The following is a 72089-nucleotide window of genomic DNA, read 5'->3' on the forward strand; positions in this document are numbered from 1 at the left end:
ACATTCCGGCGCGTGTTCGGGGAGGATGGTACGGGAATTGAACCGTGCTGCTGGCCTGCCTTACTCTGCTTCAAAAGCCAGCTCTTTAGCCCTGTGCTAAACCAGACCCAGGCTAAACCAGCCCTAGGCTAAACCAATCCCAGAGCATTTAAGTGCTCTTCCAGATGCTTCTTAAGCACTGCGAGAGTATCTGCCTCCACCAGCCTCTCAGGCAGCTCATTCTGTATGTCCACCACCCTCTGGGTGAAAAGGTTTTCCCTCAGGTCCCCTCTAAACCACTTACACTTCACCTTAAACCTATGCCTCTGGTCTGAGACACCTCTGCCATGGGGAAAGGATTCTTACAATCTGCCCTATCCATGCCTCTCAGAATTGTGTATACCTCTATCAGATCTCCCCTCAGCCTCTTCTGCTCCAGGGAAAACAAACCCAGCCTATCCGGTCTCTTCTCATAGCTGAAACTTTCCATCCCAGGGAACATCCTGGTGAATCTCCTCTGCACACCCCTCCAGCGCAATCCTGTTCTTCTGATGGTGTGGAAACCAGAACTGCACACAATATTCCATCTGTGACCTAACTAATGTTTTATAAAGTTGTACCAAGACCTCCCTGCGCCTATATTCTATGTCCCGGCTAATGAAGTCAAGCTTTCCCTATGCCTTCTTCGCCATTCTATCTACCTATGCTGCCACTTCAGGGATCCATGGACTTGTGCACATAGGTCCCTTTGTTGCTTAATACTCCCTTGGGAGACTTCCGGTTGCAGTGATGCCGAGCTAGCCGCACGTTTCGGAGGCTGCAGCTCCGACGGACCTTCGGGCTCTTTTGAGAGCCCCAACGGGGAATTTTTCGACTACGCGACCCGGTGTGGGGTGTGTGGGAAGGGAGTCCCCCCCGAACGAAGAAGGAAAAAATCGGCGGCGGCGGCTGCAGCCGGAGGAATCATCGACCAAAAGGTCAGAGGGAGAGAAAAACAAAATGGCGGCTGAGAAAGCGCAGGCGACATGGGGGCCTGAGCAGGACGAAATCGTGAGACGGTGCGTGGATCTGCTGAAGAGGGAGGTGCTGACCCCGATGCTACAGGCAATTGAGGGGCTCAAGGAGACATTAAAGACCCAGGAGACTGAGCTCCGCGTGGTGGAGCAGAAGGTGACAGATGTCGAGGACGAGATCCTGGGCCTGGCGGTTAAGACTCAGACGCACGAGGCACTTCATAAAAAGTGTGCGGAAAGGATCGAGGCCCTAGAAAATGGAGCACGAAGGAAGAACCTTCGGATACTGGGTCTCCCTGAGGGTGTGGAAGGAGTGGACTGTGGAGCGTACGCGAGTAAGATGCTGAGCTCACTGATGGGTGCTGAGGCCCCTGCGGGCCCCATGGAGGTGGAGTGGGCAAATCGGATTCCGGCGAGAAGACCAAAAGCGGGAGAACCACCGAGGGCGATAATCGTGCGATTTTACTGCCTTAAGGACAGAGAAGAGATCCTGAGATGGGCTAAAAAGGTGCCGAGTAGCAGATGGGAGAATGCTGTGGTACGGATATACCAGGATTGGAGTGCGGAGGTGGCGAGAAGGAGGGCGAGCTTCAAACAAAGAGGTGTTGCATAAAAGGAAGGTGAAGTTTGGGATGCTGCAGCCGGCAAGACTATGGGTCACGTATCAGGAGAGACACTATTATTTTGAGACGGTGGAGGAAGCATGGTCCTTCATCAAAGAAGAGAAATTGGACCGGAACTGAGGGACTGATGCTGCAGGAAATGTTATTGTTATTGTTTTTGTTAATGTTATGGTGGAAGTTAATTGAAACAGGGAAGGGGGGAGACATTGGGGAAATGTGGGCGCCGGTGAGGGGGGAAAGACGGGACATAGTCGGAGAATGGGGAATGGGAGGGGGAGGGGAAAGGGAGCTGCGCCATAAGAGGCGGGTCAGGTAAAGGGATGTTCCCGCGCCAGAAAGAATAAGGCGGGAAGACAGGCGCAAGGCGGATGGGAGTTCCCCCACACGGGGGGGGTCGAGGAGTGAGCAGGAGTAGCCGGGGTCAGTTGACGTCAGCTGACTTACGGAAGTGAAATGGGGGGAGAAATCAAGCTAGATAGGGATCTAGCGGGGGGGGGAACAACTGGGTTGCTGCTGCGGAAATCCAAAAGGAAATGGCTAAAGAGTGGGTGAGCGGGGATGGTGTGCGACGCTGGGGGAGCGAGCGGGAGCGCGGAGGCGGGATATGGGACTGGCCTAGAGAAGGTAATGGCTAGTCGACACGGGGGGGGGGGGGGGGGGGGGGGGGGGCAGGTAGCCCCCTAGTGAGGCTGATCACGTGGAACGTGAGAGGCCTGAACGGATCGATAAAAAGGGCCCGAGTGCTCGCGCATTTGAAAGGACTAAGGGCAGACGTGGCTATGCTCCAAGGAACGCACCTAAAGGTGGCGGACCAAGTTAGGCTAAGGAAAGGATGGGTGGGACAGGTGTTCCACTCAGGACTGGACGCAAAGAACAGAGGGGTGGCCATTTTGGTGGGGAAACGGGTAGCATTTGAAGCAAAGAACATCGTAGCAGATAGCGGAGGTAGATATGTAATGGTGAGTGGTAGGCTGGAGGGAATGGAGGTCGTGTTGGTTAATGTGTATGCCCCAAATTGGGACGATGCGGGATTCATGAGACGGATGCTGGGGCGTATACCGGACCTGGAGGCAGGAAACTTGATTTTAGGAGGGGACTTTAATACGGTGCTGGACCCGGGGCTAGATAGAGCCAGCTCAAGGACCGGAAGAAGGCCGGCAGCGGCCAAGGTACTTAAGGGGTTTATGGACCAAATGGGGGAGTGGATCCATGGCGATTTCTTAGACCTAGGGCTAGGGAGTTTTCCTTCTTCTCCCATGTCCATAAAGTGTACTCCCGGATAGATTTTTTTGTTTTGGGAAGGTCGCTGATCTCTAGGGTGGAAGAAGCTGAGTACTCAGCCATAGCGGTTTCGGATCATGCCCCACATTGGGTGGACCTGGAATTAGGAGAGGAAAGGGAACAGAGAACACTCTGGCGATTAGATGTGGGACTGATGGCGGATGAGGGAATGTGTGCAAGAGTGCAGGGGTGTATTGAGAGATACCTGGAGGTCAATGACGACGGCGAGGTCCCTGTGGGAGTGGTCTGGGAAGCATTAAAAGCGGTGGTCAGAGGAGAGCTGATCTCAATTGGGGCCCACAAAAGGAAAACAGAGGTCAAGGAAAGGGAAAGATTACTGGGGGAGATTTTAAGGGTGGATAGGGAATTTGCAGAGACCCCGGAGGAGGAGTTGTACAGGGAGAGGAGACGACTCCAGACGGAGTTTGACCTTCTGACCACCAGAAAGGCGGAGGTACTGTAGAGGAAGGCACAGGGGAGGAGGTATGAATATGGGGAAAAGGCTAGTCGCCTGTTGGCTCATCAATTGCGAAAGAGGGCAGCAGCGAGGGAGATAGGAGGAATTAGAGACGAAAGGGGAGACACGGTGCGAAGGGCAGGAAAGATAAATGAGGTGATGAGGTGTTCAAGACCTTCTATGAGGAACTGTATAGGTCTCAACCCCCAGAGGGAGAGGAGGGGATGAGGCAGTTCCTGGACCAATTGAGGTTCCCGGAAGTGGAGGAGCAGGAGGTGGCAGGCCTGGGGGCACCGATTGAGGTAGACGAGGTTATTAAGGGACCGGGAAGCATGCAAGCAGGGAAGGCCCCGGGGCCAGACGGGTTCCCGGTGGAATATTACAGAAAATATGTGGACTTGTTGGCCCCGTTAATGGCGAGGACGTTCAATGAGGCCAGGGAAGGGGGGACTCTACCCCCGACGATGTCGGAGGCGACAATATCGCTAATTTTGAAGAGGGACAAAGATCCGTTGCAGTGCGGGTCCTATAGACCTATTTCACTATTGAACGTGGACGCCAAATTGTTGGCAAAGGTACTGGCATCGAGGATAGAGGACTGTGTCCCGGGGGTGGTGCACGAAGACCAGACAGGGTTCGTAAAAGGGAGACAACTGAATGTTAACGTGCGACGACTATTAGGGGTGATAATGATGCCCCCAGTGGAGGGGGAGGCAGAGATAGTGGCGGCAATGGACGCAGAGAAGGCATTTGATAGGGTGGAGTGGGAGTATTTATGGGAAGTGTTAAGGAGGTTTGGGTTTGGGAACGGGTTTATTAGCTGGGTTAGACTTCTTTATGGGGCACCAACGGCAAGCGTAGTTACAGGTCGACATAGATCGGAGTATTTCCGATTATATAGGGGAACAAGGCAGGGATGCCCGCTGTCTCCATTGTTGTTTGCGTTGGCAATTGAACCTCTGGCCATGCCGTTGAGAGACTCCAGGAAATGGAGAGGGGTGATTAGAGGGGGAGAAGAACACCGAGTCTCGTTATACGCAGATGACCTATTGTTATACGTGTCGGACCCAGCGGGGGGGATGATAGAGGTTATGAGAATTTTGAGGAGGTTCGGGGAATTCTCGGGGTATAGGCTAAACATGGGGAAGAGTGAATTATTTGTGATACATCCAGGGGACCAGAGTAGAGAGATAGAAGGCTTACCGCTAAGGAAAGTGGAAAGGAACTTCCGATACCTGGGGATTCAGATCGCTAGGAGCTGGGGAACCTTGCACAGACTTAATCTGACACGGCTGGTAGAACAAATGGAGGAGGACTTCAAGAGGTGGGACATGCAGCCTCTGTCGCTGGCGGGCAGGGTGCAGGCAATTAAGATGATGGTCCTCCCGAGGTTCTTATTTGTATTTCAATGTCTCCCTATATTAATCACCAGGACCTTTTTTAATAAAATAGATAGGAGCATCACGAGCTTCGGGTGGGCAGGGAAAGTTCCGAGAGTAAGGAGGGGGTTCCTTCAGCGTAGTAGGGACAGAGGAGGACTGGCACTACCGAACTTGGGTGATTACTATTGGGCCGCCAGTGTGGCAATGATACGTAGATGGATGATGGAGGGTGAGGGAGCGGCGTGGAAAAGACTGGAGAGAAAGTCCTGTAAAGGGACGAGTTTAGAGGCGCTGGTGACGGCGCCGCTACCGTTCTCACCTAAAAAGTATACCACGAACCCGGTGGTGGCGGCAACACTGAACATATGGGGACAGTGGAGGCGACAGAGAGGGGTGCGGGGAGCCCTGGTGAGGTCCCCTATCAGGAACAACCATAGGTTCGCCCCAGGAAGAATGGATGGAGGATTTCAGAGCTGGTACCAGTCGGGAATTAGGAAGGTGGGAGATTTATTTATAGATGGGACTTTTGCGAGTTTGGGAGCATTGGAGGAAAAGTGTAAGTTGCCCCGGGGAAATTTTTTGAGATATATGCAGGTGAGGGCGTTTACTAGACAACAGGTGAGGGAATTTCCGTTGCTCCCGACACAGGGGATACAGGACAGGGTGCTTTCAGGGGTGTGGGTCGGAGAGGGCAAGGTGTCAGAAATTTACAAAGAGATGAGGGAAGAGGGGGAGGAGTCGGTGGGTGAACTAAAGGGAAAGTGGGAAGAAGAATTAGGGGAGGAGATAGAGGAGGGTATGTGGGCGGATGCCCTAAGCAGGGTAAATTCCTCTTCCTCATGCGCCAGGCTTAGCCTGATTCAATTTAAGGTGCTACATAGAGCACACATAACGGGGGCAAGATTGAGCAGGTTCTTTGGAGTGGAGGACAAATGCGGGAGGTGTGGCGGGAGCCCGGCAAACCACGCACATATGTTTTGGGCGTGCCCGGCACTTGAAGGGTATTGGAAGGGAGTGACGGGAGTGATTTTGCAAGTGGTGAAGGCCCGGGTCAAACCAGGCTGGGGGTTAGCTCTATTTGGAGTTGCGGAAGAGCCGGGAGTGCAGGAGGCGAAAGAGGCCGATGTCGTGGCCTTTGCGTCCCTAGTAGCCCGGCGCAGGATCCTACTCATGTGGAAGGAGGTGAAACCCCCCGGACTGGAGGCCTGGGTAAATGATATGGCGGGGTTTATTAAACTGGAGCAGATAAAGTTTGCCCTGAGAGGATCGGCTCAAGGGTTCACCAGGCGGTGGCAGCCATTTCTACCTAGAGGAACGTTAGAGGGGAGATAGATGACCAGCAGCAGCTGCCCAGGGGGAAGGGGGAGGTGGGGGGGGGGGGTGCGGTTTAGTTTAGAGGTCAATGGATAATGGGGTTTTGTTACCTGTGTATTGTTAAAAAATTCTGCTTTGTTATTGTTTTGTTTGCTTTGTAAGAGGGAAAAATGTTGTTTCGAAAAAATTTTCAATAAAATATATTTTAAAAAAAAAAAATACTCCCTTGGGACCTATCGGTCATTGTGTATACCCTGTCCTTATTAGATTTTCCAAAATGCATCACCTCACACTCAGCAGGATTATATTTCATAAGGAATTTATCCCATAACCTCCGGCTAGCAGCACAGAGGTGTGCTGCCTTGCAGCAGTTAAAGTGCACAGCTTTCTGTCCTCACTCCCCTTTTCAGCACCATCTTTTCTGGCCTCACGAGGGACCCCTGTGCTTTCAGCTGTCCCTTCTCTCCTAGGGGTGCTCAGTTACTTATAACTCGCCCACCTTTTGTCATTCTCAGTTGGGATCAGGGTTTGTGGAGAAGCTCATGATCATCAGCGAGAGTTGCTGCCTGCTTGGCGCCTGATGCTCTCCATTTCTCTAACTGAGTTCTTATTGGGAAGGGTATGGATTTTTGAAGTAATCGAGAAGAATTATTTCACAAAGGTTTTTGTAGGTGGCCTCAATTAAATGTGCCCGTACCCACTCGTCAAAAGCAAGCTGCTTAAGCCATTCAAATTCCAGGTATGTCTGGTCAGACCATTTCCTGAGGGTACGGAACTTCTGATGGTCCAGCACTAACTGGCCCTATTTGCTCCCTCATAACTTGATGCACTTTCCTCAGGCAAGAGGGAGTAAACCTCATAAACCTTTCCTGTCAGATTACTTTGCAGCAGCGGGGACCAGTGTTGGGCTGGTCACTTTAACTACTGTGCTACCCCTTTGAAAGAGATAAAGAACGCGTCGCTTTGTCTTCATCAAACTTGGGGATTAAATGGGCAATCTTGAATATCTCAACCCTTAAGTCTGAACTAGGGATTTACACAATTGTTATGGGCGAGGCATTTTCAGAACCCCAAAATGTATCATGGAGTTCAACCAACCTCTCCCTTTAATGTATTTGCTGCTTTTCCTAGCACACGGCTTGTTCCCTAGGTGTGGAATTACAATTATGGACACGTGGGTTTTTAAACACAAAACACTGTTTATTCCATTAACTCAACTTAACATCTTAAATAAACATTGGATCTCTTAACACCCCTTACTTCAAAGATAACTCAGAAAATATTGCAACAGTAAATAATGCCTCAAAATGTTCCTTCAAACTTCCAAGAGACTTAACACCTTTAAACAGAATCACATCAGGTTACAGGCTTTACTATTATGAGTTTAAATCACCCAAATGATCCAGAGATAGTCTTTCATGGCAGAGATCCACCTTACTGCAAACACAGACACACACCAAGCTCTTTTCAAACTGCAAAACTAAACTGCAAAATGGCTGACCTGACCTCAGCTCCACCCACTCTCTGACATCACTGTTTTCTTAAAGGTACATTGCTTAAACATCCATGTCTTAAAGGTACTCTCACATGACAACAATGGACAGAGTGGGATCGACCCTTCTCAGCTCGAGCTGTTTGAATTTAAACTCCCTTTCCTTTTACCTTTCCTGGATTTCTCTCTTCTCCTTCCACTTCTGCTTCTCTCTCTCTCTTTTTTCCTTTTCCTCAAATTCCAGTTCCAATTTCTGCTGCTCCAATCTTAATTTCTCTGCTGCTTATTTATCTGTTTCAGTGTCCTCAATTTCCACATCCAGGTGTTTCACAACCCATTCTTAAAAACCTGTTTTTATACCTTTCATGCAGAATGCCACATTTAAGTGCTTGGGCACACTTTTAAATTATTTCAGGGACACAGTATCCAGAACTTCCCAGTAGTTATCTCTATGAAATAATAGTTCTATGAAAGCATTGACATTGAATCTGGACATTTTAATATTTTAGTATTGTAGACATTAGAAAACATTTTGCAGTTTTTAAATTGCTTTTGCAGGAATAATTCGTTTACCCCTCTTCAATTATTTGTCTGCCTGTGGGAACAATTCCCAGATGAGCCCCCCCCCCCCCCCAATTTTCTTCTGACCAGGTGAGAAGGAGGGAACTAGCTCCCCCCACCCTAATCAGCCTCCTCAGTTGGATCACAAGAAAGGTTTCTGTTTCTTTCTAACAAGGGGCTGGTTTAGCTCAGTGGGCTAGAAAGCTGGTTTGTGATGCAGAACAAGGCCAGCAGCGTGGATTCAATTCCAGTACCAGCTGAGAATGCGGAATTCTCCCTCTGTGTACCCGAACAGGCGCCGGAATGTGGCGATTAGGGGCTTTTCACAGTAACTTCATTGCAGAATTAATGTGAGCCGACTTGTGACAATAAAGATTATTCATTTATTTATCCCTTTTCTGAATCCAAATATATTTAACTATTTAATCTGTGAACCAATCACATTTGGCCCTTACGGAGTCATTGGACACATGCACATGTACACACACATGCATGCACACAAAGGAAGTTACAGTACGATAAAAATGTTAAAAGTATACATGTTTAAGTATCCTTTGATTGTCCTTAAGGCATAGACTTTTAAATGTTGCACCTAATTTGGATTAGCTGGTTTCATGGATGCCATCAGGTGTAGAAGATGTTGCTATTATTATGAGAGTTTGGTTCTCAATTTTAGTAAAGTTGGCTCCCAAATCAGGTATTACACTTATTCCAAGAGAGAGAGAGCTCAGCTTTCAGCCTGCTGAAAACTTTCTTGCAATCTCTTGCAATGGCTGCAGTCTGGCCCGTTACACTTCACCCACTGTGCATTTCTAAAGGGTTTTGGGTGATTCTGACCATGGCAGCCATTTTTTCAACATCTTGCACTTTGCATTTTAAGTATCTAAGTTTTGATGGGTCTCTGAATCATAGGAAATGTCTCTCTCTTTACACTTCCCAACCTGTTTGTTTTGAACCTCCACCTTGGAAGGTGACTTTATATGTTTGAGTAGTTTGCTTTGTCCCATTTCAAATAGCAAAATGTAGTCAGTTGAAAGTTGAAAAATCATATTTTCAAAAATAAAGCAGCATAGCCTCATGACGCACCTCATCACATTCTCTTTTTAAAAAAAATATATTTATTAAAGTTTTTTAACACAATTTTTCACCCTTACAAACAATAACCCCCCCCCCCCTCGTAACAAAATAACAAGAAATCGCACTGAGCAAGATATATACATGGTAAAACGATATGGTACATAGCTTTGTACACTGGCTCTCTCCCGCACGTGCCAGTGTCCCCAATCCTTCATGTTATCTCTTGCTCTTCCACCCTCCCAGGCAAGCCCCCATTTACCCCCCCCCCCCCCGCTCCCAGGACGTCCCCCCCCCCCCACCCCCCCCCTTAGGTTGCTGCTGCTGACCGACCTTCCTCTAACGCTCCGCGAGATAGTCTAGGAACCGGTTGCCACCGCCTGCAGAACCCCTGTGCAGACCCTCTCAAGGCAAACTTAATCCTCTCCAGCGTTATGAACCCAGCCATGTCGTTTATCCAGGTCTCCACGCTGGGGGACTTCACCTCCTTCCACATCAGCAAGATCCGTCGCCGGGCTACTAGGGACGCAAAGGCCAGAATGCCAGCCTCTTTCGCCTCCTGCACTCCCGGCACGTCCACTACTCCAATTATTGCTAGCTCCCAGCTTGGCTTGACCCGGACTTTCACCACCTGAGATATTGCTCCCGCCACTCCTCTCCAGAACCCCTCCAGTGCCGGGCATGACCAAAACATGTGGACATGGTTCGCCGGGTTCCCTCAGCACCTTCCACATCTGTCCTCTACCCCAAAGAACCTACTCAACCTCGCCCCCGTCAAGTGCGCTCTGTGGACCACCTTAAATTGTATCAGGCTGAGCCTGGCACACGAGGAGGAGGAATTAACCCTACCTAGGGCATCAGCCCACAGACCTTCCTCAATCTCCTCCCCCAGCTCCTCCTCCCATTTACCCTTCAGCTCCTCTACCAACGCTTCCCCCTCTTCTTTCATCTCCTGGTATCTTGCCGACACCTTGCCCTCCCCGACCCATACACCCGAGATCACCCTAACTTGAATTTCTTGTGCTGGGAGCAACGGGAATTCCCTCACTTGTCGCCTCACAAACACCCTCACCTGCATATATCTAAAAGCACTTCCCGGGGGTATCTCAAACTTCTCCTCCAGTGCCCCAAGGCTCACAAACGTCCCGTCAATGAACAGGTCCCCCATTCTTCTAGTCCACGCCCGATACCAGCTCTGAAACCCCCCGTCCATCCTCCCCGGGACAAACCGGTGGTTCCCCCTGATCGGGGACCACACCGAGGCTCCCATTGCACCCCTGTGCCGTCTCCACTGGCCCCAGATCCTTAGCGTTGCTGCCACCACCGGGCTCGTGGTGTACCTTGTCGGCGAGAGCAGCAGCGGTGCCGTTACCAACGCCCCCAGGCTCGTTCCTTTACAGGGCGCCATCTCCATCCTCTTCCATGCCACCCCCTCTCCCTCCATCACCCACTTGCGGATCATCGCCACATTTGCTGCCCAGTAGTAGCTCCCTAGGTTTGGCAGCACCAGCCCTCCTCGGTCCCTACTGCATTCCAGGAACCCTCTCCTTACCCTCGGGGTCCTATTCACCCACACAAACCCCATAATACTCCTACCTACTCTCTTGAAAAAGGCCTTGGTGATCACGATGGGAAGGCACTGAAACACAAACAGAAACCTCAGAAGGACCACCATTTTGACCGACTGCACTCTACCCGCTAGCGAGAGCGGTAACATGTCCCATCTTTTGAAGTCCTCCTCCATTTGCTCCACCAACCTCGTCAGATTCAAATTATGTAGGGCCCCCCAACTCCTGGCTATCTGGATCCCCAGGTACCGAATGCTCCCCTCCGCCCTCCTCAGCAGTAGATCCCCTATTCCCCTTTCTTGGTCCCCTGCCTATAGTACAAAAAGCTTACTCTTCCCTACATTGAGCTTATAGCCCGAAAACTCCCCAAACTCCCTTAGAGTCTGCATGGCCTCCACCATCCCCTCCATTGGATCCGCCACAGACAGCAACAGGTCATCCGCATAAAGCGACACCCGATGCTCTTCTCCCCCTCGGACCACCCCCCTCCATTTCCTAGACTCCCTCAATGACATGGCCAAGGGTTCGATCGCCAATGCAAACAACAGGGGGGACAAGGGGCACCCCTGCCTCGTCCCTCGGTACAGCCGAAAGTACTCCGACCTCCGCCGGTTTGTCGCTACACTCGCCACCGGGGCTCTGTAAAGGAGCTTAACCCAACTGATAAACCCTCCCCCGAACCCAAACCTATGCAGCACCTCCCAGAGGTACTCCCACTCTACTCGGTCAAAGGCCTTCTCCGCGTCCATAGCTGCCACTATCTCCGTCTCTCCCTCCTCCGATGGCATCATTATCACGTTTAAGAGTGATATTGGTGTTTAATTGCCTGCCCTTTACAAATCCCGTCTGGTCCTCGTGGATCACCCCCGGGACACAGTCCTCGATCCTTGTGGCCAGCACTTTTGCCAGCAACTTAGCATCCACATTGAGGAGCGAGATCGGCCTGTACGATCCACATTGCAGTGGGTCCTTGTCCCGCTTTAGGATCAAAGAAATCATCGCTTCCGACATTGTCGGGGGCAGGGTCCCCTCCTCTCTTGTCTCATTAAAGGTCCTCACTAGTAGCGGGGCCAACAGATCTACGTACTTCCTGTAGAACTCCACCAGGAACCCGTCCGGTCCCAGGGCCTTCCCGGCCTGCATGCTCCCCAAACCCTTGCTCAGCTCCTCCAACCCAATTGGTGCCCCCAAACCAGCCACCTCTTGCTCCTCCACCCTCGGGAATCTCAGTTGGTCTAGGAATCGTCTCATCCCCTCTTCCCCCGCTGGGGGCTGGGATCTGTACAGCTCTTCATAAAAGGCCTTTAATACCTTGTTTATTTTCATCGCACTCCGCACCGTGGCTCCCCTTCCATCCTTGACTCCCCCTATTTCCCTCGCTGCCATCCTCTTACGGAGCTGGTGTGCCAGCATCTGACTAGCCTTTTCCCCATACTCGTAGGTCGCCCCCTGTGCCTTCCTCCACTGTGCCTCTGCCTTCCCTGTGGTCAACAAATCAAACTCCGTCTGGAGCCGTCGTCTTTCCCCAAGCAATCTCTCCTCAGGGGCCTCTGCGTATCTCCTGTCCACTGTTAAAATCTCCCCCACTAACCTCTCCCTTTCCATGCCCTCTGTCTTCTCCCTATGTGCCCTGATCGAGATTAGCTCTCCCCTGATCACCGCCTTCAACGCCTCCCATACCACCCCCACCCGCACCTCCCCATTGTCATTGGCCTCCAAGTACCTTTCGATGCACCCCCTCACCTTCCCACACACCACCTCATCTGCCAGCAGTCCCACATCCAGCCACCACAGCGGGCGTTGGTCCCTCTCCTCTCCCAGCTCCAGTTCCACCCAGTGCGGGGCGTGATCCGAAACGGCTATGGCCGAGTACTCTGTCCCCTCCACCCTCGGGATGAGCGCCCTGCCCAGGACAAAGAAGTCTATCCGGGAGTAAGTTTTGTGCACGTGGGAGAAAAAAGAAAATTCCCTGGCCTGTGGCCTAGCAAACCTCCAATGGTCCACTCCCCCCATCTGATCCATAAACCCCCTAAGCACCTTGGCCACCGCCAGCCTCTTTCCAGTCCTTGATCTGGAGCGGTCCAGTGCTGGGTCCAACACTGTATTGAGGTCCCCACCCATTATCAGGCCTCCTACCTCCAGGTCCGGAATGTATCCCAACATGCGCTTCATGAATCCAGCATCATCCCAGTTCAGGGCGTATACATTTACCAATACCACCCACGTCCCCTGCAACCTACCGCTCGCCGTCATGTATCGCCCTCCATTATCCACTACGATAGTCTTGGCCTCAAATGACACCCGCTTCCCCACCAATATTGCCACCCCTCTATTCTTCGCGTCCAGTCCCGAATGGAATACCTGTCATACCCATCACTTTCTTTACCTGACCTGGTCCGCCACTTTCAGATGTGTCTCTTGGAGCATGACCACGTCTGCCTTCAGTCCCTTCAAGTGCGCGAACACTCGGGCCCTCTTCACCGACCCGTTCAGGCCCCTCACGTTCCACGTTATCAGCCGGATTGGAGGGGCTCGCCAGCACCCAGTGTGCCCCATCCAGCTCCAGCGGCCTCGAAGGGACCTCCGCGCCCATCATCGCACCGAGCATCGTGCTCGCGTATGCCCCGGCATCGGCTCCCTCCACTCCTTCAGGGAGACCCAGGATCCGCAGGTTCTTTTTCCTCGACCTGTTCTCCAAGTCTTCGAGTCTTCCCGCCCACCTCTTGTGCAGCGCCTCGTGCTCCTCCACCCTCACCGCCAGGCCCAAGATCTCGTCCTCATTCTCACTGACTCTTTTCTGTACCTCCTGGATCTTCACCTCGTGGGCCTTCTGGGTCATCCCTAGTCCTTCAATTGCCGACAACATAGGCACCAGCATCTCCTTGCGCAGCTCCTCGAAGCAGCGCTTGATGAACTCCTGCAGCTCCGGCCCGCACTCCGCTTTGTCCCCGGCCACCGCCATTTTGATTTTCTTCCCTCGCTTCTCCTGCTGCTCCAATGCCGTTTTTTTGGCCGTTTCACTTCTGGTCCGGTCCATAAAAGTTGGAGGGGGACCTCTCTCTTCCCTTCCCCACGGGTTGTCTTCGAAAAAAATTCCGTTGGGGCTCCTCTAACGAGCCCGAAAGTCCGTGATAGCGGGAGCTGCCGAATCGTGCGGCTTAGCTCTGCATAGCCGCAACCGGAAGTCCCCCTCATCGCATTCTCAAAATGCTGTCAACATTATCTGATTCACAATTATGGTGTTTGACAATTTTGTGCAGAGTTATGTGCAACTTGATAAGTTAGCCAGTGATGAATGTGCATCTCATCTCTGCAGTCCAGTGATAAAGAATACCTCTCAATGGATAGTTAATATTTCGGCTGCATTCACAGTCAGTAATATATATTCTGCCTTTGGGATTAAAATTTGACCAAATGCATTTCATTTACATCTGAATATGTGTTTACTTAGCAGAAATCTTGCATGTGACAAATATTTCAGCACAATTATCCTATATAACTGCAAACAATATCATCTCTTTATTTCAAATATAGTTATTATTGAGAAGGACTTATAGTGCCAATGTTTCCCTCATCGGTAACAATTATGGCAGATTTCATGTCTTAGTATGCACAGCTCAAAGCGTAAGGCTTTATTACACACCTGAAGTCACTGCTGTGTGGATCAATAGCTTTATGCAAACATCAATGTAAAGTTTTTCATCAGAATGGTATTTCAGCTATTTTACATACACCCACATGACCATAACCTTTGTTTTCAGCAATGTGATGGTAGTTGCACACAAGAAACGCTCTCATCTTGAACATATAGATAGCACTGACATATTCAGCATTCATGCTGTGGCGACTAGGGGCTTTTCACAGTAACTTCATTGGAGCCTACTTGTGACAATAAGCGATTATTATTATTGGGGACAGAGTCCTGTAGCATCCGCGATTAGTTGGGTGTTTCCTGGCATTCAGAGTGCCAAGAAACATCCCAGTATCTAACACCCATCCGGATAAATCGGGGTTCTCAACAATGTTCTCTGCACTGAGGGGCACTTCAGCCCCTTCCCCCACCCCTGCCTGATCCCCGCCACACCAAAAAATGCTAGCTTGACACCCTGGCAGTGCCCCTGCCAGTTGGCAATGCCACCTTGCTGATGGGCAGTACGGTAGCACAGTGGCTAGCACTGTTGCTCCACAGCTCCAGGGTCCCAAGTTTGATTCCCGGCTTGGGTACTGTCTGTGCTGAGTCTCCCCGTGTCTGTGTGGGTCTCCTCCGGGTGCTCCAGTTTCCTCCCACAAGTCCCGAAAGATGTGCTGTTAGGTGAATTGGACATTCTGAATTCTCCCTCCGTGTACCCAAACAGGTGCCGGAATGTGGCGACTAGGGGACTTTCACAGTAACTTCATTGCAGTGTTAATGTAAGCCTACTTATGACAATAAGGATGATTATTATTATCTTTTTTGCCCTGTTAATTACATATGTTTGTGTAAAACACAGCAATCTTTAGGAGGTTTTTTGCCAATTTTCTCTGCCAATTTCTTCTCCCCTTCCCTGAATTCTTTGCTGAGATTCAGCGGTAAGGGTGTCAGACAGGTGCTGAACCCATTGCGAAAAAGGCCACTTATATCACAGAATCAGAGAACAACAGTGTCGAAGAGGCCCTTCAGCCCATCAAGTCTGCATGAAAAACACCTGATCGGTCCACCTAATGCCATTCAGCAGCACTTGGCCCATAGCCTAGAATGTTATGACGTGCCAAGTGCTCATCCAGGTACTTTTTAAAGGATGTGAGGCAACCCACCTCTCCCACCCTCCCAGGCAGCGCATTCCATTCATCACCACCCTCTCGGTAAAAAAGATTTTCCTCAAATTCCTCTTAAATCTCCTCCCCCTCACCTTGAACTTGTGTCCCTCGTGACTGACCTTTCAACTAAGGGGAAAGCTGCTCCCTAACCACCCTGTCCAGGCCCCTCATAATCTTAAACACCTTAATCAGGTCGCCCCTCAGTCTTCCCTGCTCCAGTGAGAGAATAAAACAAGCCTTTCCAACCTCTCTTCATAACATAAATGTTCCATTCCAGGCAACATCCTGATGAATCGCCTCTGCACCCCCACCCCCCCCCCCCCCCCCCCCCCCCCCAGTGCAATCACATCCTTCCGATAATGTGGTGACCAGGATTGTACATAATACTCCAGCTGTGGCCTCACCAAAGTTCTATTCAACTCCAACATGACCTCCCTGCTTTTGTAATCTATGGCTCGATTGATAAAGGCAAGAGTCCATTTGCCTTTTTCACTACCCTATTAACCTGCCCTTCTGCCGTCAGAGATCTATGGACAAACACACAAGGTCCCTTTGTTCCTCAACTTGCCCTCTGTTGCTATTTGTTTTCTCTCTTTATGTGGCTCTGATTATGGCAGTCAATATGGTCACCTTCCTCAATTCTAATTACGTTTGCTCTAGAGTCGCCAGGTATCTTTCGATACCGCCACAAAGTTCAAACCGAATACTGATCAAATACTCAATTAATTGGTCCGTTTCTCGATCGTTCCTATCGATTTCCTCCAATAAAGGGGTCGGTGCCCTGATGGCTTGGTGTGTCCTAGGTGGCCGTTGGCCTGCTTTGTTCTGGTTTCCTCTGGCGCCGGGGTGTCTGCCTTAGTATCAGTTACTCAAATGTTACTCTTTCTGTTCCCAGAGATGGGCCATTAGTATGCTAATAGGTTTGCAGTTTTGGTCTTGTCTGGGAGCTGTGGCTCCAATATGCAGACAAACCCTGAACCTGCTTGTTTTCTCAGTATTGTCCATTTTCCCTGCAATCTTTGCAAAGTGTCCATTTTGTAATCGGGAAGTGGCCATCCCAGATGGCTACACTCCCTCCTTGTTGTCCTCAACGCAAAGCGTGAAGGAGCACATTACCGCGTTGTCTTCGTTCTCTGACCAAGCAGGGCACCCATAAGCACTTCACGGGCTCTACACTGCCCTATCCTATGAAACACAATTTTTACCTAAAACCATTTTACATACATACAGCATTATAAAACTCTACGGGGCGCTATGACATTCAGGCATGCATTACAAAATTAAAAAAACTGGAACCTCTAACTATCCCCAATAAACTATCCTCACTCAAACAATCAAAAATAATCTACAACACTTTAAACTGTACAAATAGCAGCAACACAAGTTTCTCTGGCTTGGCAGTCAAGCACAGAGGTTTACATTTCTTTATTGAACAAAACGCACACAAAGAAAAATGGATGCCCTTTAATTCACTTGAGGGGTTGGGGGGGTTTGGTGAAGTCCGAAAATAGGGGACCTAAATGTGTATACCGGGGTGCGAGAGCGGGAGGCTCTCCTTCGCCATTTCCTGAGTCTAAGTGTTGCACGACACTGCAGAGTATCGCCAGTACTAAGAGTGATTCTACTATGTAATATAGTGAATACCAGGATATAAACTTTTCACACCAGGTCGGGGTGTCGGTAACTGTCTCGGGGGTAACTATCTTGGGGTTAACTATCTCGGGGTACAGTGTATGGTAGGGGTGGGAATCATTCACGGCCTGTGTGGTAGGGGTCAGGGGGGTAGGGTCCACGTGCAACTGAAGGGATCCCGCTAAGATCCAGGTGAAAAGCATGAAGGTTGGTTTCATTTTCCCTTTTGTCGGTCTTCTTTTTCTTCCTCTGGGGTTCCTGAGGTTCCGGAGTTCTGTGGACACAAGCATAATATCTGTTATTATCTTGCTTAAGATCTCGTATGTCTGTCTGTCTGTCCTTTATTGCCAATTACCCATTATGATTGGTCACCATCTGTGACTCACTCATTTTTTTTTTATAACCGAATATTTGGACAAGACATCCGAGAAAATACTGACACAGTGCGAGCCGTCTCGCAGCCTGTGCAATCTACCATCCTAGTGTTTGAGGATGTAAATAGCATACGGAAGCAACCTAAGGGTCTCCAGAAACAAACAAAAGAATTTTGAACGTAACGAGCCAAAATGGGGTGCGTATGGGCCACGGCGGGTAAGAAATGGGTGGAATCCCCGGGTAGGACGGTGACCAGTGCCGTTTGTGCTCTACCCGAGTGTAGCTGACCAGAGGGGGGTCCTCAGGCAGGGCGGGGACCAGTGCCCTTTCTCCACTGCCTGAGCGACCGGTAAGAACGGGTAAGAATGTGGTCGTCGTGGGGGCTGCCTCTCGTGATCGAATCAGAAGAGTAGCTATGAGTGGTGTCTGTCAACAAACTAGTTCCTCTGAACGGTTGTCTGTCGACAAACTTGTTTCATTATCAGCCATTGGGCGTCAAAAGAGTGGTGGCATAGGGCCATGAAAAACTTTCAAATTCACAAACAACAAACATGTACATTAAACGAACAAGCATACAACAAACATGGTGCAGGTTCCATCAGAAAGGACACCGTATCTCTCCATCGTTTCCTTTTTTTTCATCATGTGGACACTTCATTGCTCAGTAGCGAACAGGGTCGCAAAGGGATTTGTTTGGTGGGAGTCAAACTCTATGTCATCATCTTCTCCCGGCTGCCATACTCTTGACTGGAGTAGTTTGGTAAAGCTGCTTGGGGCGAATTGGGTCCATCTCATCATTCCGGATGAGCTTGAACGAATTGTCTCAGTGCCAGAATCGTGTGTCAAGGTTCGAGCTACTAGGTTGTAATCCGTAATCGTCGGGCAGTGGGTCTGGGTCAGGGGCTTTGATGTATGTAATTTCAAAGGGGTCACTGGAATCATGCTCGGATTCACTGGGAGTGGGGCCTGGTGCAGGGGTATAATCATAACGTGGTGTGCTGTGGCTGTCAACATTGCTGTCGCTGTCACTGTTGCCGTCGCTGCTGGTTGAAGGAAGGGAGAGGCGGAGTGGTGCCTCTGGGGATGGAGTTGAAGTTGTGTCTGAGGACGGCTGGACTAGCTGGGGGAGGGTAGGAATATGTCATCTGTGGGCGGGGCGTGCTCGTCTGCTGCTGCGAGCAAGATGTGGTGTGCTTGGTTGGTCTGCGAGCCATAAGCCTTAAGCTGGCTTCTGTGAAACCACACAGACTTGCCATTGGGATATATGATCTTGTATACAGAGGGGCTGACTTTGTCTGAAATGGAGTACGGTCCGGAAAATTTGGAGGAAAGGAATGAACAGGGGTTGTATAGGGAAAGCATCACTTGCTGCCCTACTACAAACTCGGTGGCATGTACCATTTTATCGAAACAAGGATAAAACTTTGTTTCCTCCTGGTCCCAAGTCTCACAGCTGCTGCGAGCTGGACTGCCTTTATCTCCTCAATAAGCTGCTGTACAGCATTATCATGCGTGAGGGCGGTGACAGCGGGGCTGGCCAAATCCAGTCCGAATAAATACTCTGTCCCTTTCATGGGGCGACCGGTCATGAGGGTGTGGAGGGTGTATCCTGTGGACGTGGATACCGTGTGGATACCCAGGTGCTGTTGTTCTGTTGCACCATTTTCCTGAGAGTGGCTTTTAGAGGTCTGTTCATCCTCTCTACAATGCCGCTTGACTGGGGATGGTAGGCTATGTGAAACTTTTGCCGAATTCCAAAAATTGTGAGGACTTTTTTCATTACTCGTCCTGTAAAATGGGAGCCTTGATCGGACTCTATACTGCGTGGGAGGCCCCATCCTGTAAAGATGTGCTGTGTTAGTATTTTAGCTGTTGTTTTGGCCGTATTCGTTCTCGATGGAAAAGCCTCCACCCATTTTGTGAAGGTGTCGATGACCACCAACACATACTTATAACCATTTCTGCAGGGGGGGTAGGGGTCCTATGTAATCGATCTGCAAATTCGTCCAGGGGCTATTAACGGGGCGGGTGTGACTAAGCTGAGCCTTTCTTGCATATCTGTCCAGATTGTTCTGGGCACAGATCAAGCAATTTTCAATGTAGTGAGTAACATCGGCTTTTAAATCAGGCCACCAGCAGAGAGGTCTGAGGTGGGTTAGGGTGGGTTCAATGCCTTGGTGTCCATGATTGTCATGGAACTGACAAATAATCTGGTTCCTGTCCTGGCTGGGAACTACATAAATGCCTTCTTTCAAAATCACACCGTCATGTGTGGTTATTGTATCCTTAAACTTGTCATACAGGGCTGGGAAGGTTCCTTTTAAAACTTCCCTGAGTTTTTCATCTTCCTTTTGGGTCTTTGCTAGATCCTGAATGTTGGTCTGTGAGACCTGAACCGCGTGTACTGGGGTGCTGTAGGGGAAGGGGGTTCCAAAAACAACCATGTCTGGAACCTGCCTTCGCTAGGATGTCTGCTTTAACCTTACCGGGGGGGAAGAACGGTGATGACTGCGAACCTTAATTATGCCATATTTCCTGTCTTTAGCTGTCTCTAGGATATGCCGGAGTAATGGGGCTGAAGGTAGGGGCTTTACATCTGCGGAAACAAATCCTCTAGTTTCCCACAGGGGTAGGAATTCCGTTAAACTATTACAGGCATACAAACTGTCCGAATATATGTCTGCTGGGGTTGGAAACAAGTCAGGGTGGTCTACAATGTATGCTATGGCTGCCAGTTCTGCTGCCTGCGAGCCTAGATGTCCTGGCAACTTTAGTGAAATCTCATCCCTCGCGTCCTCTACATAAATGCCGCAACCGATGATTCTCTTTCCATTCAAAACTGTGGAGGAGCCATCCACATAAATTTTCAGGGGTGCGCATGTGTCTGTGGGCTGAGGTCTCTGGGGTGTACTACCTGCTTTCCTGGGAGCTGACTTAGGCATAAATGGGCCTGTGTTGTGCTTTGGGTGATGATCTCACACTCATGTGGGGTACCTGCATATTGCAAATTATCGGCTAGGAAAGTGTGGGTCTTGGTTCTTTTAACTGTAATGTCCCGTCCCTGTAAAAGAAGGGTCCAACGGGCTGCACGGATTTGGCTGACTGTGTCATCCTTAAGTCGACCATCTAATTTTTTTTTTTTTTTTTTTTTTTATAAATGTTTTATTGAAAATTTTTTCCCAAACAACAATTTTTCCCCTCTTACAAAGCAAACGCAACAATAACAATACAGAAATTTTAAACAATACACAAGTAACAAAACCCCTTTATCTTTGACATAAACTAAACCCCCCCCCTCACCCCCCCCCCCCCCTCCCCCTGGGTTGCTGCTGCTGGTCATCTGTCTTCCCTCTAACGTTCCCCTAGGTAGTCGAGAAATGGCTGCCACCGCCTGGTGAACCCTTGAGCCGATCCTCTCAGGGCAAACTTTATCTGCTCCAGTTTAATGAACCCCGCCATATCATTTACCCAGGCCTCCAGTCCGGGGGGTTTCGCTTCCTTCCACATGAGTAGGATCCTGCGCCGGGCTACTAGGGACGCAAAGGCCACAACGTCGGCCTCTTTCGCCTCCTGCACTCCCGGCTCTTCCGCAACTCCAAATAGAGCTAACCCCCAGCCTGGTTTGACCCGGGCCTTCACCACCCGCGAAATCACTCCCGTCACTCCCTTCCAATACCCTTCCAGTGCCGGGCATGCCCAAAACATATGTGCGTGGTTTGCCGGGCTCCCGCCACACCTCCCACATTTGTCCTCCACTCCAAAGAACCTGCTCAATCTTGCTCCCGTTATGTGTGCTCTATGTAGCACCTTAAATTGAATCAGGCTAAGCCTGGCGCATGAGGAAGAGGAATTTACCCTGCTTAGGGCATCAGCCCACATACCCTCCTCTATCTCCTCCCCTAGTTCTTCTTCCCACTTTCCTTTTAGTTCGCCCACCGACTCCTCCCCCTCTTCCCTCATCTCTCGGTAAATCTCTGACACCTTGCCCTCTCCGACCCACACCCCTGAAAGCACCCTGTCCTGTATCCCCTGTGTCGGGAGCAATGGAAATTCCCTCACCTGTTGTCTAGTAAATGCCCTCACCTGCATATATCTCAAGAAATTTCCCCGGGGCAACTTATACTTTTCCTCCAATGCTCCCAAGCTCGCAAAAGTCCCATCTATAAATAAATCTCCCACCCTCCTAATTCCCAACTGGAACCAGCTCTGAAATCCTCCATCCATTCTTCCTGGGGCGAACCTATGGTTGTTCCTGATTGGGGACCCCACCAGGGCTCCCCGCACCCCTCTCTGTCGCCTCCACTGTCCCCAGATATTCAATGTTGCCGCCACCACCGGGTTCGTGGTAAACTTTTTAGGTGAGATCGGTAGCGGCGCCGTCACCAGCGCCTCTAAACTCGTCCCTTTACAGGACTTTCTCTCCAGTCTTTCCCACGCCGCTCCCTCACCCTCCATCATCCATTTACGTATCATTGCCACATTGGCGGCCCAATAGTAATCGCCCAAGTTCGGTAGTGCCAATCCTCCTCTGTCCCTACTACGCTGAAGGAACCCCCTCCTTACTCTCGGAACTTTCCCTGCCCACACGAAGCTCGTGATGCTCCTGTCTATTTTATTAAAAAAGGTCTTAGTGATTAGTATAGGGAGACATTGAAATACAAATAAGAACCTCGGGAGGACCATCATCTTAATTGCTTGCACCCTGCCCGCCAGCGATAGAGGCTGCATGTCCCACCTCTTGAAGTCCTCCTCCATTTGTTCTACCAACCGTGTCAGATTAAGTCTGTGCAAGGTTCCCCAGCTCCTAGCGATCTGAATCCCCAGGTATCGGAAGTTTCTTTCCACTTTCCTTAGAGGCAAGCCTTCTATCTCTCTACTCTGGTCCCCTGGATGTATCACAAATAATTCACTCTTCCCCATGTTTAGCCTATACCCCGAGAAATCCCCGAACCCCCTCAAAATTCGCATAACCTCTATCATTCCCCCCGCTGGGTCCGACACGTATAACAATAGGTCATCCGCATATAACGAGACTCGGTGTTCTTCTCCCCCTCTAATCACCCCTCTCCATTTCCTGGAGTCGCTCAACGCCATGGCCAGAGGTTCAATTGCCAACGCGAACAACAATGGAGACAGCGGGCATCCCTGTCTTGTTCCCCTATATAGTCGGAAATACTCCGATCTATGTCGACCTGTAACTACGCTTGCCGTTGGAGCCCCATAAAGAAGTCTAACCCAGCTAATAAACCCGTTCCCAAACCCAAACCTCCTTAACACTTCCCATAAATACTCCCACTCCACCCTATCAAATGCCTTCTCTGCGTCCATTGCCGCCACTATCTCTGCCTCCCCCTCCACTGGGGGCATCATTATCACCCCTAATAGTCGTCGCACGTTAACATTCAGTTGTCTCCCTTTTACGAACCCTGTCTGGTCTTCGTGCACCACCCCCGGGACACAGTCCTCTATCCTCGATGCCAGTACCTTTGCCAACAATTTGGCGTCCACGTTCAACAATGAAATGGGTCTATAGGACCCGCACTGCAACGGATCTTTATCCCTCTTCAAAATTAACGATATCGTCGCCTCCGACATCGTCGGGGGTAGAGTCCCCCCTTTCCTGGCCTCATTGAACGTCCTCACCATCAACGGGGCCAACAAGTCCACATATTTTCTGTAATACTCCACCGGGAACCCGTCTGGTCCTGGGGCCTTCCCTGCTTGCATGCTTCCCAGTCCCTTAATAACCTCGTCCACCCCAATCGGTGCCCCCAGGCCTACCACCCCCCGCTCCTCCACTTTCGGGAACCTCAATTGGTCCAGGAACTGCCGCATCCCCTCCTCTCCCTCTGGGGGTTGAGACCTATACAGTTCTTCATAGAAGGTCTTGAACACCTCATTTATCTTTCCTGCCCTTCGCACCGTGTCTCCCCTTTCGTCTCTAATTCCTCCTATTTCCCTCGCTGCTGCCCTCTTTCGCAATTGATGAGCCAACAGGCGACTCGCCTTTTCCCCATATTCATACCTCCTCCCCTGTGCCTTCCTCCACAGTACCTCCGCCTTTCTGGTGGTCAGAAGGTCAAATTCCGTCTGGAGTCGTCTCCTCTCCCTGTACAATTCCTCCTCCGGGGTCTCTGCAAATTCCCTATCCACCCTTAAAATCTCCCCCAGTAATCTTTCCCTTTCCTTGGCCTCTGTTTTCCTTTTGTGGGCCCCAATGGAGATCAGCTCTCCTCTGACCACCGCTTTTAGTGCTTCCCATACCACTCCCACAGGGACCTCGCCGTCGTCATTGACCTCCAGGTATCTCTCAATACACCCCCGCACTCTTGCACACACTCCCTCATCCGCCATCAGTCCCACATCTAATCGCCAGAGTGTTCTCTGCTCCCTTTCCTCTCCTAATTCCAGGTCCACCCAATGTGGGGCATGATCCGAAACCGCTATGGCTGAGTACTCAGCTTCTTCCACCCTAGAGATCAACGACCTTCCCAAAACAAAAAAATCTATCCGGGAGTACACTTTATGGACATGGGAGAAGAAGGAATACTCCCTAGCCCTAGGTCTAAGAAATCGCCATGGATCCACTCCCCCCATTTGGTCCATAAACCCCTTAAGTACCTTGGCCGCTGCCGGCCTTCTTCCGGTCCTTGAGCTGGATCTATCTAGCCCCGGGTCCAGCACCGTATTAAAGTCCCCTCCTAAAATCAAGTTTCCTACCTCCAGGTCCGGTATACGCCCCAGCATCCGTCTCATAAATCCCGCATCGTCCCAGTTTGGGGCATACACGTTAACCAACACGACCTCCATTCCCTCCAGCCTGCCACTCACCATTACATATCTACCTCCGCTATCTGCTACGATGTTCTTTGCTTCAAATGCGACCTGTTTCCCCACCAAAATGGCCACCCCTCTATTCTTTGCGTCCAGTCCTGAGTGGAACACCTGTCCCACCCATCCTTTCCTTAGCCTAACTTGGTCCGCCACCTTTAGGTGCGTCTCTTGGAGCATAACCACGTCTGCCCTTAGTCCTTTCAAATGCGCGAGCACTCGGGCCCTTTTTATCGGTCCGTTCAGGCCTCTCACGTTCCACGTGATCAGCCTCACTAGGGGGCTACCTGCCCCCCTCCCGTGTCGACTAGCCATTACCTTCTCTAGGCCAGTCCCATATCCCGCCTCCGCGCTCCCGCTCGCTCCCCCAGCGTCGCACACCATCCCCGCCCACCCACTCTTTAGCCATTTCCTTTTGGATTTCCGCAGCAGCAACCCAGTTGTCCCCCCCCCCCTTCTCCCTCCCTCCTCCCCTCCCCGCTAGATCTCTTTCTAGCTTGATTGCTCCCCCCATATTACTTCCGTAAGTCAGCTGACTTCAACTGACCCCGGCTACTCCTGCTCACTACTCGACCCCCCCCCATGTGGGGAACTCCCATCCGCCTTGCGCCTGTCTTCCCGCCTTATTCTTTCTGGTGCGGGAACATCCCTTTACCTGACCCGCCTCTTATGGCGCAGCTCCCTTTCCCCTCCCCCTCCCCTTCCCCATTCTCCAACTATGTCCCGTCTTTCCCCCCTCACCGGCGCCCACATTTCCCCAATGTCTCCCCCCTTCCCTGTTTACTTCTCAATTAACTTCCACCGTAACATTAACAATAACATTTCCTGCAGCATCAGTCCCTCAGTTCCGATCCAATTTCTCTTCTTTGATGAAGGTCCATGCTTCCTCCGCTGTCTCGAAATAATGGTGTCTCTCCTGATACGTGACCCATAGTCTTGCCAGCTGCAGCATCCCGAACTTCACCTTCCTTTTATGCAACACCTCTTTGGCTCGGTTGAAGCTCGCCCTCCTTCTCGCCACCTCCGCACTCCAATCCTGGTATACCCGTACCACTGCATTCTCCCATCTGCTACTCCGCACCTTTTTAGCCCATCTCAGGACCTCTTCTCTATCCTTAAGGCGGTAAAATCGCACGATTATCGCCCTGGGTGGTTCTCCCGCTTTTGGTCTTCTCGCCGGAATCCGATTTGCCCACTCCACCTCCAAGGGGCCCGTAGGGGCCTCAGCACCCATCAGTGAGCTCAGCATCGTACTTGCGTACGCTCCACAGTCCACTCCTTCCACACCCTCAGGGAGACCCAGTATCCGAAGGTTCTTCCTTCGCGCTCCATTTTCTAGGGCTTCGATCCTTTCAGTACACTTTTTATGAAGTGCCTCGTGCGTCTGTGTCTTAACCGCCAGGCCCAGGATCTCGTCCTCAATATCTGTCACCTTCTGCTCCACCACACGGAGCTCTGTCTCCTGGGTCTTTAATGTCTCCTTGAGCCCCTCAATTGCCTGTAGCAACGGGGTCAGCACCTCCCTCTTCAGCAGCTCCACGCACCGTCTCACAATTTCATGCTCAGGCCCCCATGTCGCCTGCGCTTTCTCCGCCGCCATCTTGTACTTCTCTCTTTCTGACCCTTTGGTCGACGATTCCTCGCGCTGCAGCCGCCGCCGCCGGTTTTTTCCTCCTTCGTTTGGGGGGGACTCCCTTCTCACACGCCCCACACCGGGTTGCGTCGTCGAAAAATTCCCCGTTGGGGCTCTTAAAAGAGCCCGAAGGTCCGTCGGAGCTGGAGCCGCCGAAGCGTGCGGCTAGCTAGGCATCACCGCAACCGGAAGTCCCTTCAGTGGCCTTGATGAGGTCTTTTCACAGTTGTTCCCTCTGCTGCTAGAATTCACCTTTGATACAGGCCCTCAGGTCAGCTTGCAGCTTTAAGCTTGCCCTTCCCCCGCCTGCATGCTGGAAGAGGCCCTGTTTATCCTGTAGTTGCAGCCAAATCTTTCACTGTTTCTGCGTGTGTCTGGCAACCAAGAGACATACCCTTCCTGGGGGACACTGTCGGGGGAATATTGCCGCCTTCTTCCCACACCGGGAAATGTCAAACAAATGCCGTGGGGGCCCTGTAAAAGAGCCCAAAAGTCCGTTCCAAGCAGGAGCTGCCGAATATGCGACCTAGCTCTGCATAGCCGCACCCGGAAGTCCAGTCGACCATCTAATAATAGCTGTGTTGGGGTGTGTTCAGTGAGAATGGTGATGGGGTTGAGCCCTGTAATGTAGGCGAAGTACTGTACTGCCCAAAAAACTGCGAGCAGGTGCCTTTCGCAGGCAGAAAATTCTTGCTCGACAGGATCTTGCACGCGTGAGGCGTATGCCACGGGGCGTAATTGGTCACGGCGTTCCTGGAGAAGCACGGCCGAAAGGGTTCAGTCGGGGCTTGCAACTTCGATTGCGTAGGGGGAAAGTGGATCTGGGACCTGTAATGGGGGGGCTGTGCTGAGGGCTCTCTTTAAAGTATCCACGGCATCTGTATGCTGTAGAAGCCATTCCCAAGGTGCCTGCTTCTTGAGAAGGTCAAATAGGGGCACTGCTTTTGTGGCAAAACCGTCAATATGGTTTCGGCAGTAGCCAACCAGTCCTAGAAATGACCGGAGGGCTGAGACATTATGGGGAAGGGGCAATTTTGCGATCGAGTCAATTCTCTTTTGCTCGATCTCGCGTTTACCATGAGTGATTACTGTACCCAAGTAAATCACATTTTCCTGCAAAATCTGGGCCTTCTTGGGGTTGACTTTACATCCAATCTCTTTTAGGAGTCCTAGGAGTTCGGTGAGAAGCGAAATGTGCTCTCCCTTTGTGTCCGTCTGTAGTAGCAAGTCATCTACATACTGGATCAGGCAATCGGGTCGGAAAAACTTTGCTAGTCCATTTGCCATCTGTCGTTGGAAAATGCAGGGGGAGTTGTGGAAGGCTTGTGGAAGGCACGTCCACCTATATTGTTGTTCCTGGAATGTAAAGGCGAATTTGAAAAGGCACGCTTTATCCAATGGAATGGACCAAAAGCCGTTGCTAATGTCCAAAACCGAAAAGAAATTTGACTGCCCGAGTCCCTGTTTGATCATGGTCTCGGGACTCGTGGCTATGGTGGGGGCTGCTACTGGGGTTACTTTGTTCAGTTCCCGGTAATCAATGGTCAGTCGCCATGATCCATCGGGTTTCCTGACGGGCCAAATTGGTGCGTTATTTGTGGAGGCTACTGATCGGAGTATGCCTTGATCAAGCAAACTCTCTACTACTTTGGAGATTTCTCCCTCTGCCTCTAGGGCAAAACCATACTACTTTGGGGGTCTGGGGTCGGGACCTGTAATGTTCACCAAGCCAGCTATCTTGCCACAGTCGTGCTTGTGCTGTGCAAATGCTGCTTTGTGTTGCTGCAGGACTTCCCTAACTTCTTTATTCTGACTAATGGCTCGGGGGTCAATCCAGAAGTCTCCTACTGAGCTCATTCTGTTTTCATAGTCTCCAACTGTGAGCGTGGCAGGGGAGGGGCTCGTGCTGCCTTTGCCATTCTCCATACACATTTATTAACTGGATCAAAAGAGAGGTTGTGGGAGCTCATAAAATTGATTCCTAGGATGTGTTCAGCTGTCTGGGGTAGATCGACCAAAACTATGGGGTGTTTAGTCGTAATGTTACCTATTTGTATCGCTACAGGGGCTGTGATGTTTCCTTGTTGTAAATGACCTGTAAAGCCGTTAAGTGTGATGGTGTCTGTTGTGGGCCACGTGTCGCTGAAACATCGTGGAGGAATTGAGTGTGCTGCTGGACCCTCCTGTGTCTCAAAGAAATTCTACGGGGTGTCCCCGGACTTTGCCTGCTACGACCGGTCTACTGGACTTGTCTCAAAGGGTGTCGCAGACCCAAGTTGAGGAGCCCGAACACCGTCGGTCGGTGCCGTTCATGTGTGCATTCTCTGAACGGGCGCTAACGCTATGGATTGGCTTTGCCCTATTCTTATTTAGGGTGCCTGTCTGTTGGTTTCTCTGGTGCTTTTGGGGCGCATTGCACTCTCATGCATATTGTGCGAATTGTCCACAGTTGTAACATTCCTGGGATTTAGGCTGTGCTGGGCTGTTCCTGCCGTCATTTACCCATGTGGGGTTCTGGTACGCTTTGACTGGATTCATGTCTGCCTGCTCTTCCTTGGGTTTTGCAAATGCGGTTTTACCTTGGACTGATTGCTCCCAAGCGCGGGACAATCTTTTCAAAACCCATTTCTCGTTGTGGGCCTCATCTGAGGGGTCATAATTTGCGCAAGCTCTCTGTCCTGCCTCTGTCGCAAGAGAGACTAGGATTTGAGTCCATTTGGCCATATTATCTGCGGACTAATGGGCACGAGCTAACTCTCCGAAAACTGCTGTGAAATGTATCCACAAGCATCCAGCAAACGCTGTGGGGGGCTCTGTTTTCTTTTGCCTACACTTGTTTAGGCCTTCTATGGGGTCTCCTCTGTTATAGCCGATCGCATCCAGGATCGCTGTGTGCATTTCTTGGAGTGTGCCTCCTCCTACATTCTGTGGGTCGGGAAGGATCGAGGCTTAAAACTGTGAGCTTCACTTGCTCCTTTTCGTCCAGGCCGTACATGGTAGCCTGCTGTTTAACTCTAGCGAAAAAGTGGTGGGGGTCTGATGTGGGAAGGAACGGTATAATTTTTCCACACGCGTCCCGTAATTGGGTCACGGTTAACGGGGCTGTATGCAGGAAATCTGCGTTTCCTTCTGCTGCGGTCCTGCGGTGTGTGGTTACAGGATTCATGTGGGTGTGTCCTGCCTGTTCAATCGGGGGTTGGGCGCTTTTCTTTTCTGTGATTTTTCTTGCGTGCATGTCCCATGCAGTATCTGTAAGCAGTTTCATTTAACTCCTGCCAATCAGGGCCATTTTCCTGGTCTAACTGGGGTCTAAACGTACTTTGAAACCCATTCTGGACAGAGAGCAGAGATTGCAATTCTGCAATTTGCTTCCGGCACTTTGCGTGATCTACGGAGCTCTGCCTTTGTTCCGTCGTGGAAGTGTGGAGCGCTCGTAGGGCTGCTTTTAAATCATTGCACTGTTTCTGCAATTTCTTGTCTTACCAAGACCGCGCATTGCGTGTCCTGGTAGGCCTTATCATGCTGGGTCTGAAAACTACTCAAATGGGCAAGACAAGACTGGTGTGCCCACTTGGCATCATCCACCTCTCTGTCCCTCGCTGCTAACTGTTCTCTCAAATCCTTATTCTCCTCCTCAAACTCGATCACATCTCCCTCACTATTTCTGTCTCTCTCCTCAATCTCTCTACGGAGCGTCCTAACGACCTCCTCTGTGCCTCGCATTTGTGCCAAGCAGGACACGATTGCCATCGGTTTGCAAGCTTTCCCTCAGCTTTTCTTGTGGATCTCTGACAGGTTCTCCCACCAAGTATGTCCTATACTCCCGGGACCTGTTTCATCATTCGCGCAGAATTCGATCCAAAGGGGCCATTCTTTCCCTTTGAGGTACTTCTGATTTCCTCTTCCCATACGGGATACTGTCCAACTCTACTGGTCGCTCCGACCTCAAATTGTTGGGGGTTCATAAGGCGTTCCATTGCCTTCATTGCCATTTTCTCTATCTCTGTGGTTCTCGACTGAATTTGGAACAGAGGGTGATAAAGTGGTGATGTAAACACGGGTACGGCTTATGCTAATTTCTAGCCTACAAAACTCCTGACAGTTTTACGCAACAAAATCTCTCAGGTTTACTTTATATCCCTGTTAATACGCATGCATTAACACTCTTCCGAATCTCGGAGGTTTAATCAGTATCATTCTCACACTTGTGGTTTTTCTGTTTCCAATTGGATTCCAATTCAAATTTGGGTTCTCTCGGAGTGAATAGGCCACTTCTAGGTTGGGTCCCACCAGAGTCGCCAATAAATGTTGCTATTTGTTTTCTCTCTTTATGTGGCTCTGATTATGGCAGTCAATATGGTCGCCTTCCTTAATTCTAATTATGTTTGCTCTAGAGTCGCCAGGTATCTTTCGATACCGCCACAAAGTTCAAACCGAATACTGATCAAAGACTCGATACACCAGTTAGTTAGTTCAAAGTCAAATGCTTATTTATTTACACACACAGTTAAATATACTCATGCACAAATACTACAGACTAAACTATCACTACTGCTAAAACCTATACTTAGCTTCGGGCACCCACTCAGTCAGAGGAACAATGGCCGTTGTTCGGTTCTGAGGCTGCTGGGGTTGAAGTGGTGAAGGGGAGCAGCTAAGGTCGTCTGTCTGGTAGCGTGCGTTGACCTTGGACTTACTTGTTCTGGTGGTGCTGTTGGGCAGGTCTCTCCTCGGTGAGAGCCGGAGCCAAGAGAACGATTCTCTCTTGGGGGAATCCTTCTTATACCCAAAAGGGGCTTCGCGTGCTTTTGGGCGGGCCTTGAACTTGGCCCCAATTAATTGGGCCGTTACTCGATCGTTCCTATCGATTTCCTCCAATAAAGGGGTTGGTGCCCTGATGGCTGGGTGTGTCCTAGGTGGCCGTTGGCCTGCTTTGTTCTGGTCTCCTCTGGCGCCGGGGTGTCTGCCTTAGTATCAGTTACTCAAATGTTACTCTTTTGTTCCTGGAGATGGGCCATTAGTATGCTAATAGGTTTGCAGTTTTGGTCTTGTCTGGGAGCTGCGGCTCCAATATGCAGACAAACTCTGAACCTGCTTGTTTTCTCAGTATTGTCCATTTTCCCTGCAATCTTTGCAAAGTGTCCATTTTGTAATCGGGAAGTGGCCATCCCAGATGGCTACACCGCTTCATTAATAAAAGCAGTAAGCATCATATATGAGCCTGATCCCATTTTAACATCTATCAAGGGACACTTCCAGTAAGGATTCAGCCGGAGGTGATGTTATCTATATGTTCCCTCCTGGCTGAGATCAGCTCAGACACAGGAACAAACTGGGGAACCTCTAGGTCTGTAGAGCTCAACCACTTACTGGATACACCCCCAGAGGCACCAAGGGGCAATAACACATTTCAATAGATTATTGTGGATGTACTGAAAGTGATATAGTCCTTCTCTTTAATTAAAAAAAGCTGCTTTACTTCCCACCTGGGTTTATCACTTTTCCCAACTGAACACTTGGGCAAGTGACCATTTTAAATTAGTCACTGTAAGAGCCATAAGAACATGAAGGGTGACACCCTCTTGATAATTCTGTCCTCCTGTGGAGAAGTAGCTGACGTCAACTCATCATTTCCCTGGAGAAAGCACAACTGGAGTGGAAGGATTTTGGTTCATTTCACTCTTTCATGTTGCATAGGAAGGTGCCAAATTTAAAATGTGGCAGCCCTGGAAAAAGCAATTTAAATCAGAGATGAAGCAATCAATATGGAATCACTGCGCTACAAGCAAAATTAAAGCACCTCAGAAATCTGCAGCTCTCCGATAATACAATTTTTCATAGGATAAATCAGGTTTTTTAAAAACTTTATCTGTAGGTAACCTTGATTCAATAAGCATCATTTACAGATGAATCTCTAAATGTTCAGCCTTCTGATTGCTTGGAGGTGTGTGGAGGGTTCATTATAAATGAATGACAGCAAAGTCATATACAATTTGGAATATGGTGAAGAAGATCTATACGGGGGAAAAAATCATTGAGCTGGAGCAGAATGTAATAGGTGTTACATGTCATTCTGTACAATCCAGCAGGTTGTGGGTGATAAGGAATGAAAATCTGAGGACCGCTCTTGTAACCAAAAAGGTTAATAAGACAGAAAAATATTACTTAAATCTTCACCTAACTACAAAAATATGTCATTGATTAATTGGCACGACTTTGAAAATATCAACAATGTCAGTTTGCACAGCCAAGAAGCAGCTGGGAGATTTGTGATAATCTTGACGGCACCATCTATATGGATGCAAGACAGAGAAAAGACTCATCCTTTGAGATAAGAGAATTAATACGAGATATGTCATGTTGGAAATGAAGAGAGGAGAGGAGGTTAATGATGTCTCTTTTTACCTTCTATATTGAAATCTCAAAAGGTATGATTCTGTAACCCAGTAATGGAAGGGTGATGATTGGCCAATCAAATATTTTTTCAACGTCTCTACCATAATAGGAATCAAACGTAATTGGTTGAGATAAGGTAGCTCCCAAGATCTTACAATAATAAAATTATCCTGAAGCAATACTGATACAACTAATAAACCATGGCATAATCATGGGTAAAATAGTTAACCAGTTGCTTATTGGAATGATTTTCAATATCGCATTTCATAACATCAATCTCAATAAGGATAGAAAAGCTTTCCCTGCCAGATAATGAGTTACAGGAGCAATTATTTTTTGAAATCTGTTAAAGTGTATGTGATGTTGTTATGTACCTGGTAATACATTCCTGCTGGTTCTGTGACACGCACCGTGTTATGATGTCAGCAGTGTATTTGTGTGGGCTTTGAACAGATCGCCATCTTGATTGTCTGAAAAATACGCTTTCTAAATCTCTCATCGTGCTTTACAAGAATTCAGAGTGTAGCCACCTCTATATCTTTTCTCTTTGCGGCAACAAAGAAATATAATGGGGAAACTGGCGACGAGGATTGAGGCAGAAAACTCACTGGAAAGAAGATTTTCGTCGATTAACTCGGGGAGGGCATCGGGAGCAATGAAAGATTCTCGGAATCAGACTCTCACAGGACAGACATCGGGCAAAGCACTGACCAGTGATGTGAAGGTTTAACAAAAGTTTTGACAGCAGCTGTGAGTAAGAAGGCCGACAGGCAGGGAATACTTCCTGATGTTGAAGTGAGTGGGGTCAGATCGGAAGGGGCAGTGCACATGGTGGAGGTGCACAGGCTGCGGGGAACGAGGATTTCAAACCCTGTCAACTGTGCAGAGGTCACTATTCGGTAGAAAAGCCAAAATACTCAGGAATAAAAGGGAAAGAATTCCTAGTTGCTTGTTCAGGGATTGTCTGTGCCAAACATTCCAACACAGTCAGAAGTATAGACCCAAGGAGCAGGGATCCAAAATAATGAAGGTAAAATAGGTGTAATGGACGCATTTGATGAGGATTATGAAATGTGGAATTCATATGAAGAAAGATTCCAATTGTTTTTTTTTTAAATAATTTTTAGTAAAGGTTTTCATAAAATATCAATAACAAAATGAGAAAGAAAAAAGAACCCAACAGGGGTAAGTACAAAACACAATCTAAAAAAAGCAACCCCCCAAACCCCTCCCCCCCGTACCTAAATAATAAATTAACATTAACACCCCGACTTAAGCCAACAGGTGTATAGACCCCCTCAGACCCTCCAGTGTAAATAACATAAACAAAAATACAGTAAACCCCCCCCCCCCCCCGAGCTGCTGCTGCCATTGACCAATGTCTATCGTTCTGCCAGAAAGTCTAAGAACGGTTGCCACCGCCTAAAGAACCCTTGCACCGACCCTCTCAAGGCGAATTTCACTCTCTCCAATTTAATGAACCCTGCCATATCGCTGATCCAGGATTCCACGCTTGGGGGCCTCGTATCTTTCCACTGAAGGAGAATCCTTCGCCGGGCTACCAGGGACGCAAAGGCCAGAATTCCGGCCTCTTTCGCCTCCTGCACTCCCGGCTCCTCTGCCACCCCAAATATTGCGAGCCCCCAGCCTGGTCTGACCCTGGATCCTACCACCCGCGACACCGTCCTCCCTACGCCCTTCCAAAATTCCTCCAGCGCTGGGCATGCCCAGAACATATGGGTGTGATTTGCTGGGCTCCCTGAGCACCTAACACACCTGTCCTCACCCCCAAAGAACCTGCTCATCCTTGTCCCGGTCATGTGTGCCCTGTGCAGCACCTTAAACTGTATGAGGCTGAGCCTCGCGCATGAAGTGGTAGAGTTCACCTTCCCTAGGGCATCTGGCCACGTCCCCTCTTCGATCTCCTCTCCCAACTCCTCCTCCCACGTACCTTTCAACTCCACCACCGAGGCCTCCTCCTCCTCCTGCATCACCTGGTAAGTTTCCGAGATCTTCCCCACTCCCACCCATCCCCCCGAGAGCACCCTGTCCTGTACTGTGTGTGGCAGTAGCTGTGGGAATTCCACCACCTGCCGTCTGGCAAACGCCCTTACCTGTAAGTACCTGAAGGTGTTCCCGGGGGGGGAGCCCGTACTTCTCCTCCAGCTCACCTAAGCTCGCGAACTTCCCGTCCACAAACAGGTCCCCCAACTTACGTATCCCTGCCCTGTGCCACCCCGAAAACCCTCCACCTGTTCTTCCTGGGGCAAACCGGTGGTTCCCCCGTAATGGGGTCCATGCCGAGGCCCTAACTTCCCCCCTATGCCGCCTCCACTGCCCCCAACTTTTGAGGGCCGCCACCACCACCGGGCTCGTGGTATACCTCCTTGGAGGGAGCGGCAGCGGCGCCGTTGCCAGCGCCCCCAGACTCGTAGCCACACAGGACGCCGTCTCCAGCCTCTTCCATGCAGCCCCCTCCCCCTCCATCACCCACTTGCGCACCATCGTCGCATTGGCGGCCACGTAGTACCCACAGAGGTTGGGCAACGCCAGCCCCCCCCCTATCTCTACTCCGCTCCAGGAACACCCTTCTCACCCTCGGAGTCCTTCGCGCCCACACAAACCCCATTATACTGCTGTTAACCCGCCTGAAAAAAGCCTTCGGGATAAACACGGGGAGGCACTGGAACAGGAACAAAAACCTTGGGAGCTCCGTCATTTTGATTGACTGCACCCTACCCGCCAGGGACAGTGGCAACGCGTCCCACCTCTTGAACTCCTCCTCCATTTGCTCCACCAGCCTTGTAAAGTTAAGCCTATGCAGGGCCCCCCAGCTCCTGGCCACCTGGACCCCCAAATATCTGAAGCTCGTCTCCGCCCTTTTTAGTGGGAGCTCGCTAATCCCCCTCTCCTGGTCCCCTAGCTGAACTACGAACAGCTCGCTCTTCCCCATATTGAGCTTGTACCCCGAAAAGTCCCCGAATTCCCTAAGGATCCTCATTACCTCTGGCATTCCTCCCACCGGGTCCGCCACATACAGCAGCAGGTCGTCCGCATAAAGCGACACCCTATGCTCCTCCCCACCCCGCACCAACCCCCTCCAGTTCCTCGACTCTCTCAGTGCCATAGCCAGGGGTTCAATCGCCAATGCGAAGAGCAGGGGGGACAGGGGACACCCCTGTCTCGTCCCTCGGTGCAACCGAAAGTACTCGGACCTCCTCCTATTTGTGGCCACACTCGCCATCGGGACCTCATACAACAGCCTAACTCACCTGACAAACCCCTCCCCAAACCCGAACCTCTTCAGCACCTCCCACAGGTACCCCCACTCTACCCTATCGAAGGCTTTCTCAGCGTCCATCGCCGCCACTATCTCCGCCTCCCCCTCCCTCGCCGGCATCATGATAACGTTCAAAAGCCTCCGCACATTCGCGTTCAACTGTCTCCCCTTCACAAACTCCGTCTGGTCTTCATGGATGATCTGCGGCACACACTCCTCAATCCTCGTGACTAAGACCTTCGCCAGCACCTTGGCATCTACATTTAGCAAGGAAATCGGTCTGTAAGACCCACATTGCAGGGGATCCTTGTCCCACTTCAGGATCAAGGAGATCAGTGCCCGGGACATCGTCAGGGGTAAAGCCCCCCCCTCCCTTGCCTCATTGAAGGTCCTAACTAACAGCGGGACCAACAGGGCCATATATTTTTTATAGAACTCGACCGGGAAACTGTCCGGCCCCGGTGCCTTCCCCGCCTGCATGCTTTCTATCCCTTTGATCAGCTCCTCCAGCCCAATCGGGGCCCCCAGTCCCGCCACCAGTCCCTTTGGAAACCTCAATTGGTCCAGGAAACGGCCCATCCCTCCCTCCTCCCGTGGGGGCTCGGATCGGTACAATTCCTCGTAGACGTCCCTGAAGACCCCATTGATGCCAACCCCACTCTGCACCACGCTCCCTCCCCGTCCTTAACTCCCCCGATCTCCCTAGCTGCGTCCCGCTTCCGAAGCTGATGCGCCAGCATCAGGCTTGCCTTTTCCCCATACTCGTAGACCGCCCCCTGGGCCTTCCTCCACTGCACCTCCGCCTTCCTGGTGGTCACCAGGTCAAATTCGGCCTGGAGGCTGCGCCTCTTCCGCAACAATCCTTCCTCAGGCTCTTCCGCATACCTCCTGTCTACCCTCACCATCTCCCCCACCAGCCTCTCCCTCTCCCCCCGCTCCCTCCGCTCCTTGTGGGCCCTGATGGAGATCAGCTCTCCCCTCACCACCGCCTTCAGTGCCTCCCATACCATCCCCACTCGGACCTCCCCGTTGTCGTTGGTCTCCAAGTACCTCTCTATACTTCCTCGGACCCGCTCGCTCACCTCCTCATCCGCCAACAGCCCCACCTCCAAGCGCCACAGTGGGCGCTGGTCCCTCTCCTCCCCCATCTCCAAGTCCACCCAATGCGGGGCGTGGTCCGAAATGGCTATTGCCGAATACTCAGTATCCTCTACTCTCGCTATCAGCGCCCTACTCAAAATGAAAAAGTCGATTCGAGAATAAGCCTTATGGACATGTGAGAAGAATGAAAATTCCCTAGCCCCCGGTCTTGCAAATCTCCAAGGGTCCACCCCTCCCATTTGGTCCATAAATCCCCTCAACACTCTAGCCGCCGCCGGCTTCCTACCCGTCCTAGACCTGGAGCGATCCAGTGCCGGATCCAACACCGTGTTAAGGTCTCCCCCCATTATCAGGCCCCCCACTTCCAAGTCTGGGATCCGACCCAACATACGCCGCATAAAACCCGCATCGTCCCAGTTCGGAGCATACACATTGACCAGCACCACCCTCTCTCCCTGCAACTTACCACTCACCATTATGTACCTACCGCCATTATCTGCCACAATGCTCGACGCCTCGAATAGCACCTCCTTTCCCACCAAGATCGCCACCCCTCGATTTTTGGCATCGAGCTGATTCCAATTGTTTTTAATAGCTAATCAGGCTCCGGAGGATGTAAAGGTCACAATATTTCTCAGTTCAGTTTGTGTCAAATGTTTATGCTGCTACAGAATATTGTCCACCCAGCAAAACCAGGAGTCAAGCCCTTCAGTGAATTAATGAAAACTTTAGAGCAACTTCTCTCTTCTAAACCGTTATTGATTCCAGAAATGCTCCAATTCCACCACTGTAGTCAGGAAGAAGATGAAACCATTGTACAGTTCAAAGCATCTTTAAGAAGGCTAGCTAGATATTGTGAATTTGGGCATCTGTGCCATTAGCAGCAGCAGAATTGTATTCAACCACAAACTGTAACCTCATGGCCTGGCATATTCCCCACTCTACCATTACCACCAAGCCAGGAGGTCAACCCTGGCTCAATAAAGAGTGATGGAGAGCATGCCATGAGCAACACCAGACATACTGAAAAATTAGGTGTCAACTTGGTGAAGCTACTTGTGTGCCAAGCAGCATAAGCAGCAAATAATAGAGAGCTAAGCGATTCCATAACCAGCACATCAGATCTAAGCTCTGCAGTCCTGCCACACCCAGTCGTGAATGGTGGTGGACAATTAAATAACTCATTGGAGAAGGAGGCTCCACAAATATCTCCAGGGTCAATCAGCTCCTGACCTCATTACAGCCTTGGTTCAATCATGGACAAAAGAGCTGAATGCCAGAGGTGAGGTGAGAGTGACTGCCCTTGACATCAACGCAGCATTTGTTTGAGTATGGCATCAAGGAGCACTATTAAAACTGCAGTCAATGGGAATCAAGGGGAAAACTCTCCGCCAGTCAGACCTGGCACAGAGGAAGATGAAGATGATTGCGGTTATTGGATGTCAATCATCTCAGCTCCAGCACTGCAAAAATTCTTCAGGGTAGTGTCCTAGGCCCAACCATCTTCAGCTGCTTCATCAATGACCTGCCTTCCATCATAAGGGGTGAAGTGGTGATGTTTGCAGATGACTGCACTATGTTCAGCATCATTCGCAACTCCTCAGATAATGAAGCAGTCCATGTCCAAATGCAGCAAGACATGGACAATATCCAGGCTTGGGCTGACAAGTGGCATGTTACATTTGCGCCATACAAGTGTCAAGCAATGACCATCTCCTACAAAAGAGGATCTAAACATTCGCCCCTTGACATTCAATGACATTACCATCGCTGAATCCCCACAATCAACATCCTGGGGGCTACCATTGGTCAGAAACTGAAATGGACTAGCCATATTAATACTGTGGCTACCAGAGCAGGTCAAAGGTTAGGAATTCTATGGCACGTAACCTATCTCCTGACCCCCACAAAGCCTGTCCACCATCTACAAGGCACAAGTCAGGAGTGTAATAGAATACTTTCCACTTGCCTGGATGAGTGCAGCTCCAACAACCCTCAAGTATTTCGACACCATCCAGGACAACGCAACCCACTTGATTGTCCCCCCTTCCATAAACATTCAAACCCTCCACCACAAACGAACAGTGGCAGCCATGTGTACCATCTACAAGATGCACTGCAGTAACTTACCAAGGTTCCTTCGTCAGTCTCTTCCAAACCCATGACCATTACCATCTAAACGGACAAGAACAGCAGATACCATGCGAACCCCACTACCTGGAGGTTCCCCTCCAAGTCACTCACCACCCTGACTTGGAAATATATCACCGCTCCTTCACTGTCGTTGGGGCAAAATCCTGGAAAATCCACCCTAACAACACAGTGGGTGTACCTACACCTCATGAACTGTAGCGGTTCAAGAAGGGCAGCTCACTACCACCTGCTGAAGGGCAACTAGGAATGGGCAATAAATGCTGACCTAACCAGCAACACCCACATCCCGTAAATGATTTTATAAAAAATGTTTTAAAAGATTAGGTTTAATTGGGAAACAATCAATCACGAAGTGGATTCAAAGAGAAACCTGCAACAACATCTGAAGAAGTATGATAAGGTGTTCACAGATTTACTAGGCTCTATGACTGGAGTTGAAGTTCACCTAAAAATCAAGCCAGCACACCCAAAGCTCGAACCATACCGTACGCCATGAATCCTAAAAATGAAGAAGAACTAGACAGATTAGTAAGGACAGGAGTCATCGAACCTTTTGCTCCAAGTGATTGGGTGACACCAATCATTCCTTTATTAAAGTGAGATGACTCAATGAAAATTTGTGGAGATTTTAAAACTACGATTAACCCAGTTTTGTGCTCAGATCATTATCCACTGCCGTTAATTGAAGACTTATTTGCTGGACTTTCTGGAGGGCAGAAATTCAGTAAAATTGATCTTTCACAGGATTTCTGCAGTTGAATGTGGCTGCTCTATCACAGTCACTATTCACCATTGTGACGCACAAAGGTCTGCTTCATTACAGAAGACTTCCTTTTGGCAGAACATCTACGCCTGCTCTTTCTCAAAGATCCATCGATCACATTCTAAGTGGATTGACTGGAGTGCAATGTTATATAGACCACTGTTTTTCAAACTTTTTTTCCTGGGACCCACTTTGCCAACTTTCGCAACCCACACGGGCCGACCTTCGCGATCCACGCCGGCCGACCTTCGCGACCCACGCCGGCCGACCTTCGCGACCCACGCCGGCCGACCTTCGCGACCCACACCGGCTGACCTTCGCGACCCACACCGGCCGACCTTCGCGACCCACACCGGCCGACCTTCGCGACCCACACCGGCCGACCTTCGCGACCCACACCGGCCGACCTTCGCTACCCACACGGGCCGACCTTCGCGACCCACACCGGCCGACCTTCGCGACCCACACCGGCCGACCTTCGCGACCCACACCGGCCGACCTTCGCGACCCACACGGGCCGACCTTCGCGACCCACACCGGCCGACCTTCACGACCCACACCAGCCGACCTTCGCGACCCACACCGGCCGACCTTCGCGACCCACACCGGCCGACCTTCTCGACCCACACCGGCCGATCTTCGCAACCCACACGGGCCAACCTTCGTGACCCACACCGGCCGACCTTCGTGACCCACACCGGCCGACCGTCGTGACCCACACCGGCCGACCTTCATGACCCACACCAATTGACATTTGTGACCCACACCAACTGACCTTCAGGACCCACACCGGCCGACCTTTGCGACCCACACCGACCGACCTTCGCGACCCACACCGGCCGACCTTTGCGACCCACACCGGCCGACCTTCAAGACCCACACCGGCCGACCTTTGCGACCCACACCGACCGACCTTCGCGACCCACACCGGCCGACCTTTGCAACCCACACCGGCCGACCTTCGCGACCCACACCGGCCGACCTTTGCGACCCACACCGACCGACCTTCGCAACCCACACCGGCCGACCTTTGCGACCTACACCGGCCGACCTTCGCGACCCACACCGGCCGACCTTCGCGACCCACACCGGCCGACCTTTGCGACCCACACCGACCGACCTTCGCGACTCACACCGGCCGACCTTCATGACCCACACCGGCCGATCTTCGCGACCCACACCGGCCAACCTTCGCGACCCACACCAGCTGACCTTCGCAACCCACACCGGCCAACCTTCGCAACCCACACCGGCCAACCTTCGCAACCCACACCGGCCAACCTTCGCAACCCACACGGGCCGATCTTCGCGACCCACACCGGCCGACCCTCACAACCAACACCAGCCGACGTTCACGACCCACACCAGCGACATTCACGACCCATACCAGCCGACCTTCATGACCCTCACCAGCCGACCTTTGCGACCTTCACCAGCCAACCTTCACGACCCACACCTGCCGAACTTCATGACCCACACCGGCCGACCTATGCAACACACACCATGTTCACTTGCTTTTAATGTGAAAGGGGAGCCTGCTTGGACCTTATGATCTCACTCCAACCAGGTTCACAGGAGGAGAGGGCAATGCACATATCAGGTGCAAACTTCAGCTGGTTCCTTTGTGCCATCTTTGTCAGAATGGAAAATCGAACCTCGCACATGTCGATCACCATGAAGGGCAATAGCAACAAAATGCTCATTTTACTCAGCACTGGATACTCTTGGGAGATGCTACCCAGAATGCTGACAGCCTCATGGGCTTTTGACATGTTTTAATGTGACTTCATCTCAAGTTCAAAGATATACAAGAACCGATCCAGTGATAGGAAAGCAAATGGATTTGGTTCAGAAAGGAATGCTGTTAGACGTTCATAAGAAATATCCAGGGATCAAGTCCTACATCATGCGAAGACTTGAGTTGACAGTACAGAATGGAGTTCTATTGTGGGGATCCATGTGATTATTCATCCGTCATTACGCAATGGAGTCATTGGCCAATTGCATGAGGAACATCCTGGTATGGTGTTGGATTCAACAATTATAGAAGGGGTCCTTTAAAATATTAGCTAAAATTATTCTTGAAAATTACTGAATTTGTAGAAATATGAGTACGTTAAAATTGTTTGAATACTGTCCATGGCTGTCTCAAATATTACGAATAATGTACTACAAGTTCTGATATGGAAGATACATTCCGATAAGATTGAAACAATATCATAGCTGAGACCAGATGTGACGTAGGGAGTTTGAACGTGGGACAAAAGTCATGGGACAGTTAATTAATTTGGAGTCATTGATTAATGTCTAATTAACCAATCGTCTGTTAAGTGACTGACACTTTCCTGAACGAATCAAGGGGGTCTCAGCTGAGAATTAGAACCAATAAAACTAAGTAAAGGGCTAAACCCAGATAAGGATTCCCTGAAGAATGTGATCCGTCTAACTGATTAGCAGAGAAAATTGTGGGGATCCATGTGATTCTACCAATTGCACGAGGAACATCCTGGTATGGTAAGGATGAAGGAATTGGCACGTGGTTATTTTTGGGTAGCCAGGATTAGATGCTCAAACTGAAGAGAAGGTTGGGCAATGCCAATCTTGTGTAAAACTAAGGAACAACCATTATATCCATGGGAATGGCTGACTTAGCCATAGCACAGAATACACATTGATTATGCTGGTCCACCGGACATGGTAACGGAGCTGGAGCACGAGGTGGAGGAGCTGAACGCCCACCAGAGGAGGATGCAGGCGCAGCTTGAAGAGCTGGGGAACAGAGCCAGGAGGCAGAATTTGAGGGTCGTTGGCCTCCCTGAGGGCTGCGAGGGATCGGATGTGGGTGCATACGTGAAAGGTATGCTCGAGGTGCTGATGGGACCGGAGGCCTTCCCTCGACCCCTGGAGTTGGATGGGGCGCATAGAGCCCCCGCAAGGAAGCCCAGGATGGACGACCGACCGAGGGCCTTGGTGGTCCGCTTTCACCGGCTTGCTGACAGGGATCGTGTGCTGCGATGGGCCAAGGCGGAGAGGAGCAGCAGATGGGAGAACTGAGAGATGCGCATTTACCAGGACTTGGGAACGGAGCTGGCCAAGAGGCGTGCAGGATTCATCAAGGTAAAGGCAGCCCTCTACAAAAAGGAGGTGAGGTTTGGAATGCTGTATCCTGCGAAGCTTTGGGTAATATTTGAGGAACCCCACTACTACTTTGAGACACCAGAACAGGTTTGGACTTTCATTAAAGATAAGAAACTGGACTTGAACTAACGGGCACTTAGTTTTATCAGTGCTGTACAGTGGCGGCGGTCTGTTAACCTAACTTGCTCTGACTAGGAGTGGACTTTTATTAAAAGAAGAAGCTGGACTTGAACTAAAGGACTCTGGGCTCTCAGAGCTTTTGTGTGGCGGTGGTTTGTTAAATTATCCTGCACTGTAATGTTTTATCCAAGATTGTTTTCAGCCGGGACAGAGAGCGGGGGCTGGAGGGCGCACTGTGTAGGGTGTTTTTTGGAAGCTTGCAACGAGGGGGGGGGGGAGGGACCCTGCAAAGGGGCCCTGCACTTGGTACCTTTTGGCAGGAGATCAGGCCTCTGATAGGGGGGGGGTGGGCTATGGGCTAGTTAAGGGACTTGAAAGGGCATGATGAGATACAATCAGGTTAATGGGTCCTTGGTGTGTGGGGGGAGGGCGGGAGACAGACAGGTGCCAAGGGCAGGGGTCAGCGTAGCTAGCGTAGGTCAGGGGGCACCAGGGAGAGTAGGAGGAGGGGCAGGCTAGGGCCAAGCGGAGGGTTGACCTGGCAGGTCAGGTCTCGGGGGCAGGGGGGGTCCGGGGGGGGCGGGGGGGGGGGGGGCGGGGGGGGGGGGGGGGGGGGGGTTAGAGCCACGTTAGTTTAGTTGAACACGTGTGGCATGGGCAAACAGAGCTGACAGGGAAGTGCCTTATTAACATGTTTATTCTTTCCCACTGTTCGATTTCACTATGTTAAGGATCTTTGCATAGGGTCTGTTTTCTCTCGGGAAATGTTACAAATTTGTTTTAAATAAAAAATCTCAAAAAAAAAGGATTATGCTGGTCCACTGGAGGGACACATATTGTTGGCACTCAAAATGTCCAAAAGTCGCAATAATGAAGTAAACAATGACTGAGTAGACCAATAAGAAACTATGATGTGGAGATGCCGGCGTTGGACTGGGGTGGGCACTGTAAGAAGTCTTACAACAACAGGTTAAAGTCCAACAGGTTTGTTTCGATATCACTAGCTTTCGGAGCATAGCTCCTTCCTCAGGTGAATGGAGAACCACCTGAGGAAGGAGCAGTGCTCCGAAAACTAGTTATTTGAAACAAACATGTTGGACTTTAACCTGGTGTTGTAAGACTTCTTACTGTGCTCACCCCACTCCAAACGCCGGCATCGCCACATCATGATTTCTCTAATGATTGCAATTGTTTGAGGTTCCTTCCTCGCTTTCACCTCTTGATTTAGAATTATTTCTGGGATGTTATTTGTATCTTATACAGTGAAGACAGACAGAAAATATCTGTTTAATTATCCACTGTTTCTTATTTTCCATTATTAATTCCACAGACACACTCGTTAAATAATCAATTCTCACTTTAGTTATTCTTTTCCTTTTTAATCACCTGCAGAACTCTCACCATACTTCTTCATTGTTCTGGCTGGCTTTATCTCAGACTCTAATTCCTCCCTCCTTATTTGTTCTTAGTAGTTTATTTTATAGTCTGTCTAATCTTCTGACCCACCACTAACCTTGATAAAATCATATACTTTTTCTTTAAATTTCATATTATCTTTAATTCCCTTAGTTAGCCCCAGATGATGCACCCTTCTGCTACAGTCTTTCTTTTTCACTGAAATGCATCTTTGCTGAGTTATAAAATATCTCCTTAACATCTGTCACTACATCTCTACTGATGTGCTGCTTGAAGAAACTGTCCTGAAAACACTCTTTGAAGTAGTTTAGTTGCATTCCTGAAACAGGAGTCAGCTGAATCACTCTCTGATGTAGCTAGTTAACTGTGCAACTGGTTTAATCCAGTTTTAAGCATTATTTTTGAGGCCTATAAAAGGGAGCCCTCACTGTGAGTGATACTTGACTAAAAGAGAGTGCTTTTCGAGTTGGGTGAAACTCGAGTTGGGAGAAGGTGAGAATGTGGATTGTTTAATTTCATTTCCCTTCACGCTTGAATGGATCTCAAGTACCCAGCGGTGGAACGAACCACAATGATCATAACCATCTAGCAATGATTGACAGCACTTGGACCACATCAATAGCAGTTAAGTGATTTCTGCAGCGAAAGAGGAAGTGAGAGCAATCCAGACAGCTGGCTGTATGTAAGCTGTCAATCACAGCCGAGTAAAACCAATTTTACATTGATGTGAATGAAACCTTGCAGATCAAAGCTCTGAAGGGGTTTAAACCAAGCTGATGTGGTTTTCACTCTCTAGGATTTGACAGGTGCTGCTCTCTCTGTCTGAGCCAGCAGGTATAGGGCCTAGGTAAGTTTTAAAGCAGTGATTTGTTCAATCGCTGTCTGGACTGCTCTCTAGCTTCCAGGCAGGGGTCTGTTATGGGAGGGTCTCTGGTGGCGGTCACTGTAATGGGGGTTCCTGGTGGGGGTCTCTGTGGTTGGGGGGGGGGGTCTCTGGTGGTGGTCTCTGAAATGGGGGTTTCTGGTGGGGGACTCTCTTATGGGGGCCTCTAGTGGATGGGTCTGGTGGGTGGAGGGGTGGGCAGAATGTGCATTGTGGGGAGGAGGGGGCCATCTGATGGATTTTCGGGGCAACTTCCTTAAAGAGATGACTCCTTGACCCACCATGAGGTCCACCGCACCAGGGTCATAATGGCAAAAAACCTGCACCAATTCTTGTCCATGTGAATCCTGGCCCCGAGGACTGGAGAATCACACCAGCCTGGTGAATTTGACCCATTTCCATCCTCCCACTGGTGCAATGGGTGAACACCAATGCTGCCGCTATGGGGGACGGGAGCATCAGAACTGGATCAGCGCTGTTTTTGGACGATGCTGAATTCTCGCCGTATTAGGAATTCCGTTACCGGCAGTGGGAGGCGGAGAATCCAGACCATTTTTTGCTTTTCAAAGCGCAACATCGAGGGCCGAAGGGCCTGTACTGCGCTGTAATGTTCTATGTTCTATGACTGCACAAGTTGCATATCATTATCTGAACGGAGAAAGGCTGCAGAATGCTGTGGTACAGAGGGTCTGTGTTGCCTCGCAAATGATCACAAAAGGTTCGTGTACAGGTACAGCAAGCATAAGGAAGGCAAATGGAACGTTGAGCTCTATTTCAAGAGAGCTAGAGTATAGAAATGGAGGAGACTTGTTACAACGCACAGGGCAGTGGTAAGAACACACCTGGAGTACCACACACAGTTTTGGTCTTTTGGGGATATACTTGCATTGGAGGTAGTTCAGACAAGGTTCACTAGGCTGATTCCTGGGTGAAGGCTTGTCGAATGGGCAGCACGGTAGCATAAGTGATTGGCACTGTGGCTTCACATCGCCAGGGTCCCAGGTTCGATTCCCTGCTGGGTCACTGTCTGCGCGGAGTCTGCGCGTTCTCCCCGTGCCTGCATGGGTTTCCTCCAGGTGCTCCGGTTTCCTCCCACAGTCCAAAGACGTGCAGGTTAGGTGGATTGGCCATGATAAATTGCCCTTAGTGACCAAAAAGGTTAGAAGGGGTTATTGGGTTATTGGGTTACAGGGATAGTGTTTAAGTGGGTCGGTGCAGACTCGATGGGCCGAATGGCCTCCTTCTGCACTGTATGTTCTATGTTCTATGAATGAGGAAATGTTCAGCAGGTTGGGCCCATACTCATTGGAGTTTGGAAGAATGAGGGGATCTTCTTGAAACATTTAAGATTCTGAGGGGAACCAAAACTGAAAATGCTGGACAATGTCAACAGGTCTGACAGCATCTGTAGAGCTAACGTTTCAAGTCTGAATGACTCTTTGTCAAAGTTAGAGAGAACTGGAAATGGGTTGCGATTTATACAGTTGTTGGGGTGGGGGATGAGGGGGGGGGGTGGGGGGCTGGAGCCGTGGGCCGATTGAGGGCAGCGATTGGTGGAGGGTAATGAGAGATTGACAAGGATGTCATGGTCATAAAGACAAAGGGAATGTAAATGGTGGTGATCCTGGCTGAGAAGGGTGCAGATAGTAGCATATTAAGAGATCAGAATGTGTTAATGGCAGAACAAAGGTAAACAGTGTGTCAAAGTACAACCTGGAACAGGGAAAAGATGGCCCTCGAGGAGTGGGGTGAGGGGAGGGGAGATGGTAGTGAGGGAAAAACGGATCGATGGAAGAAATGAAAATAAATTGATAGAAATTAAAATGGGGTGAAGGTGGAGGAGCGAGTTCACAGTCTGAAGTTGTCACAGGGTCGATGTGGAATGCATGTTTCCACTAGTAAGGGAATCTGGAACTAAGGAGCACACTTTGAAAATAAGGGGCCTCCCCATTAAGAGAGGAGGATTTTTTCTTTGAATTCTTTAGCCTTTAGAATTCACTGCACCAGAGAGCAGAGGATGCTGGGTCATTGAATTTATTCAAGGCTGAGTTACACAGAGTTTTGATGTACAAGGGATTCAAATGTTTGGATTGGGGGGGGGGGGAGGGGGGGGCAGTGGTGGTAGTGTGGTACGCAGGCAAGAAAGTAGAGTTCAGACCACAAACAGATCAAACAGATTGAATGGTGGAGTAGTGTTGAGGGATCAAATAGCCTGTTATAACCTGCCTGCTTTCCATTGGCTGGGGACTAATGACTATCCCACAATCCTGTGACGCGTGTGATTCTCCTGGAAAAAGGACAGGAGCTGATACTAAGAGACTTGCACATTGGGCATCCAGGTGTGACCAAAATGAAAATGTTGGCCCGGAGTTATGTCTGGTGGCCAGGCCTCGACACCGACATTGAGAAGGTGGCCCAAAACTGCTCCATTTGCCAGGAGCATCAGAAGCTTCAGCCGGCCGCAACCCTACATCACTGGGAATGGCCAGGGCGGCCTTCGGCGCGCTTGCATGTGGATTTCGCCGGCCCTTTTCAAGGATCCATGTTCCTTCTATTAATCGACGCCCAGTCTAAATGGCTAGAGGTGCATAAGATGCTAGGCACAACGTCCTCCGCAACAATTAAGAAGATGCAATTGTCTTTTAGTACGCATGGCCTCCCCGAGGTGCTGGTCATGGATAACGGCACTCCATTCACAAGTGAAGAGTTTAGAACAAAGAACAAAGAAAAGTTCAGCACAGGAACAGGCCCTTCGGCCCTCCAAGCCCGTGCCGATCATGCTGCCCGACTAGACTACAATCTTCTACACTTCCTGGGTCCGTATCCCTCTATTCCCATCCTATTCATGTATTTGTCAAGATGCCCCTTAAATGTCACTATCGTCCCTGCTTCCACCACCTCCTCCGGCAGCGAGTTTCAGGCACCCACTACCGTCTGTGTAAAAAACTTGCCTCGTACATCTACTCTAAACCTTGCCCCTCGCACCTTAAACCTATGACCCCTAGTAATTGACCCCTCTACCCTGGGGAAAAGCCTCTGACTATCCACTCTGTCTATGCCCCTCATAATTTTGTAGACCTCTATCAGGTTGCCCCTCAACCTCCGTCGTTCCAGTGAGAACAAACTGAGTTTATTCAACCGCTCCTCATAGCTAATGCCCTCCATACCAGGCAACATTCTGGTAAATCTCTTCTGCACCCTCTCTAAAGCCTCCACATCCTTCTGGTAGTGTGGCAACCAGAATTGAACACTATACTCCAAATGTGGCCTAACTAAGGTTCTATACAGCTGCAACATGACTTGCCAATTCTTATACACAATGCCCCGGCCAATGAAGGCAAGCATGCCGTATGCCTTCTTGACTACCTTCTCCACCTGTGTTGCCCCTTTCAGTGACCTGTGGACCTGTACACCGAGATCTCTCTGACTTTCAATACTCTTGAGGGTTCTACCATTCACTGTATATTCCCTACCTGAATTAGACCTTCCAAAATGCATTACCTCACATTTGGCTGAATTAAACTCCATCTGCCATCTCTCCGCCCAAGTCTCCAAACAATCTAAATCCTGCTGTATCCTCTGACAGTCCTAGAACATAGAAAATACAGCACAGAACAGGCCCTTCGGCCCACGATGTTGTGCCGAACCTTTGTCCTAGATTAATCATAGTCCTCATCGCTATCCGCAATTCCACCAACCTTTGTGTCGTCTGCAAACTTACTAATCAGACCAGTTACATTTTCCTCCAAATCATTTATATATACTACAAACAGCAAAGGTCCCAGCATTGATCCCTGCGGAACACCACTAGTTACAGCCCTCCAATTAGAAAAGCATCCTTCCATTGCTACTCTCTGCCTTCTATGACCTAGCCAGTTCTGTATCCATCTTGCCAGCTCACACCTGATCCCGTGTGACTTCACCGTTTGTACTAGTCTACCATGAGAGACCTTGTCAAAGGCCTTACTGAAGTCCATTTGGCCAACATCCACTGCCCTACCTGCATCAATCATCTTTGTGACCTCTTCGAAAAACTCTATCAAGTTAGTGAGACACGACCTCCCCTTCAGAAAACTATGCTGCCTCTCACTAATACGTCCATTTGCTCGCAAATGGGAGTAGATTCTGTCTCGAAGAATTCTCTCCAGTAAATTCCCTACCAGTGACGTAAGGCTCACCGGCCTGTAGTTCCCTGGATTATCCTTGCTACCCTTCTTAAACAGAGGAACAACATTGGCTATTCTCCAGTCCTCCGGGACATCACCTGAAGACAGTGAGGATCCAAGGATTTCTGTCAAGGCCTCAACAATTTCCTCTCTAGCCTCCTTCAGTATTCTGGGGAAGATCCCATCCGGCCCTGGGAACTTATCCACCTTAATATTTTTCAAGACACCCAACACCTCGTCTTTTTGGATCTCAATGTGACCCAGGCTATCTACACACCCTTCTCCAGACTCAACATCTACCAATTCCTTCCCTTTGGTGAATACTGATGCAAAGTATTCATTTACACCTCACCCATTTCCTCTGGCTCCACAAATAGATTCCCTTGCCTATCCTTCAGTGGGCCAACCCTTTCCCTGGCTACCCTCTTGCTTTTTATGTACGTATTGGTTTGCGAGGTTCATGAAGATGAATGGCATACGCCATAGCCGCACTGCCCCTTACCACCCGGCTTCAAATGGGTTGGCGGAGCGCGCTGTGCAGACATTCAAACGAGGCCTAAAGAAGCAGTCTTCCGGATCAATGGACACGAGACTGGCTCGCCTTTTGTTTTCGTATAGACCACCCTCCATGCGGTGACTGGGGTAGCTCCCGCAGAACTCCTAATGGGCCGGAGTCTTTGCACCTGCCTCAGCATGATTTTCCCAGACATTGGCGCAAAAGTACGCCGCACACAAGAACGGCAGGGACAGGGTTTTTCTCAGCATCGGCCGATTCGGCAGTTTGCACCCGGTGACCCAGTGTTCGTTAGGAATTTTGCTGGTGGTGCCCAGTGGGTCCCTGGCGTAATCTTTTGCCAAATGGGCCCTATATCTTACTAGGTGCAAGCCCAGGGTTGTCTCCAGCGCAAACATGTAGACCACGTTCGGTCCAGAAGACTATCCCTTCCAAAGATTCCCTGCCCCTGGAGCTAATTTCTACAGCCACAGAGACCAGAGACAATGGAAAGTAGACCTCACAATCTTCCTCTGGTGCCTCACTCAAAGCCTGCACAGGTCGTTACAGAACCGCGTGGAGATAGAGACGGCGAGATGACAGAGGCAGCAGACTCTGACTCCGAGATGGAGACACAGGACGCATCAGAGGGGGAATTCTCGGGCCCACGGGCCGTGGATGTACAACCGTTACGCCTTTCATCACGGAAGCGCCGGTCTCCGTCTCGTTACACGCCGCCCGATCCAGCGCCTCGTGCAAATGGTGTCCGGCCTGCGGCAAAACGAGTCTGACGCCCTCCTTTGCCAGGGTCTTCGGTGGATTCCTTGGACTTTGGGGGGGGGAGGGATGTTATATCCTGCCTGCTTATCATTGGCTGGGGACTAATGACTATCCCACAATCCTGTGGGAGTATGAGCTTCCCCTATGAGGGGGGCGGAGAAATCATTAGCAGACTCCCTGTATAACTAAAGCTGGCCAATTTGGAACCAGCAGAAAGGAAGCGAAGTTGCTGCTGCTGTTGTGTATATATGTTATTGTAAATAAATGTTATTTCTTTGTATCCTTAAAACTCGTGCTGGATTCTTCGTGGCCCTTACAAAATAGCCTACTCCTGCTATCCAGATTCTTCCATCAAACATTTAGCACCCAATGTCCAAAAGGGTAGAGTTTTCACTTTGGAAAACCTGCTGCTTGTAACCCGAAGTGCCCAGGTTCGATTCTGACCTCGGGCTGTGTTCTCCCCGTGTGTGCGTGGGTTTCCTCTGGATGCTCCGGTTTCCTCCCACATTCCAAAGATGTGCAGGTTCGGTGGATTGGCCATGCTAGACTGCCCCTAGGTGGAGTTACGGGGATAAAGTGGGGGATTGGGCCTAGATAGGTGCTCTTTCAGAGGCTTGGTGCAGACACGGTAGGCTATGCAAAGAATGTAGGTGAAGCAAATATTAAAAAGGGAAAGTTGTGAAAAGTTGGGTAACATCTGCAAACAATGACGAAGTACATGGACAAAGTAAAAACACAATGAAAGAATTACGACTGAAAAATATTAAATTCATTCAGCACGTCATAGAACATAGAACATAGAACAATACAGCGCAGTACAGGCCCTTCGGCCCACGATGTTGCACCGAAACAAGAGCCATCTAACCTACACTATGCCATTATCATCCATAGTTATGGACTGAATCAAAGACCTGCAAATGAAGGAGTATGGTGTATAATGGGCAGTATGGCAGATTAAGGGGTGTGTAATAGGCAGCATGGCAGATTAAGGAGTATGGTGTATAATGGGCAGTATGGCACATTAAGGAGTATGGTGTATAATGGGCAGTTCGGCACATTAAGGAGTATGGTGTATAATGGGCAGTATGGCAGATAAAGGAATATGGTGTATAATGGGCAGTGTGGTACATTAAGGATTATGGTGTATAATGGGCAGTATGGCACATTAAGTAGTATGGTGTATAATGGGCAGTTCGGCACATTTAGGAGTATGGTGTATAATGGGCAGTATGGCACATTAAGGAGTATGGTGTGTAATGGGCAGTATGGCAGATTAAGGGGTATGGTGTATAATGGGCAGTTCGGCACATTTAGGAGTATGGTGTATAATGGGCAGTATGGCACCATAAAGATTATGGTGTATAATGGGCAGTATGGCAGATTAAGGGGTATGGTGTATAATGGGCAGTATGGCACATTAAGGAGTATAGTGTATAATGGGCAGTATGGCACATTAAGGAGTATGGTGTGTAATGGGCAGTATGGCACATTAAGTAGTATGGTGTATAATGGGCAGTTCGGCACATTTAGGAGTATGGTGTATAATGGGCAGTATGGCACATTAAGGAGTATGGTGTGTAATGGGCAGTATGGCAGATTAAGGGGTATGGTGTATAATGGGCAGTATGGCACATTAAGAATAATGGTGTATAATGGGCAGTATGGCACATTAATGAACATGGTGTATAATGGGCAGTATGGCACATTAAGGAGTATGAAATATAATGGGTAGTATAGCACATTAAGGAGAGTGGTGTACAATGGGCAGTATGGCACATTAAGGAGTATGGTGTATAATGGGCAGTATGGCAGATTAAGGGGTATGGTGTATAATGGGCAGTATGGCACATTAAGGGGTATGGTGTATAATGGCAGCGTGGCACATTAAGGAGCATGGTGTATAATGGGCAGTATGGCACATTAAGGAGTATGGTGTATAATGGGCAGATCGGCACATTAAGGAGTATGGTGTATAACGGGCAGTATGGCACATTAAGGAGTATGGTGTATAACGGGCAGTATGGCACATTAAGGAGTATGGTGTATAATGGGCAGATCGGCACATTAAGGAGCATGGTGTATAATGGGCAGTATGGCACATTAAGGAGTATGGTGTATAACGGGCAGTATGGCACATTAAGGAGTATGGTGTATAATGGGCAGATCGGCACATTAAGGAGCATGGTGTATAATGGGCAGTATGGCACATTAAGGAGTATGGTGTATAACGGGCAGTATGGCACATTAAGGAGTATAGTGTACAATGGGCAGGATGGCACATTAAGGAGTACAGTGTGTAATGGGCAGTATGGCACATTAAGGTTTATGGTGTATAGTGGGCAGTATGGCACATTAAAGAGTATGGTGTATAATGGACAGGATGGCACATGAGGTGTATAGTGTACAATGGGCAATATGGCACATTAAGGAGTATGGTGTATAATGGGCAGTACGGCACATTAAGGAGTATGGTGTATAACGGGCAGTATGGCGCATTAAGGAGTATGGTGTATAATGGGCAGTAAGGCACATTAAGGAGTATGGTGTATAATGGACAGTATGGCACATTAAGGAGTATGATATATAATGGGCAGTATGGCACATTAAGGAGTGTGGTGTCTAATGGGCAGTATGGCACATTAAGGATTATGCTGTATAATGGGCAGTATGGCAGATTAAGGAGTATGCTGTATAATGGACAGTATGGCACATTAAGGAGTATGGTGTATAATGGGCAGTTCGGCACATTAAGGAGTATGGTGTATAATGGGTAGTATGGCACATTACGGAGTATGGTGTATAATGGGCAGTATGGCACCATAAGGAGTATGGTGTATAATGGACAGTATGGCATATGAAGTAGTATGGTGTATAATGAACAGTTTGGCGCATTAAGAAGTATGTGTATAATGGGAAGTATGGCACATTAAGGAGTATGTGTATAATGGGCAGTATGGCACATTAAGGAGTATGGTGTATAATGGACAGTATGGCACATTAAGGAGTACAGTGTATAATGGGCAGTATGGCACATTAAGGGGTATGATGTACAATGGGCAGATCGGCACATTAAAGAGTATGGTGTATAATGGGCAGTATGGCACATTAAGGAATATGGTGTATAATGGGCAGTTCAGCACATTAAGCAGTATGGTGTATAATGGGCAGTATGGCACATTAAAGAGTATGGTGTATAATGGGCGGTTTGGCACATTAAGGAGTATGGTGTATAATGGGCAATGTGGCACATTAAGGAGTATGGTGTATAGCAGGCAGAATGGCACATTAAGGTGTATGGTGTATAACGGGCAGTATGGCACATTAAGGAGTATGGTGTATAATGGGCAGTATGGCACATTAAGGAGTATGGTGTATAATGGGCAGTATGGCACATTAAGGAGTATGGTGTATAATGGGCAGTATGGCACATTAAGGATTATGGTGTATAGTGGGCAGTTCAGCACATTAAGGAGTATGGTGTATAATGGACAGTATGGCACATTAAGGAGTATAGTGTATAATGGGCAGTATGGCACATTAAGGGGTATGGTGGATAATGGACAGTATGGCACATTAAGGAGTACAGTGTGTAATGGGCAGTATGGCACATTAAGGAGTATGGTGTATAATGGGCAGTATGCCACATTAAGGTGTATAGTGTACAATGGGCAGTATGGCACATTAAGGAGTATGGTGTATAATGGGCAGTATGGCACATTAAGGAGTATGGTGTATAATGGGCAGTATGGCACATTAAGGATTATGGTGTATAGTGGGCAGTTCAGCACATTAAGGAGTATGGTGTATAATGGACAGTATGGCACATTAAGGAGTATAGTGTATAATGGGCAGTATGGCACATTAAGGGGTATGGTGGATAATGGACAGTATGGCACATTAAGGAGTACAGTGTGTAATGGGCAGTATGGCACATTAAGGAGTATGGTGTATAATGGGCAGTATGGCACATTAAGGAGTATTGTGTATAATGGGCAGTATGGCGCATTAAGGAGTATGTGTATAATGGGCAGTTTGGCACATTAAGGAGTATGGTGTATAATGGGTAGAATGGCACATTAAGGAGTATGGTGTATAATGGGCAGTATGGCACATTAAGGAGTATGGTGTATAATGGGCAGTATGGCACATTAAGGGGTATGGTGTATAATGGGCAGTGTGGCACATTAAGGAGTATGGTGTATAACGGGCAGTATGGCACATTAAGGTGTATGGTGTATAATGGGCAGTATGGCACATTAAGGATTATGGTGTATAATGGATAGTATGGCACATTAAGGAGTATGGTGTATAATGGGCAGTATGGCACATTAAGGAGTATGGTGTATAATGGGCAGTATGGCACATTAAGGGGTATTGTGTATATTGGCAGCGTGGCACATTAAGGAGCATGGTGTATAATGGGCAGTATGGCACATTAAGGAGTATGGTGTATAATGGGCTGTATGGCACATTAAGGGGTATGGTGTATAATGGGCAGATCGGCACCTTAAGGGGTATGGTGTATAATGGGCAGTATGGCAAATTAAGGGGTATAGTGTATAATGGGCAGTATGGCAGATTAAGGGGTATGGTGTATAATGGGCATTATTGCACATTTAGGGGTATGGTGTATCATGGACAGTATGGCACATTAAGGAGTATGGTGTATAATGGGCAGATCAGCACATTAAGGAGTATGGTGTATAACGGGCAGCATGGCACATTAAGGAGTATGGTGTATAATGGGCAGTATGGCACATAAAAGGATTATGGTGTATAATGGGCAGCATGGCACATTAAGGAATATGGTGTAGAATGGGCAGTTCAGCACATTAAGGAGTATTGTGTATGATGGGCACTATGGCATATTAAGGAGTATGTGTATAATGGGCAGTATGGCACATTAAGGAGTATAGTGTATAATGGGCAGTATGGCACATTAGGGAGTATGGTGTATAATGGGCAGTATGGCACATTAAGGGGTATGGTGTATAATGGGCAGTATGGCACATTAAGGGGTATGAAAATGAAATGAAAACGCTTATTGTCACAATCTCACCTATCAACTTCAGGAGCTCAGTGTCATATTTTGTTTTGTAATGTTTCTGTGAAGCACCTGGGGTTGGATTCGCCGTTTTTGGCCTATGTCCCCACACTGTCGTGAAAACTGTGTTCTTTTATACCAGGAAAACTGGCATCAAAAGGCCACAGTTTCACCGTCTTGCAGGTGGCTAGCAGGCAGCTGTTGTGGAGCTCTCAGCTCCAGCTGCCAATATGGCCCCCCGCACTTCCGGGTCAGAGGCCGCGCATGCATATGGCAGCAGCCACCAGCGGCTGTGCCGTGCTCCATGGCAGACTCAGCCTGCGGACGTGGACTGCCGAAATAGTGGTCCGCATCAGCCACTCGCCCGACCCAGACCGCCCGCACACATAGCCCCCAGTCCCGAATGAGGCCCCCCTGCCGTCCGATCGGCCCTCCCCCGGACTGAGTCCACAGCCGTCACGCGAGTTTCCAGAATGGCAGGACCAGATTAGAACCATGCCGTCGTAAATTTGGTTGGTCGGGGACGGAGAATCGCGGGGCGGGTCTCAGGCAATGGCTTGAGGCAGTGGATACTTGGCACGGCGTACTCCCCGAGTATGCCGATTTCTCGGGGGCGGAGAATGCGGGACCGGCACCGGTCCTGATTTCATGCAGGAAAACGGATTCTCTGTCCCATCGCCGGAAGCGATTTCGCCGTCGGGGTGCGGAGAATCCAGCCCCTTGGGTATGTTGTTGCTATTTAAAAAATCAGAATATTTGAATAAATAGGTGAGGAACACTCATAAAATGCAGGAACAAACATGATTCTGGAGATCTGAAATAAAAACAAAAAGTGCTGGACAAACTCAGCAGGCAGTATCTGTCGATGTCCTTTCATCAGAACACTTTTGAAGAGTTCCTTCTGATGAAAGATTACCATTGCAATCGGAGGGACCGGTCTAGGATAATTTCATTGTATAGAATGTCTTACCAGATCCACAATACGAGATTAGTCTTCAAAAAACTTTGTAAAATAACATAAACATTTTATGTATTCACATGATATTCTTCTGTAGGCTATTCAATGTAACCACTATTACATTTTTGATTAATACCTCTTAAAATTATGGTTAGAGGGATTGTGTATATTCCTCAGTGACATGGAACCAAAACTATTAGCTGAAGATTATCAGTGGTGCCTGCTGTCTGCATCTGAATCAAACTCTTTTATGTGCACTGTGCCATAAGGCCCTGTCCGACATTGCAGCAGCTCATACCTGTAGCCACTTGTGTGGGAATACACAGTGGTCCACACTTCTACTCAGGATTCTGCCATTCGGGCAGCACAGTGGCGCAGTGGTTAGCACTGCAGTCTCACGCGCCGAGGTCCCAGGTTCGATCCCAGCTCTGGGTCACTGTCCGTGTGGAGTTTGCACATTCTCCCCGTGTTTGCGTGGGTTTCGCCCCCACAACCCAAAGATGTGCAAGGTAGGTGGATTGAAAATGCTAAATTGCCCCTTAATTGGAATAAACTCTAAAAAAAATTTTTAAGGATTCTGCCATTGAACTGCTGCAATTGCAATGAGCCGATGAACTGAATCTTCTCTGGAGGTTGTTCAAGGGAGTTGAAACTGAGATTTAGTCTTTGTGTTTTTTATATCAAAGCAGATGCAAGACAGGATGAGTGTTGGTAAGAGAAGTTTGTTCTGCTCTGCCCACGGTGTGCCTTACTGCAGTTGCTATAGAAACTTTCTTTGTTGCTGTTTACAGACATTGGACCCGATTCACTCAGGATCCTTTAGAATCCGGGTTTGCAGCAGCCAATGAAAGGTGTTTTTTTTAAATTATGTTTAAAAACAACTAGGTGGTCCTCTCTCATTTTCATAACCTAATGAAGGTCATTGCTGGACCGCAACTATCCCACTCTCGTGCTTCAGCTCCCTTTCCCCCCCATGATTTATTGAAGGCTATTACAAGTGAGCAGGTTCTCTGATATTCCCCTCTCAAGTTGGGCAAAGCTGTCGTGTTGGGTGTTCTGCTGCACAAATGATCCAACACGGCTGTAGATGGTACAACTCTGTTTTATTATCTTAACAACGGTTACAACTAACTGCTGGCTTGGGTACGTACTTCACCAGCTAACCTGTGGACCCAGCCCTAGCACTATCTTAGTGAGGCACTCAGCACATGGTCTATGTCTGAGTGGCGCGCTGTGAGCTCTGTGCTCTGAGCTATCTCCTGGTAGAATGAGTGGGAACTGTGGTGTTCCCTGTTTTATAGTGCGTGTGCTCTCACTGGTGATTGGCTGTGATGTTGTGTGAGCTGGTTGGTCCAACTGCCTGTCCATCAGTGTGTGTGTGATTGCACCATGATATGCTGATGTGGATATCATGACACCCCCCCTTTCACAAAGGATATGTGCCTACATGCTAATAAATAGAAATGTGTACTGAGTGCATCTGAGTATGTGTGTGCAATATTTACAACATGTGCATGAGGCTGAACTATATACAGAGGAAGGTGTCAGGTGCAACAGAACAACGTGGTTGTACCAATAACAGATCGAATGCAATCAGCAAACGACGAGAGAAAACGTCTGGAACAATGAACAACAAGAAAAGAAACTCGTTAATAGTACTGTAAAACAATTCAGTGAGTCCAATGTGCTAACAGGCCCATAAGTCAAGTCTCTCAGGTGGGCGACGAATTCGGGTTGACCGCCTAAAGGGTGGGTCAGGATCCACCGGCTGAGGAATGGGCCTGGCCACGGGCGAGAGAGGAAGAGGCAGAGTGGCAGGAAGCTCAACAAAGTCGACATCAGGGACAATAGGAGGGTGTGGCACCGGTGCATGATCTCGTAGCGAGCATGGAACCAGACAAAGGGCCCGCCGATTACGGCGGCGAATGGAGCCATCAGGCATGTGAACCAGGAATGAGCAGGGAGCCACGTGGTGGAGAACCTCGGCGGTTGCCGACCAGCCACCCTCCAGTAGGTGTATGCGGACGTTGTCTCCAGGCGCCAGGGCAGGAAGATCAGTCCCCGAGCGCCATGTGCCATCTTCTGCTGAGCATGCTGTTGTTGTATCCTTCGCAATACTGGAGCATGGTCGAGGTCAGGAGCATGAATGGACAGCACAGTGGTTCTGAGGGTGCGACCCATCAACAGCTGGGCTTGCGAGAGGCCCGTGGACAGTGGGGCCGAGCGATAGGCCAACAGGGCTAAATAGAAGTCAGATCCGGCATCAGCAGCCTTGCAGAGGAGCCGCTTCACAATGTGGATGCCCTTTTCCGCCTTGCCATTCGACTGAGGGTGCAAGGGACTGGACATCACGTGTGTGAGGTTGTATGAAGTGGCAAAGGAAGGCCATTCTTGGCTCGCAAAGCAAGGTCCGTTGTCAGACATGACGGTGAGCGGAATTCCATGGCGAGCAAAGGTTTCTTTGCATGCCCGGATGACAGCTGATGACGTCGTGTCATGCAGGCGTATGACCTCCGGATAATTTGAGAAGTAGCCAATCAGAATAATGTAGTCCCTGCCGAGCGCATGAAAGAGGTCCACACCCACCTTCGCAAAGGGGGACGTGACCAACTCATGGGGCTGAAGGGTCTCAGTGGGTTGCGCCGGCTGAAACCTTTGGCAGGTGGGGCAGTTGAGCACCATGTTGGCGATGTCGTCGCTGATGCCCGGCCAGTACACAGCCTCTCGGGCCTTCCACCTGCACTTTTCAACTCCGAGATGGCCTTCATGCAGTTGTTCAAGGACAAGCCGGTGCATGCTGTGTGGGATCACGATCGGTCCAACTTCAAAAGGACACCATCAATGACGGCCAAGTCGTCCCGGACGTTGTAAAATTGTGGGCACTGCCCCTTGAGCCACCCTTCCGTCACCCTTCCGTCATGTGGCACATCACACGCTGTAGAAGGGGGTCAGCCACAGTCTCACGGCGAATGTGGGCCAGACGTGCATCAGTAGCCGGCAGATTGGCCGATGTGAAGGCTACTTGTGCGTCGACCTGACAAACGAACCCCTCCGAGTCGGGTGTGTCTGCGATGATGAGATCCTTCCCCGAGATGTAGACAAGTTGGAAGTCGTACCTCCGGAGCTTGAGCAGAATGCGCTGGAGGCGAGGGGTCATATTGTTGAGGTCCTTCTGAATGATGCCGACCAGGGGGCGATGGTCGGTCACCACAGTGAACTGCGGAAGACCATATACATAATCGTGAAACTTGTCGATGCCAGTCAACAGGCCTGGGCACTCCTTCTCAATCTGCGCATAGCGCTGTTCTGTGGGGGTCATGGCCCGCGACGCATAGGCGACCGGGGCCCATGATGCGGTGTCGTCCCGTTGCAGGAGAACAGCCCCAATGCCGGACTGGCTGGCATCAGTTGAGATCTTTGTTTCCCGTGTGGTATCGAAAACCGCCAGTACCGGGGCGATGGTGAGCTTGACCTTGAGCTCCTCCCATTCACTCTGGTGTGCGGGCAGCCACTGGAATTCCGTTGTCTTTTTGACCAGGTGGCGAAGAGCAGTCGTGTGCGAAGCAAGGTTAGGAATGAACTTCCCCAGGAAGTTGACCATCCTGAGAAAGCGCAGCACTGCCTTCTTGTCTGCCGGCTGCGGTATTGCTGCGATGGCTGCCACTTTGTCGGCATCCGGCCGCACACCCGACCGGGAGTTGTGTTCCCCCAAAAACTTGAGCCCAGTCTGGCCAAAAGAGCACTTGGCTCGGTTGAGGCGCAGGCCCTGATCTCATATCCGTGCAAAGGCACGCTGGAGACGAATGATGTGCCCCTGTGGTGTGGTGGACCAGATGATAGCGTGGTCTACGTAGACGTGTACCCCTTCGATGCCCTCCATCATCTGTTCCATGATGCGATGGAACACCTCGGAGGCCGAGATGATGCCGAATGGCATCCTATTGTAGCAGTATCTGCCAAATGGAGTGTTGAAAGTGCACAGCTTCCTGCTGGACCGATCCAATTGAATCTGCCAAAAGCCCTTGGGGGCATCAAGCTTGGTAAATATTTTTGCCCAAACCATTTCGCTCGTGATTTCTTCTCGTTTGGGTATGGGGTACTGTTCCCTCCTAATGTTGTGATTCAAATCTTTTGGGTCGATACAGATCCGGAGCTCACCGGAGGGCTTCTTGACGCACACCATGGAGCTGACCCATGGCGTTGGCTCTGTGACCCGGGAAAGCACTCTTTGGTCCTGCAGGTCCTGCAGCTGCTGCTTGAGGCGGTCCTTGAGTGGTGCTGAGACCCTACGAGTGCGTGAATGACCGGGGTGGCGTCTGGTTTGTGCCGTATTCTGTACGTATAGGGCAGTGTGCCCATGGCCTCGAAAACCTCCTGGTTGTGCGCGAGGAGTGAGTGGAGCTGCGCCCTAAAGTCTGCATCCGGGAAATCGGACGTGCCTTCTGGAGACAGAGTGTGTACCCGCTGAACGAGGTGGAGGATCTTGCACGCCTGTGCGCCTAACAGAGAGTCCTTCGAGGATCCAACGATTTCAAATCATAATGTGGCTTTGTGTGATTTATGGGTAACATCGAGCTGGCAGGACCCCGTGGCCGGGATGATGTTTCCATTGTAGTCAACCAGCTGACAGTGGGATGGCAGAATCGGTGGTTTAACCTTCAAGGTCTGGAAGGTTGACCATGCGAGGAGATTGGCGGAGGCACCGGTGTCCAGGCGAAATGTGATCTGTGATGGGTTGACCGTTAGGGTGGCACACCACTCATCGCCCGGATCAATGCTGTGCACTGGCAGCGGCTGGTGGTTCCGACTTGGGGACATCGGGTTCTTGTGGATTACCGCAACGCGGAAGGGCTCCCTGTCTTCGGTACGCTGGTCTGCATACTGTCTGGATATGACTCAGTGTAGGGGGGCTGAATCGCACGCACGTCCCTGCGAGGCTGGCGGAATTGTTGGGAGTTGGCAGGTTGAGCTGCTCGACAGCAGGCAGCGTAGTGGCCCATCCTACCACAGCGGAGGCATTGTCGCGCTTAGGCCGGACATTGCCGTGGAGCCACAGTTGCCGCACGTTGTGACATCATGACGTTCGTTGCACCACCGCGCATGCGCGGTGCAGTCCTGCGTAGAGCGCGCCTGCACATCATGTCCCTCTGTGTCAACATCATGTCCCTCTTTTGGCGCGTACAAGCGCGGGAGGCCTCGGAAAGCGCGCAAAATGGCCACCCTCGTCAGGGCCGCGGGCCAGGAGGAACTCGATCGACTGGACCCACTCCACCTCGTAGGACCCCTACCGTGCCGTTTCAGCCGCCTGGATTTGGGAGTACCGGCTGGTCGCGTTCTCATGGAGGACGCAGGTCTCGATGGCAGTCGCGAGGGTGAGGCGCTTTATTTTAAGGAGCTGCTGGCATAGGGTGTCCGAGATGACCCCAAAAACTATCTGATCCCGTATCATGGAGTCGGAGGTGGCCTCATAGCCGCAGGACTGCGCGAGGATACGGAGGTGTGTCAAGTAAGATTGGAAAGGCTCATCCTTACCCTGCAGGCGCTGCTGGAAGAGGTACCTCTTGAAGCTCTCATTGACTTCCACGCTGAAGTGTTCGTCGAACTTGAGAAGCACCGTCTAATATTTTGTTTTGTCCTCACCTTCCGCGAATACCAGGGAGTTGTAGATGTGGATGGCATGTTGCCCCGCCGTGGAGAGGAGGAGGGCGATCTTCCTGGTGTCCGATGCATTCTCCCTGTCTGTGGCTTCTAGGAAGAGCTGGAAGCGCTGTTTAAACAGCTTCCAGTTGACGCCCAGATTTCCAGCGATTCGGAGCGGCTGCGGCAGGCTGATGGTTTCTATGGCGCAGGATGGCGGATTTCTGAAAGGGTGCAGGTAGGTCTCACAGTCGCTGGTTAGCTTCCACTACTGGTATCATGTCGTGTTGGGTGTTCTGCTGCACAAATGATCCAACACGGCTGTAGATGGTACAACTCTGTTTTATTATCTTAACAACGGTTACAACTAACTGCTGGCTTGGGTACGTACTTCACCAGCTAACCTGTGGACCCAGCCCTAGCACTATCTTAGTGAGGCACTCAGCACATGGTGTATGTCTGAGTGGCACGCTGTGAGCTCTGTGCTCTGAGCTATCTCCTGGTAGAATGAGTGGGAACTGTGGTGTTCCCTGTTTTATAGTGCGTGTGCTCTCACTGGTGATTGGCTGCGATGTTATGTGTGAGCTGGTTGGTCCAACTGCCTGTCCATCAGTGTGTGTGTGATTGCACCATGATATGCTGATGTGGATATCATGACAAAAGCTACCTATGGAAGCTTGCTTAGCGACTTGCTGCAGTTGTTTCGATGAGGGCCAATTGCTCAGGATTCTCGGGCTCTGTCTTCAGGTGAGGGAATCATTCTCTCTGCTCATTTGGCACCTGATAGCTGGCCTAAATGAATTTTAAAGCCTCCAGCCAAAACAAATCTCTCTGTCACGCAAATACAGTAAACTATAGAAGAGTTGAGGTGTCCCAGCAAGAGTGAACTGAAGTTCAAACATTCAGTTTGATTTGGTTCACAGCTCCCATCCCATTTATGTAAAAAAGGACACAAGAATTGCTTTTGTTCCAAGTCCAACATGCCCGCAACTTGAAACTGCTGGAAGTTCATTTTATTTTGGCTTGAATCCGATCAGTCACATTCTCCCCCTCAAACCTCTGTGAGCATGCATTTTGGGGTTGTATTCATCTTTACAGGAGCCTCCTTTGTGTTGCCACATCTGTTCTAATTATGTTCTAATGCTGTCTTCATTGGAATCAGCTGGGCTAACTGCTCACTCAACCACAAACAAAAAAAAATGTGATCATCTGTCTCTTGACTGTAGTACAAGCTGAACATACAGTCATGACTGTTTATTAACATAAAGCACACTCTGTTCTGGAGGACAGAGGTTTGAGTAAGTAACACAAGACAGACACAAAAAACCCTGTAATTATCTTTTTAAATTTCAAGATTTATTGTGTTTATATTTGATCTTATAATAAAATGAGTAAAATGGATAGGGGCATCAATGCAATGGATTCCCCACTGACAACATATCACTTTGGAAATTCTGAATTCCTTGTGCTGTAAATATCCAATATCAGCTTTCAAAAGCTGCATTTTTATCTTTGTCGAACATAATTCTTGAAATATACAAGTTGGATTTACCATGGTGAACGCTATGACAATGAAATTCAATACTTATACTTGATAGATTCCATTAATTACATTTTCCAATTCCTGTGATACTGTAGGAACAACCAATTCTAAAACATTCAGTTCCATTAGATCATCCTTAAAATATACAGCCTTCTTCTTCAGATCTTCATCTCACTTACTGGTGAGTCCAGTAATTTTTGTTTCATGGATTTGAACAGGATTATAAATATTTGCTTATTTCATCTACGTCAAGTAATTTCACAAAAATCAATCCCTTTGTTTGGCCGGCTTGTCCTCGTCACTCTGTCTGGTTCAAAAATACACGCACCAAGGTTAGCACCGTACTTAATGCTTTGAATAAAACAGTAGGCTGCTCAAGCTGGAGTAATGAGGTAAATGAGTTAGATAAAAATACAAGGTTCGCTAGCCACCAGCTGATCCCTGCTGGCATGGTGGCAATATTGACAAATTGACTTCAATGAGCAGAATCTTTACAAGATCACAAGATAATTACAGGTGAAAAATGAAAATCGCTTATTGTATTATAGGTTTCAAATGAAGTTACTGTGAAAAGCCCCTAGTCGCCACATTCCTGCGCCTGTTCGGGGAGGCTGGTACGGGAATTGAACGGTGCTGCTGACCTGCCTTGGTCTGCTTTCAAAGCCAGCGATTTAGCCCTGTGCTAAACCAGCCCCAATAGGTGAGGAAGACTATTCTGACTATCTCAATTCATCCACCCAGAAAATCCTCAAATACATCCCCTGTATTTGAATCCCGCGTGAATCCCGCCCCCGCCGGTTGCCGAAGTCTCCGGCACCGGATATTCGGCGGGGGCGGGAATCGCGCCGCGCCGGTTGGCGGGCCCCCCCCCTCCGCGCGATTCTCCGGCTCGGATGGGCCGAAGTCCCGCCGCTAAAATGCTTGTCCCGCCGGCGTAGATTAAACCACCTACCTTACCAGCAGGACAAGGCGGTGCGGGCGGGCTCTGGGGTCCTGGGGGGGGCGCGGGGTGATCTGGCCCCAGGGGGTGCCCCCACGGTGGCCTGGCCCGCGATCGGGGCCCACCGATCCGCGGGCGGGCCTGTGCCGTGGGGGCACTCTTTTCCTTCTGCCTTCACCACGGTCTCCACCATTGCGGAGGCGGAAGAGACTCCCTCCAGTGTGCATGCGCGGGACTGCCGTCAGCGGCCGCTAATGCTCCCGCGCATGCGCCGCCCGGAGATGTCATTTCCGCGCCAGCTGGCGGGGCACCAAAGGCCTTTTCCGCCAGCTGGTGGGGCGGAAATTCGTCCGGTGCCGACCTAGCCCCTTAAGGTTGGGGCTTGGCCCCCAAAGATGCGGAGCATTCCGCACCTTTGGGGCGGCGCGATGCCCGACTGATTTGCGCCGTTTTGGGCGCCAGTCGGCGGACATCGCGCCGTTTCCGGAGAATTCCGCTCCAGATTCTTTCTCGAATTATTTCAGGATTTTCATCGATATTAGACGACCTAAAAATCCATTTCATGTGTTGGTTGCTCTGTTAAGAAGAACCTCCCAGAATCAGTTCTATTTTTTGCCAATTTGAATCTTTGTTCCAGTCTCACAATTGAATTGAAGATGATATTCTGAATTTAACTTAATGAAATGAAAATGAAATGAATGAAATGAAATGAAAACCGCTTATTGTCACAAGTAGGCTTCAAATGAAGATACTGTGAAAAGACCCCAGTCGCTACATTCCGGTGCCTGTTCGGGGAGGCTGGTACGGGAATTGAACCGTGCTGCTGGCCTGCCTTGGACACGGGAAGAAAGTGCAAACTCCACACAGACAGTCACCCAAGGTTGGAATTGAACCGGGGTCCCCCGGCGCTGTGAGGCAGAAGTGATGGCAAAGACCAATGCTGCTTCTGGGCAGATCTGGAAAGATGTTCACATCTGTCAGCCTTGTTCACTTTCTTCCTTTCACATTGAATCACATTTTGATACGTTTGCAAAAGTTGAAACTGATATCCCATAGCCGAGTAGAACAATTTAGAACTTTGATATGTTAGGAGGGAGTGAGAGACCTTAATGGCATAAGAATCCCGGTATATTTAGGTACAATATACTTAAGAGAAATTTATAGCACATAGATTGGATTGTTCATTTTAAAGAATTGAAATGTTGATTGAGGTTAGATAAAGATTATAGGGCAGATTTCCCTTCCTGCTACAATGAAAATGGATCTTCAGCAGAGCAGATCCCTGGCCTTCGCCCAGTGTTATATTCAGGTTGGCCACCAGGCAATTTGCTGCAATGGGAAGTCGAGAGTGGCCATTGAATTTCGATTTTCCCTTTTGCCTATTCTGGAACATGGAGACAAACAGTCAGGAAACTCCATAATCTTTAAATGTTACCCAACCGTAAACAATGAAATGTGTGAATTCCACAAATAACTGAGAGGTGCCCTCACCTACATCCATATTTAATTATGTAGGTGCTGGAAATGTTATACTGTCTCTAGCCCAAATGGCAAAAGTGACATGATTTGCGGCAGCCAATTTAACCTTTACCCAATTTTTCAAAGCATTGACTCAAAGTTCACAATATGACATGCCTGTACTTCAACTTATTTTATACTTTTAACATTATTTCTAGCAGAATATTCCAACAATAACATTGGCTAGCAGTGAGTATTCTGGTTTTCTCATCTGCTCAAATTATTCTGGCTGGTTTATCCATCTGATTACCCAGTAAATACAGCCACTATCATTTTTATTAAAACCTTTTTTGTTTTATGTTAATATGTTATACCTTGGCCATAGAATGTGCACTGTGCCTTTAGACATGAAATAGGCTCAATGCCTGCTCACCACCTCTTCTCAATTATACTTCATTTAAATTTAAGTTAAATTAAGCAGTTCTGCAATGGCTTCAGAAACTTACCTGCCCGTTTCCCCCAGGATCTCTAGTATCATCCCCATTAAATTATGGTTATTTTAATTATACATAATTACCAACCCTTTCTCTGATGTGTTCCTTACTTACCTACTTGCCTGAAGACAGCAGGGCAGGTAGATAAGATGGTTAAAAAGGCTGATGGGATTCTTGCCTTTATTAACTGAGGTGTTGAATGCTAGAGCAGGGAGGTTATGATGGAACTGTATAAAATGTTGATTAGGCCCCAGCTGGAGCATTGTGTACAGTTCTGGTCACCACACAATAGAAAGGATGTGATTGCACTGGAGAGGGTGCAGAGGAGGTTCACCAGGATGTTGCCTGGGCTGGAGCGTTTCAGCTATCAAGAGAGATTGGATATGCTGGGGTTGTTCTTCCTGGAGCAGAGAAGGCTGAGGGGGTGATCTGATTAACGTGTATGAAATTATGAGCAACATAGATAGGGTGGACAGGAAGGTACTTTCCCCCTTAGTGAATGGGATAATAACCAGGGGGCACAGATTAAAGGTAACGGGCAGGATGTTTAGAGGAGATGTGAGGGAAAACGTTATCACCCAGAGGGTGGTGGGAATCTGGAACTCGCTGCCTGAAAGGGTGGTAGAGGCAGAACTCTCACAACTTTTAAGAAGTATTTAGATGAGTATTTGAAATGCCATAGCATACTAGGCTATGGACCAAGTGCTGGAAAATGGGATTAGAATAGATTGGTGCTTAATGGTCAATGCAGACTGTGGTATTATCAGGTATTGCAGTACCCGAGAGGCTGAAGACCATTGGCTATTTTGTATGTAGCTCCACCCTGACAGGCGGGGTATAAGAACCGGTGCCGTCCCAGCAGCCCTCATTCTGTACCGAAGCTGCTGGGGAACAGTTCTAGTCTATTAAAGCCTTCAGTTATGTTACTACCTCGTTTTAATAGTAATTGATCGTGCATCAATTTAATAGACTACTACTTAAGCTGAAAGGACGGATCTCCGAATCAAGCCGGAGTGTCTGCAACTCCGCCCCCACGCGAGAACTCGGCGGCCATCTTCAAGCACTGGCTGGCTACCTCGAGACGGCCGGAGGCACACCCTCAGGGGAGCAGAAACTGCATCTCCTGCACTCAAGGGTGAGCCCTGGGATCTACACCCTCATCGAGGAGGCGGAGGACATCGATGCAGCGATCGAACTGTTAAAAGGACATTATATCCGCCCTGTAAATCAGGTCTATGCACGTCACCTGCTTGCAACAAGATGGCAAAGCCCCGGGGAATCATTGGAGGGGTTCTACCGCGCGCTACTGGTGCTGGGCAGAAATTGTGGCTCGCCGCAAGTTTCGGGGAGCGAGCACACGGAACTCCTAATCCAGGATGCCTTCGTAGCAGGAATGAGCTCCTCAGCGATCCACCAGCGGCTCTTAGAAAAAGACACCCTGGGACTTAGAGAGGCACGGGCTCTGGCAGGGTCCATGGACGTTGCCTCCAGAAACGCGCAATCCTATGTGCCCGACCGCACGGCGGCCCCCTGGGTAGCGGGGCATCCTGCAGCGGCAGCCCCACAGACTTTTCCCGTGTCCCCGCAGGCCTGCGCTGTAAGACGGCCCGCTAACTCCGTCAGGCCCCGCTGTTTCTTCTGCGGGCAGGCGAAGCACCCCTGCCAGCGCTGCCCGGCCCACACCTCCACCTGCAAAGGGTGCGGCAAGAAGGGCCATTTTGTGGGGGTCTGCCAGGCATGAGCGGTGGCCGCGGTCTCCAGCGGCGACTCCGGACCGCCGCAGCAATCTTCTCTTCGGGTCCCAGGCAGCCAGCATTCACCGCCACCCCCCTATCCTAGGGCCACGTGCGGCCCACGGACGCGGCCACCTTGTTCCTCGGACACCACGCTGGACGGATAGGCGCCGCCATTTTGTCCATCCCCGACCACCATGTGTGACCCATGGGAGACTCCACCTTGGATGGGGCCCCAGGACCCCAGCACTGCCGACTACACGCTGCCCGATCAAAACCCGCAACTACTTCATCTGGCCGCGGTGACTCTGGACCAAAATCGACCTCGGACACTCTCAACAGCAACGACGACGGTCTTCATCAACGGCCATGAGACGTCCTGCCTGATCGACTCTGGGAGCATGGAGAGCTTTATACACCCCGACACGGTAAGGCGCTGTTCCCTTGTTACCCACCCTGTAAACCAAAGAATCTCCCTGGCCTCCGGTTCACACTGGAGATAAAGGGGTTCTGCCTAGCAAACCTCACAGTCCAAGGCTGGAAATTCAACAATTTCCGCCTTTAAGAACTGCCGCACCTCTGCGCGGCTACACTCCTGGAGTTGGATTTCCAATGTAATTTGCAAAGCCTGACCTTCAAATTCGGCGACCTTATACCCCCCTTACTGTCTGCGGCCTCGCGACCCTTAAGGTCGACCCGCCTTCCCTGTTTGCGAACCTCACCCCGGATTGCAAACCTGTCGCCACCAGGAGCAGACGATACAGTGCCCAGGATCGGACCTTCATCAGGTCAGAGGTCCAAAGGCTACTGAGGGAAGGGGTCATTGAAGTGAGCAACAGTCCCTGGAGAGCTCAAGTAGTGGTGGTGAAGATCGGGGAGAAACATAGAATGGTCATTGACTACAGTCAGACCATCAACAGGTTTACGCAGCTGGACGCGTACCCTCTCCCCCGCATATCCGACCTGGTAAACAGGATTGCGCAATATAAAGTCTTCTCCACGGTGGATCTCAAGTCCGCCTACCATCAACTACCCCTCCGTACTAGTGACCGCAAATACACTGCCTTCGAAGCAGATGGGCGGCTCTATCATTTTTTAAGGGTTCCCTTTGGTGTCACTAACGGGGTCTCGGTCTTCCAGCGAGAGATGGACCGAATGGTTGACCGGTACGGCTTGCGCGCAACGTTTCCGTATCTTGATAACGTCACCATCTGCGGCCATGACCAGCAGGATCACGACACTAACCTCCGAAAATTTCTCCAGACCGCTAAAATCCTTAACTTAACGTATAATAAGGATAAATGCGTATTTAGCACCGGCCGTCTAACCATTCTCGGCTATGTAGTGCGAAATGGAGTTATAGGCCCCGACCCTGAACGCATGCGCCCCCTCATGGAGTTCCCCCTCCCTCACTGCCCCAAGGCCCTGAAGTGCTGCCTCGGGTTTTTCAGTTATTATGCCCAGTGGGTCCCTAACTACGCAGACAAAGCCCGTCCCCTGATCCAGTCCACAACCTTCCCCCTGTCGATGGAGGCCCGCCAGGCCTTCAGCCGCATCAAAGCAGACATTGCAAAGGCCACGATGCGCGCCACCGACGAGTCCCTCCCCTTCCAGGTCGAGAGCGACGCGTCCGACGTAGCTCGGCGGCCACCCTCAACCAAGCGGGCAGGCTCGTGGCCTTCTTCTCTCGTACCCTCCATGCTTCCGAAATTCGCCATTCCTCGGTCGAAAAAGAGGCACAAGCCATAGTAGAAGCTGTGCGACATTGTAGGCATTACCTGGCCGGCAGGAGATTCACTCTCCTCACTAACCAACGGTCGGTGGCGTTCATGTTTGATAATGCACAGCGGGGCAAGATAAAAAACGTCAAGATCTTGCGGTGGAGGATCGAACTCTCCACCTACAACTACGAGATCGTGTATCGTCCCGGGAAGCTAAATGAGCCTCCTGATGCCCTGTCCCGCCTCCGAGCCCTCCACGAGGACCTCTGCCACCTGGGGGTCACTCGCTTTTTCCACTTTATTAAGACCCGCAACCTGCCCTACTCCATCGAGGAGGTCAGGACAGCCACCAGGAACTGCCAAATCTGCGCGGAGTGCAAACCGCACTTCTACCGGCCAGAGAGGGCTTCCCATCCCTTTGAATGCCTCAGCATGGACTTCAAAGGCCTCCTCCCCTCCACCGACCGCAACACGTACTTCCTGAACGTGATTGACGAGTACTCCCGGTTCCCATTCACCATCCCCTGCCCCGACATGACCGCAACCACCATTATCAAGGCCCTCCAGGGTATCTTTACACTGTTCGGTTTCCCCGCGTACATACACAGTGATAGGGGGTCCTCCTTTATGAGCGACGAACTGCATCAATTCCTGCTCAACAGGGGCATCGCCTCAAGCAGGACGACCAGTTACAACCCCCGGAGAAATGGGCAGGTAGAGAGGGAGAACGGAACGGTCTGGAAGACCGTCCTACTGGCCCTACGGTCCTCCCACTCTCCCGTTGGCAAGAAATCCTCCCGGAGGCCCTCCACTCCATCCGGTCACTGCTCTGTACAACTACCAACCAGACACCTCACAAACGTCTCCTTGTTTTCCCCAGGAAGTCCTCCTCCGGGACCTCACTCCCGACTTGGCTAGCAACACCTGGACCCATCTTGCTCCGAAAACACGTGCGGGCGCACAAGTCGGACCCGTTGGTCGAGAGGGTCCACCTGCTGCACACTAACCCCCAGTACGCCTACGTGGCGTTCCCTGATGGCCGGCAAGATACGGTCTCCCTACGGGACCTGGCGGCCGCCGGAATCCCACGCGCACCTGAACCATCCCCCCCCCTCCACAGCACCTCACAGGAGGGTCAGACCTCCCGCCGCCCCTGCCTAGGCCCTCCCACCCACCGACGCCCCCTACAGGAGCCCCCCTCTCTTGTCAACCGTTTGCCCCACCAGCGCTGTCTGGGGGTGACAAAGCTGCCACCATGGAGGCTGAGTCCACGCTCCCGGAGTCGCAGACGCCCGGACCCCCACTGGAATCACCACCAAGGCTCAGACGTCCAGGAGGACAACCAGGCCACCCGACCGACTGATTGCTTCAGTATAACCGATCTGTAACTGTAAATAAACACTGAATGTATATATCTTCCATGATTGTAAATATTCTCTACAACCCTGTAAGGAGATATCACGGTACCTCCATATCTGATCATACCACGTTAAATGCAATTATAACCACTGGCCACCACCCCCGGCAGACTCTTTTTTAACAGGGGGTGAATGTGGTATTATCAGGTATTGCAGTACCAGAGAGGCTGAAGACCATTGGTTAAACCTAGGAGTTTACCATTGGCTGTTTTGTATGTAGCTCCGCCCTGACAGGTGGGGTATAAGAACCGGTGCCGTCCAAGCAGCCCTCATTCTGTACCAAAGCTGCTGGGGAACAGTTCTAGTCTATTAAAGCCTTCAGTTATGTTACTACCTCATTTTAATAGTAATTGATCGTGCACCACAGACGCAATGGGCCGAAGGGCCTCATTCCATGCTGTAAAACTCTAAATAATTACATATTCACTTTTTCGTGTAATC

This window comes from Scyliorhinus torazame, chromosome 28 (assembly GCF_047496885.1).
Source record: "Scyliorhinus torazame isolate Kashiwa2021f chromosome 28, sScyTor2.1, whole genome shotgun sequence".
NCBI classification, from domain to species: domain Eukaryota; kingdom Metazoa; phylum Chordata; class Chondrichthyes; order Carcharhiniformes; family Scyliorhinidae; genus Scyliorhinus; species Scyliorhinus torazame.